This window comes from Protomyctophum bolini, assembly GCF_963924005.1.
Source record: "Protomyctophum bolini genome assembly, chromosome: 9".
In the NCBI taxonomy this organism is placed as follows: Eukaryota; Metazoa; Chordata; class Actinopteri; order Myctophiformes; family Myctophidae; genus Protomyctophum; species Protomyctophum bolini.
In genome coordinates, this window is record NC_137870.1 from 24,698,449 (window position 1) to 24,770,537 (window position 72,089).

At 42.2% G+C, this 72,089-nt stretch overlaps 4 protein-coding genes and 1 long non-coding RNA gene across 5 annotated transcripts; 1 reads left to right on the forward strand and 4 right to left on the reverse strand.

Annotated features, from left to right (window-relative positions):
- Positions 1 to 6,521: 6,521 nt before the first annotated feature.
- LOC308321788 (N-acetylglucosaminyl-phosphatidylinositol de-N-acetylase-like) lies at positions 6,522 to 7,250 on the reverse strand (the record flags this gene model as incomplete). Its single annotated transcript, XM_080772878.1, has 1 exon — positions 6,522 to 7,250. One exon carries the CDS (start codon positions 7,248 to 7,250, stop codon positions 6,522 to 6,524), a length of 729 nt encoding a protein of 242 aa, XP_080629004.1.
- A 15,804-nt stretch (positions 7,251 to 23,054) lies between these two features.
- On the reverse strand, positions 23,055 to 24,164 carry LOC308321789 (KH domain-containing, RNA-binding, signal transduction-associated protein 1-like; the record flags this gene model as incomplete). Its single annotated transcript, XM_080772879.1, has 1 exon — positions 23,055 to 24,164. Exon 1 carries the CDS (start codon positions 24,141 to 24,143, stop codon positions 23,055 to 23,057), a length of 1,089 nt encoding a protein of 362 aa, XP_080629005.1. The 5' UTR covers positions 24,144 to 24,164.
- A 7,459-nt stretch (positions 24,165 to 31,623) lies between these two features.
- On the reverse strand, positions 31,624 to 31,869 carry LOC308321537 (cytochrome c oxidase subunit NDUFA4-like; the record flags this gene model as incomplete). The annotated part of the gene is made up of 1 exon (XM_080772473.1): positions 31,624 to 31,869. One exon carries the CDS (start codon positions 31,867 to 31,869, stop codon positions 31,624 to 31,626), a length of 246 nt encoding a protein of 81 aa, XP_080628599.1.
- A 1,883-nt stretch (positions 31,870 to 33,752) lies between these two features.
- Positions 33,753 to 42,716, forward strand: LOC308321531 (synaptic vesicle 2-related protein-like). The gene is made up of 16 exons (XM_080772467.1): positions 33,753 to 33,825; positions 35,159 to 35,322; positions 35,645 to 35,730; positions 36,907 to 37,005; positions 37,142 to 37,213; positions 37,361 to 37,485; positions 38,020 to 38,083; positions 38,209 to 38,334; positions 38,483 to 38,611; positions 39,275 to 39,348; positions 39,955 to 40,031; positions 40,740 to 40,844; positions 41,245 to 41,356; positions 41,553 to 41,634; positions 41,725 to 41,814; positions 42,204 to 42,716. Exons 1-16 carry the CDS (start codon positions 33,761 to 33,763, stop codon positions 42,411 to 42,413), a joined length of 1,680 nt encoding a protein of 559 aa, XP_080628593.1. The 5' UTR covers positions 33,753 to 33,760; the 3' UTR covers positions 42,414 to 42,716.
- Positions 42,717 to 48,381: 5,665 nt separating this feature from the next.
- LOC308321540 lies at positions 48,382 to 50,525 on the reverse strand. The gene is made up of 4 exons (XR_013964628.1): positions 50,457 to 50,525; positions 49,948 to 49,985; positions 49,468 to 49,515; positions 48,382 to 49,223 (listed from the first exon to the last, which is right to left on the reverse strand). It is a non-coding gene; the product is annotated as an uncharacterized lncRNA (long non-coding RNA).
- Positions 50,526 to 72,089: the final 21,564 nt, after the last annotated feature.

The following is a 72,089-nucleotide window of genomic DNA, read 5'->3' on the forward strand; positions in this document are numbered from 1 at the left end:
TTATAAACAAATCACAAATGTTTATAAACAAATCACAAATGTTTATAAACAAATCACAAATGTTTATAAACAAATACCAAAATGTTTATAAACAAATCCCATGAGACTTGGTCCTACCCCCCCGACCATGAGACTTACTACAGGCCAACTGGTAGTGGTCCTACCCCCCCCATGAGACTTACAAATCCCAAATGTTTATAAACAAATCCCAAATGTTTGTAAACAAATCCCAAATGTTTATAAACAAATCCCAAAATGTTTATAAACAAATCACAAATGTTTATAAACAAATCACAAATGTTTATAAACAAATACCAAAATGTTTATAAACAAATCCCATGAGACTTGGTCCTACCCCCCCGACCATGAGACTTACTACAGGCCAACTGGTAGTGGTCCTACCCGACAGTGGTGATCAATATTTCATGTCAAGAACCCCAGAAATTATTATGTAATTGGCTGCTGCTGAAAATATGTTATTCCAGGAACGCAACGCGATAATAAGGTTCACCTTATATGGCAATGACGGAAGGCTGGATAGACAAAACGTTTGACATGTAAAAAATAAATATAGAGGAGACTCACTCTTGTTCTCTGGTGCTAACATTTGATTATTCCATATTCCATAGTTTGAATGTCCTCATAGCAGGCGACAAATTGCAAAGTGTAAAATGAGCTCCTGTATTTTAGCTTGACTGTGTGTGTGTGTGTGTGTGTGTGTGTGTGTGTGTGTGTGTGTGTGTGTGTGTGTGTGTGTGTGTGTGTGTGTGTGTGTGTGTGTGTGTGTGTGTCATGGGCGGATTATTATTATTATTTTTTAAACTTAACTTATGGCTTCTGACTGTAGTTTGTAATCATCTCTCTTATCATGATATGATGACTTGCTGTACGGCTGTAGTGCATGTGTGTATGTGTGTGAGCTGCTGTACTACCTAAATGACTCATTTTTAGGGGTTAGGGTTAGGGCATTGTAAAAACGCTAAAATAATAAAATAAAGGTTAAAAAAATCGGGAGTCGCTCGCCAAGCAGTCGCACCCCCTGGCGTCAAGTTCAAAGTCCGCCTATGCATGTATTGGGCCCAAAAACACACCCCACACACCCCACAGTGGAATGGAGGTAGTTTAGGCAGTTTTGTGGAGGAATATAATTTCCTTTCTAATGCTGTTTTTTCTCAAAATGTGTTATAGGATGGTTCAAAAACTACTTAGTTGGCCGCACACAGTGTGTTAAATTACCGTTGGTGATACCGTTTCTGATTCTATATCACCCTTGAGAAAGGAGTCCCCCAAGGCTCCATTCTTGGTCCACTGCTTTTTCTATTATATGTCAATCATATTTGTAGCCAATCTAAGCATTGCAAGTATCTCAATGCTGACGATACAATTCTGTATTCTTGTGCCCCTTCACTTGACGTGGCAGTGTCAAACCTGGCTTCAGATTTTTTCATGATGTATTGTTCTTTTTAGTCATTTTTAGTATGTACTTGGTTAGCTATTTAGACTCTCTCTGAGCCTCCCTGGTAGTAGGTTTTTGGTATTACGGATGTCATATGTTTGTCTTGTCATGTCCTGTATTTGTTGTTACTGGCAGAGCTGTGTAACATTTATTTGCCTCTTCTCTTGGCCAGTGCGCACTTGTAAAAGAGACTATGGTCTCAATGTGATTTTACTGGTTAAATAAAGGTTAAAAAAATAATTTATGATTCTCCTCTGAAACGTCTTCTCCATAGCAAGACGATAAAGGTAAATATAACTACTTACTACTAAGTATTATTGCCTATGTATGTAGCCATAATCTTTATAGCAGTTACTATTGATTCTTAGTAAATGCTTGTAACAGTGTATTGATGGAATACTTGCACTGTCTCACAGTCACTTTGTCATTTTGATTTGATATAAATTACTCTTTAAAAGCCACACCATCTGCCTTTGGCTGCAGGTTTGTGGTACAACTCAATATTATTTTCTATAGAGAAGCCATCCATCCAATGCATCCATGGTCAGGTTAAACAGAGAAAGAAAGATCTGACAGTGTATATTACTTACTCCACTTATTAACCCCACTAATAACTATACCTGGATAGACCACAGGAGCTTGTTCCTAGTCTGTTGAGGGATACTGGTCCATGTTTTTTGGCCTTTTGAAATGTAATGTTACATTTGATGAATTCATTTTTAAATACTATTTAGAAATGGTTAAATTAATAGAAATCGGCATTATAATACTAAAATATTACCTGATTGCATGCTCACTCATGCAAGAGGCACTGAATACTGTGGTCTCTGTGTGTTGCAACTTTGATAGCTGTTATTGTAACGCAGTTCCTTGCCCAGTTTTGAACCAATGATCCAATCAGGACTGTATGAGCACACAGTTAATTGCAACAGACACTGGTGTCATGCACACAAATCACTGAGAGTACAAACGGATCAGATTACTGGTTGTAAGACAATCCATTTAGACTCTCCTTTATTTCCCATGAGCTGACGCACGCACGCACGCATGCACGCACGCACGCACGCACGCACGCACGCACGCACGCACACACACACACACACACACACACACACACACACACACACACACACACACACACACACACACACACACACACACACACACACACACACACACACACACACACACACACACACACACACACCTGTTTATATTGCAATATTGTATTGCATTACCTTGTCTCTCACACACACCACCCACACTCTGTACTGTAGGCTGTGCTGTGGTGAAAGCAGAGAGGCATACCCTGGTTGGCAGACTGACAGATAGACAAATCGAACAGGAGGACAAACAGATATACATGCTGGTGATCAGACTGACAGAGAGACATACAGACCAATGTTAACGGACACGCAGGAGAACAACAAGATTCATAAAGAAAGGAGAGTCAAACAAATAATCATGGCAGGATGATGAAAGATGGATGCAAAGAGAGGCAAACAGGCAGGCGAAACGACAGCTAGAGTCAAAGCACTCAGTCCACGACCAAGCAGGCAGGCAGGACAGACAGACAGACAGACAGACAGACAGACAGACAGACAGACAGACAGACAGACAGACAGACAGACAGACAGACAGACAGACAGACAGACAGACAGACAGACAGACAGACAGACACTGAACATGTAGTAGAGAAGTACTTGTATATGCACAAAGCTACAAAGCTAGCCGTCTCAAGTGGGAGGACTGTTCTTTTCATCACAGGATCAAGAGGAGGGAAAACACATGGAATTCAGCCAGTTTTTCATGACTGATGTCAAAATGCAACCAGAGCAAAAGAGACTGAAGGTGGGACCTTGAGTTCTACACTTCACTGCTGCCTGGGGTTGAATTGTAAACCTTCTAATCATTATAATGGATTGTCTCATTAAGCACCTGGTGAAACAAATGCAGTAGTTGACCAAGGTTATTAAATCGTGGGAGTGAGTATATATATACACCGGGACCGGGGGCTTCCACATGGGGGACATGCTCAAAATAGGAGCATCAGTAGACAGTGGTAAATACTGCAGCAAAATGTTGTTAGTTTTCATTTCACCTAACCTCTGTGCTGGTGGTTTGCAATGGCCACTAGATGGATAAGCACATTTGATGTGGATTGAACAAACGGGTGGCCTGTGGCCCCCGGGGGACCCTGCCGTAGCCCATGGGGGTCACTCATGGCCCCTGGTGTGACCATTGTCATGGCAGACCACTGAACCGTCTTTGCCGCACGCTTGGTGCATCAAAGACATCCCCCTGAGGAACCTGATATTCCCAGACTCATCATCTGTGATGTATCTAGATAAACCAGACTCATCATCTGTGATGTAGCTATAGATAAACTAGTGGATAAAGACAGTTGTGCTGCATATCACACACATGCACACATGCATTCAAGCATACATTCGCGCACGCACGCACACAGTCTCTCTCTCTCTCTCTCTCTCTCTCTCTCTCTCTCTCTCTCTCTCTCTCTCTCTCTCTCTCTCTCCGTCTGTCCTTACTTGCCCTCATGACATTCCCTCCTGTCTGTGTGGTCACTTTAGCACTTCTGTATCCATTGCAAATTTGCAATGCTCTCCATTGCTCTTCTCTCCCTTGCTCTCAAAGTGAAAGAAAATGGCATCTGTCCATCCATCTGTCTGTTCCGTTCAGGTCACCACTTTTGTCCCAAAAAGATACCGTAACTAGATACAATGACTATTGTCTTATATGCATAATTATGTTAACTAGTTTTGTTTTGTTTCGTTTGCCTTTTGCGTGTGTTGCGTGTGTTAATGCATGTTCACTTCTTTGAAAGTTCACTTCTCTGAAAGTTCACTTCTCTGAAAGTCTGACATACTATATCCTTGATTGTCATGACAGATAATGGAGTGTGGGGGAATGGCAGATGGCCATGGACGATTCAACTAAATGCTAAGTAGCTTTTTAGAAATACCGAGATCATGCAGGTTAACCAGCAGGGAATGTATAACTGATGTCTGTCTCTCTCTCTCTCTCTCTCTCTCTCTCTCTCTCTCTCTCTCTCTCTCTCTCTCTCTCTCTCTCTCTCTCTCTCTCTCTCTCTCTCTCTCTCGTGGGAGTTTACTGTCATCCATTAGCTGAGGTCCCATCAGGCCAACACTACACTTCGTATTCACAACATAGTGGGTTCACTCATTAAAGGACGATTTTCAACCCATCTTCATATAATTGGTCCTCCTCACTAATGCTCATGATAAAATGGGACAATGTTATTCAGTAGGAGACTCTTTGAGTCCTCTTTGAGATTGAGAATTGGCTCAGGAATGTGACAAAAACTGATTGATAGAAAATAAATAATTTTCAGGGCAAGCTATTACTTTAAAGTATTGGACAACTTGCTTTTAAACATATACTTAGTCTTCAAAAGTACATGCTTTAAAAAATTATAGTAAAATACTTGTTTGTTGCATTGTTACCTTGTAGGTGAGCTATTTTCACTATTTGAAATACGGCATATGGTTAAATCTGTCCATGTCTTTGCAATTTAGTTGTATGTAAAGTATCCAAAAATATGAACAGGCTACTCAAGTAAATTACATAATCTCATAATAAGTACTTAAGTAGCTAACAGTACTTACTGTCATATGGCCCTATGGGTAATGCGCAACAGGCCATGCCAATTGTGGCATTACTGATATGGAAAGAGTTGCATTACAGCAATGCTTTACTTGACAACACGATTTCAGGGACAAACATTATCTACTTTGTTGACTGCAAACTGTACACTATAGTATTTTAATCAATACCAACCTTTTGTCCCTATTTTTGGCATCCTTATTAATTTATCTATATACAGTATGTATTTATTTATGCCTGTTATAGTAAAAATCACACCTGTGTGAAGTAAGGGGCACTCTTATCATCTTACAACATGATGATGTAATACAAACATTGAGACAAAACAAACATTAAATTCTCTTTTTGGTCAATGGTGTTTTTAAAACAAACTAAACTAAACTAACATTAAACCTGTATATAGGAGGGGCTAGACAGACAGACAGACAGACAGACAGACAGACAGACAGACAGACAGACAGACAGACAGACAGACAGACAGACAGACAGACAGACAGACAGACAGACAGACAGACAGACAGTTATTGACAGTGCCATATGTCCCGTCAGAACAGCATGGTGCCTGGCTTCTCTATGAAAATGGGTCACAACTCAGTGTGTGTTAGCCACATCAAAGCCTTTCACATTTTCTGTGGGAATCAGTCGTTTATTTGAGTATCCAACAGCGAGGATACAGGAATGAGGGGGGTTGATAGTTGTTGATGCCAATCATCCCCAAGTTAGAAATTGTAAAGGTACCACCCTGTAACTTGTGTGGTTGTATAGTTTCCCTGCTCTAGCATTGTCTGCCAGTGTGGAGGAAACGTCAGCCAGCCCTTTGGTGTGAGCATTGGACACTATGGGCGTCACGAGACCTTTGACAGTGCTCACCACCGTGTGATTGTGGTGTATGACTGGCATCCTTGATGAGTTTGCTTCAGGTTAGTCTCTCAAGACAGACTGTTGCCTACAGGGGAGGCGCTGTTTTCCCGAATATTTGACGATGGGATTCTCAGATTGGCTTCAGGTATACCTTGAGGCAGGCCAGCGCGCAATTTGATGATTCACACAACACATGAGTTCCAGGACTTGATCCATGATGACATCTGCAGACAGGTAGTAGTGAGGGATAGTCTGTTTGGACTGCGTCAACCTCTGAGCAATAACCCTGCAGATGTTTCTGACTGGGGGGTGTCAGTGAAGGTCCGAACACAGTTAGCGGTGTTTGGAATCAGTTGGAACAGCTAGCATCCGCTGGGGTGGCCATGGATGAGACAAAGCTGTAAATGTCTTTCTTGGTGACTCGCCCATCAGGACCCGTGCCGCTAACCTGAGCAAGGTCAATACCCTTCTCAGTGGGCAGTTGTATTGTGAGGGGGCTGGCTAACACAATTCCTTTCTTAGGGGCTGCAGCTTGAGCGCGGGGACAAGCTGCTATGCTTCAAACTGAATTTGTTAGGTTCTTTGGTCCTTGTGGGATCATCTGGAATGTATTGACAAGCATGTAACGTGAAAAAAAGACATATAGATGACGAAACCACAAAAGTTGAGTGCGATGACAAAGCATGGCCTCCCTGGCCTGTCTGTAGCCCTTTACGCCTACGACACAGCAGAGACACGAGGGCAAGAGCCAGCTGATGGGGAGCTCTAGATAGGAGAGATATTTCCTAAGGATGCTAACCGTGACCAAAGAGAGCAGACAGCAGTCATCACACACTTGGCCAGGAGAAGCTAGGTGACTGACCGATTTGTGGATGGCTATGTGATTGGCATGACCACTCACTCCTCTTCCATCAAAGGTCAGTACCATGTTGAATGAGTGAGCTTTGATGTGCTTGATGATTACAGAGGAGACCACAGAGTCGCTCCATTCTGCATTAGGGTCATCAGGAAGTTTGTTATGGTCCGTTATAGTGACTCTGGAGGCTGGTATTCCCAACACTGCACAGCTTTTCATGAGTTCCTTTTCACGCTGAGCTCCTTGATTGTAGAAATTCCCTGGAGATAAACACAACAAATTAACATGGGCCTTGAGCTCGATGAGTCTTAAAATTGTCGGTGCGAAGAACATGCATTCATCATCTGGATGTGCAGTTACAATAAGTGCTCTAACATCAAGGTTGTTTGGAATGGATGAAGGAAACTTGTCTCTATTTGAAAAGTTACCCATTAAACACTTTAAAGACATGGCACTATTTAGTCGATGTTGGTGGCAAATCCATTTTATCCAAACAATGTAGGACATAAAAATCAAGAGAACAAGGAAAAGAACCATTGTTATTGTTATACCATAGCTGTAATCCTAATGATTTTTATATTGACATTTCCAGTGCCCTCTGGAACAAGAAGCCCGGCTGATGGAATGTCTCCATCTGCTTTATATCTTGTATCATCAGATATGACATCAGACCAAATATGGCCTCGGACTTGCCCCAAATATGGAGTTCCGATCTACAAGCTCCCAGTCCCAGCTCACAAAATGTATTATTTTATTCAAATTGTGTCTTACCATGTCTCTTACTGCAGGTATATTCAAAAATAGCAGATGCACAAGCTCATTGCGTGTCACTTTGTGCAACAAGTTTGCAGGCACGCAGGCAGGCACGCACACGCACACACGCACGCATGCACACACACACACACACACACACACACACACACACACACACACACACACACACACACACACACACACACACACACACACACGCGTCACACACACACACACACACACACACATACACACACACTTGACTTTATTCTTTTCGAACTTTATGCACGTTTGCATTATCGTTTGTGTAACAATTGATAACACAACAAACAAGCATACAAAAATCCCTTTCAAATAAGTGAAATCTAGTCTGAAACCAATTAAGTCACTCTTGATCCTACATACTGTATATCTCTTGTATACTGTACAGTAAAACAGGAACGACGGCTAAAAATATTTGAAAACTGGTAGAAACTAAATTATGAAACAGCCACCAGGAAGATGTGATTTGCTTGTAACATAAAACAGCACTAATATTTGCATATACTGTGTGTAGACTAGTACTAGATAATATGTAGCTTCAAAGGCGTGTCTAAGTTTACATGCAACCAAACATGTGAGAACTGGGGACGGTGGGCTGACGTTAATCACTGTAAGCTCATCTAATTTGGTACGACATCAAAAGAAGTGTACATATACCGTATGAGGCCTGATCCAAAGCTGACTTTTTTGCCTTCCACTGTACTTTGATGTGAAGTCCTTAACTCCGTAAGACATCAATACAAATAACGACCAGATTAAACTCACTGTCCCTGTGTCCCCAGCCCCCACATTGATGGAAGACTGCACTGAGGAGAGTTGTTTTGGAGTTTATATCTACAAATCCACAAATTCAAGACTTCACAAGGTGAGTAATTGACAAAAATGTTATTACACTGCATTAACATACCACACAATACAGCATACATCACAGTAAATCAATGCAACTGTGAAGTCAACATTTTACCTAGGAACTTGGGTCTTAACAGGTTACAGTTCAATGCACGATATTCCGCACTGATTTCTCTGACTGTCAGACGAAACCATTCATAGAGAAACAAACAAATGCTGCAGCACAAAAAATAAATCTAATTTATTATTTCTAAGTTGCCTTGGATAAGATGCCTCAATACAGTGTAAGTCCTAATTGTAATTCTGTGTTTAGTGTGGAATTCATGTTAGCAAGAAAAATAAGTGATTTATCTGATTAAATAAAAGGTTAAATGTCACACAATGTCACACATCTTCCTGTGTGTTGAATCCAGACAAATCCAGTTGACCTGCATTGTTCACAGTGAGCCACTTTACGCTTGAATGGCTTGAAATGGCACGCACGCACGCACAAAGCATGCTTAAACACAGACTCACACTTTCCCTGCATAACTATAGGTAAATCCTTACTGCAGACATATACGCTAGATACGTATACTTAAACGATATTAGACCTACTCACAATCACATACGCACGCACACACTGCACATGCATGCATGAATATGTATTCAGTGTGTGTCTGCGTGCACACACTGCGTAACAATCCATTAAGTGTATGTGCGTGCGCGTGCGTGCATGCGTTTATGGATGGTTTGATTGCGAACGCAGTGACCACTTACTATGAGACCTAGCAGATCATGTCTGTCTGTCTGTGTGTCTGTCTGTGTGTGTGACTGTCCCGCTTTTGTGCCCATATATGGAGCTGAGTGATTTGTTTGTGATTGATGCAAGTGTCTGTCCCGCTGTTACGTCACCATGACTCAGCCATAACCATACCAGTAAGACGCGCAAACGCGGGAAGCGAACGCAGTCTGTCCCGCTGTTACTGTATATGTGGACCTGGCCCCTTTTGTGCCCATATATGGAGCTGAGTGGACCTGGCCCCTTTTGTGCCCATATATGGAGCTGAGTGGACCTGGCCCCTTTTGTGCCCATATATGGAGCTGAGTGATTGCTGATGCAACACACTCCATATTTGGATAGCGGGACAGACACACGGACAGACAGACAGACATGATCTGCTAGGTCTCATAGTAAGTGCTCACAGCGTTCGCAATAAGGAGTCCCCAAAGCAGCTATACGTCCAAAACCCAAATATGTACGAGCTGCGTTCGCTTCCCGCGTCTTACTCGTGTGTACAAATGTACATGTTATTGTAACCTTCTCAAGCCTGAGTAATGCAACACACACACACACACACACACACACACACACACACACTTCAACTAAAGAGCAAGGAATGCATACAGTAGGCCTATGTACAGTATGAAAGGATACATACAGTAGGCCTATGTGTGCTGCTTTTGAGTCAAAATGAGTCAGTCAGGACTAAATGGATATAGGAAATATATTATATTTTCAATTTAGGCATTTAGCAGATATACGTGTGTGTGTGTGTGTGTGTGTGTGTGTGTGTGTGTGTGTGTGTGTGTGTGTGTGTGTGTGTGTGCTGTGCTGTTTGACTTTACTGTTAAGTAAAGTACTGTTAAGTCAGCCTTCCTCAGCATTGTTAACGCTGAGGAAGGCCGACTCGGCCGAACCGTTCGGACAAGCTGTTCGGAGCTAAATAACATCATGTGAAAAGGACATTGAGTGCTGGCATTTTCATCATTCTGACTTCTCTATCTACCTACCCTCTCCCTATACACTTCACTCTCTTGCCCTCGGTCTGCCGGCTCTGCCCTCTTCCCCTTGTGTTCCTTATTTCTCTATGTACACTCTCTCAATGTCTTTCAGTCTGTCTACCACCTTGTAGTGTTATTTTCCTCTTTAATCCATGGAACTCTCTACTGAAATATGTTAAGGTTAACCCGGTCGATGCCAAACTTTGCACACACACTCCCTGGATGCCAACGATAAACCGTGGCCCCGCATTCTCCAGAACATCGTGTTATAGCGCCACCATGAGGCAGCTTTTCACCTTTTTTTACCTATAACTGCACCGATATGCGTGAATCGTTGCATGCACACTCCCTAGAGGCCAAGGACAAATCTTTGACGTACATTTTTCACATCTGCCTTTTATAGCGCCACCAGGAGGCCGACTTTTGTAAAAAACGTTTTGATATTACTATTCTTTGATATTACTCCTCCAGATTCTGTCCAAAAATCCCACAAATCATTGCACAGTATCTGTATAGTCATTTTCTATAGTTATCTTTGCTTTATTAAAGTTGGCAACAATGAAAGCAACATCAGCATGTCTGCTTTCCTGGTCACTATAGAGATTCATTTAATTATGTATGTCTATGGGCTCAATTATGAGAATAATTGCAATGAACTCTCTGGGGAAATAAAATGGATGGTACATTATCATCAAATCCATGGGTCTGCATGCCTATAGTTTTCACATTCCTCACCAGGAATTTAATTGTCTGTCTGTCTGTCTGTCTGTCTGTCTGTCTGTCTGTCTGTCTGTCTGTCTGTCTGTCTGTCTGTCTGTCTGTCTGTCTGTCTGTCTGTCTGTCTGTCTGTCTGTCTGTCTGTCTGTCTAATTGTGAAAACGGTCTGATCAAAGCCAGTTGTAAGGTGTACTGTACATTGCCATTTTTCTGAGGTAGAACACCACTAACGTGTTCTATACTTTTAGAAATATTGAAATGTTTAATTATAATTTAAGTCAATGGGGTTCGGCTTGAGCAAATTTGAGCAAGGGTAACCTGTGTATATGATGATGTTGTTGATTCTGATTCTTATTTTCAGCTTTTTATGTTTTTATTTAAATCCTATGTCCTACTTCATCTTCAAAGTGCAGCACAAATGTAATGAGACAAACACTCACTGTGCCCCTCAAGTGTGATTTTTATTTTTTATTTTTTACTTTAAACACGTGGTTTCCATCCAACAGCAACACAATGTCACTATAATAATATGTCTAAGAGAAAGTGAACATCGGTCAAACTGAGCTGTAACCTTGCCCCCAAATATGGAGTCATATGGTGCCTTCAGACAGGCAGATGAAACGATGCAAAAACACATCACAGAATAATTTGCGGCAGCTTCACATCTTCACGCAGCTGCTTCGCATCTTCACGCATCATAGCTGCTTCACAGCTTCACGCATCATAGCTGCTTCGCATCTTCACGCAGCTGCTTCGCATCTTCACGCATCATAGCTGCTTCACGCATCATAGCTTCACGTCGCTGGCTTCCATGGACAATCGTTCCATCATGCCCGTGTGGACGCAACGATACAGATACATCATAGATGTGTTTCATTATTGTCTCTGCCAGGCCGGGGAGCCGAAAACTGGATATTTATGTCTTTATGCCTGTCCGTCAGTGTCCGTCCGTGTGTCTGCGATCAGATCTCCATCACTGCTGAACGGATCCAGGTGGAAACGACCTCATGGTGGCACTACAACAGGCCCCTATAGGGCCCTTCACATTTTGCCCCAGAACTCTTGATGCTAAGTCATACAGTCAAACCTTTGTTCCCCTGGATTCCGATATATTGTATGCCACGCCCCTTTCCACCTGACAAGATTTGTTCTCCATTTCACATTTTCTTCAAAACACACTTTTTGCTACTTTTTGTCAAATACACACAAATCAGCATCTTGTGATCAAGACGTATCAGCCAAATGTTTCCGATTGCATTCCAATTGGTTGTCTGCATTTATTTTATTTTCATGTATTTGTTGGGGCTGCTTCCTTACTTCCTTCACAGGTGTTACCAGTTATAGGAATTAAAGCTCTTTTCCATTTAGTGTAGAGTATTTTTCCAGTGAACCAACATGAACAAGCAGGCATGACTGTTTGACCAGAATGTTAATCAGTATCATTGGTAACACCTGAGAAGAAAGGAATGAGCCCATTTTCATGCCAACATGACTGCTGTCAAAACACATTTCTCCATGAAAGGGGGACAAAACAGCATTACAGGGTGACACGAGGTGTGTGGCAGGAGTTAAGATGAGAGATCACAATCATAATGCAGCACTGATGAATGGTACTGCGACATTTCCCTGTGTCATCAAGACCTGCGCTGACCCCTCGTAGCAGTGTTCACCATCATACTGTAATTCAACCTCTTCCACTTGCTCCCCTTCTCCCGTGCCGCGGCTGTTAATCGGAAGTTGCGGCGTGGAGCGGCGGCCATGATGGAGTGGAGTGACATAATCCCCCGGCAGATGCCGCCCGTCTCCCTGGCAGCGCCGCGGCTGTTACTGGCAGTGCCGAACAGACCAACATTGCAGCGGAACGGAGCTGTCAAAATCCATTCACCTACTCCGGCAGCTGCTGGCCCTCCCCCTGGCAGGATGCATATACGACGGCAGGTGCTTGGGAAGGGCAATGACGGCCATCGAAGTAGGTCCCCAAGATGTTTACTCTGCATGGCTGTGTAGGAGATGATCCGTGCTGAAAGTCTGTTCGTCTAATCTCACAAAATAGTTTCTCTGTAGCTTTATTCCTGTTTATACGGTGGTCCATCTTTGCTCATTGTGGCGGTTTCTTGTCCTTGATATTTTTCTTGATGTCCTCTATTGTCTTGGTTATGTTAGGGACATCATAGTTTTGAGCCACATAGATCCCCATGGTGAATGTGGTGAATACTACAGCTGAACCTGCCACACATTTAAGCATGATGGAATGGTTTGTTGATGTAGCCCTCTCACAATAGCTGATAACGGGATTCAGACACTCTTATGGTCTAGTATGAGAGATATCCGAATGTGAGAACAGGAATTTGCAATGAAGACATACCTGGATTGTCCAGATTATGTTTAACAGCATGGAACTAGCTACAAAAGAAATGATTTATATCTGGGTTATTTTATAATCCTCTCACAAATCTCATGTCATCATGATGTCAGCCTTGCCTAAATATGGAGTTCCACAAGGTTCGAGACTGGCCTCCCAAGTTGGAAATAGGCCTGTAATAAGTAAGCATAGCAACCTGATATCAACAAACGGGGATGGTGTCAACTGGATAATGTCGACTGAACAGAAACATTAACAAGTTTCACAAGCTATATATCCCCTGCTGCTGGTGACTGCTGCTAAGGGAAGATTTGTGATCTTGCTCTTAGGGTTGCAGGAAATAGGTCCTCATCGGATATGTACAACAATGAAAAGATCACACCCGTGTGAAGTGAGGGGCGCTCTTATCATTATACATCATCATCATCTCGTGAACAACTGAATTTATGTGATTGGTTAGTCGATTTGCTCGTCTACATTTAATGATTGTGTTGCCACAACACATTTTTTAGGCACATATTGTCATTTTCTATGGCAAATAGGAGACGTGAGGGGACAAAAGCTGTATATAGGAGAGGCTAGCGCCCCTCAAAAAGAAGCCATTCCGCAAACTGTTCTTGAGCTCCCAGGTTACTTTATTTAAGGCCTTAAATAAGGCCTTAAATAAAGTAACCATGGGAGCTCAAGAACAGTTTGCGGACTGCCTTCCATTTTCATTGATAACTCAGGGTCAATGAGCCTGGCCTGTGCTCCTTTTGTTTTTCTGTTTTTATTGGAGTTGAGAGTGATGTCATTTCCTCCTCTTCTCAGTAATGTCACTGCAGGGGCGCTAGCCCCTCTATATACAGCTGTTGTCCCCACACGTCTCAATATTTGCCATTGACAATGGAAGGAGAAATTAGGTAAAATGTCCGCCAAATATGACGTAAATTTAACCAATCAATCACATAGTTCATGAGATGATGTATGATGATGTACTGTATAATGATAATGATTAAATCGGAGGCAGCTGTTAAATAGGCGTTCACAGTCTCCCGGTTAGTTAATATCACGTTACGCTGTTGTCAATTGTATTACTTGGAGGCCAGTTTGACCCCAGATGAGAGTACATCTGACCCACAATCCCATATTTGGGCATGGCTTAAATACCGTTACCTCATGGTGAATTGATCCCATTCTGACCCCATCATGACCTCATCATGCTGACAAGAGCAAACAATGCCAGAAGGAGAGATGCGTTCACAAGGCACATACAGTATGATATGCTCTCCACAAACTGACCATGCATGACCTCCAGGTTAGGTTCTGATCTAACATCAAGGTGGCACGTCCTAATCCCAGTTAAACTTTTGTGAAAAACAGATTGTTCAGTTGTATGAATAGTGCGGCTAGTTTATCGAGGACATTGTCCTTAGGTCATTTTCAAACTGTGATCCGGCATTTTCACAGATCCATAGGTCTAAACCGCAGTGAGCGCAATACAGAAAATGTGGTTAATGTGGTGTATATTGATCAGTCTGGGAAGAGGATCCCAGTGAACGCCAAAGTAGGAGAGAACGTGCTCCACCTGGCACGCAGGCATGGCATTGAATTAGAAGGAGCCTGTGAGGCATCACTTGCCTGCTCTACATGTCATGTCTATGTGAGCAGAGAACATTTTGGCAAATTGCCGGAACCCGAAGAAGGGGAAGATGACATGTTGGATATGGCACCGATGCTTCAGGAGAACTCTAGGCTGGGATGTCAGATAATTATTTCCCCAGAGCTGGAAGGAATGGAGCTAACCCTCCCTAAGGTCACCAGGAACTTTTATGTGGACGGCCATGTTCCCAAATCACACTGAGAAGCAGAAACAACTGGTTGATAGCTGGGCTAAGAAGGTCATCTGTTTAACCTCTAGAGTCTAGAGCCTTGTGAAAGGAACTGCGGGGCATTCACTAGACAGTTTGAAGTCTCCCCCTAGACTGTTTCAAGGGTGGGACATCACATCCCCCTTTCCAGATAAAACCAGCACTTGTAATGGACTGTCAATCACTACTTAACCCCCAGAACTGGCCAATACACCCCACGGCCACAATAACACCCCTGGCGAGCCCGGTGCAGGTTCCGCCTCCACTCATCGCAAGCCCCCTTACTCGGTTCTCACCCTTTTAACTTTGTTGGGTGACCAAGTACTGAAAAACAAGTATACGCCCATTAGTGTCAACCTCAGACCATCAGATCATGGTCTGATTTTGAATCTAAAAATGGCTTTGTGTTTCTGCTATTGGCTCTGCTCTAATTGAGAGCAATTTAGAGGTTTAGGATTCAATGGTTTGTTTACTACCCTGTTCCCTGTAATGGATTAGTATTGTTTAAGCCTTGTGGAAATGTGTTTAATTTTTAAATCCACTGCTTCTCTGCATATCTTCTTGCCCCTCTGTCCAGGTTTGATTAGATTATAATCCACAAACTTCCAAAGCACTAATTCCATGGGTCATAAAATGCTGTACATTGTGTTCTGTTCTTTTGCATTATTTATATTTGCGAACGCAGTGAGCACTTACTATGAGACCTAGCAGATCATGTCTGTCTGTCTGTCTGTCTGTCTGTCTGTCTGTCTGTCTGTCTGTCTGTCTGTCTGTCTGTCTGTCTGTCTGTCTGTCTGTCTGTCTGTCCCGCTTTTGTGCCCATATATGGAGCTGAGTGATTTGTTTGTGATTGATGCAAGTGTCTGTCCCGCTGTTACGTCACCATGACTCAGGCATAACCATATAAGGAGTCCCCAAAGCAGCTATACGTCCAAAACCCATATATGTACCAGCTGCGTTCGCTTCCCGCGTTTGCGCGTCTTACTCGTTCGTATATCTATGTTGGTTTAATTAGTCTATCTGCTATTGTGTTCCTAGTTTCATTATTGTAGTAGGTTGCACTTGTTGCATGTAATTAGATAGACACAGTTACTAGTATTGGCCTGTATGATTTTTTTTACCATTCTCATTGTGGTCCTATTTTTCACCTGTTGTTTAGGTCTGAAGTAATCTGGTTTCTTGTGTATCGGTGTGTCTGTCTGTCTCCTTTAGTTTGTTATGTACAAGGTAATCTTTCACGTTTTTGTTCTTCCTATATGCTGGTATAATTTTGTATCCGTTTAGGTCATCCGTCCTATTTGCAAAGTTCCTCTTTATTTTCATGTTTGTTATTCTGCTTAGTGTCGAATAGGTAGTAACTAAGGCTAGTTTTGGACTCTGGTCCCTTTGTTTCACCTCTAGAAATGTGTCATGTGTATCCCCGTTTTCGTAAGGCGTCAAATAGTCAAATAGAGTTTGACATGCTATTTTAAAATCACTTTGTTGTGTGCAGATTCTGTGGAATCTCAAGAGCTGTGATTTGACTATGCCTCTGTAAGTGTGTGGTGGATGAAAGGAGGTTTTATGTAGGAGAGCGTGTGTGTCTGTTTCTTTAAAATATACTTTGAAATCTAATTTACCACTTGTGTTGAAATTTGGGCCCTTGAAGACAGTAACATCTAGGAAATCATTTTTTTCTGTGCTCGTCACATATTTGATTGTAATTGATCTATGGTGTGTGTTTAGTAGTAGTAGTAACAGTAGTAGTATCATTTGGTGTGTTCCCAAACACCAAAGATGTCATCCAAAAATCTATAATAATGTGTTGGTTTGAGTTAGCTTTTTTTTTTAGCTGTCTCTTCCCACAGAGCCATGTAGATATTTGCATAGGAGGGGGCAAACCTTTTCCCCATGGCTGTGCCTTTGGTTTGGAGATATAATTTCTTGTTAAATTCAAAATCATTTTTGGTCAGATTTATGTTCAATAGTTCTGTGTCAGGGCGTTTCCTGTCTGGATATTTATTAAAGACTTCCTTCACTGCCTGTAAACCCGCTTCTGTTTCGATGTTTGTGTACAAACTATCAATATCGATTGAAAAAAAAAAGGCATTTTGTCGCACAGTTATGGCTTTGATTTTATTAACAAAGTCATAAATGTCCATGATATAGCATGTTTTATAGACAGGGGGTTCAGAAAGTGTTCAATATATTCAGCTGTTTGGTACGTTTCACTACCACAGTCAGTGACAATAGGTCTCCCTGCTGGAATCTCGTATGGTATGGTACAGTCCACGTACTCGCATCTTTATGTACTGTTGGTAATAGATAGAAGATCCGTGCATGTGGAGTGTCCTGCCCTATTAAGTATTTGTCTTGTTTGTAGTTTATGTACTTTTTTTCTTTAAGTTTGTATATTATTTCTTTAGCTTCTGTGGGCGTTTGATTATAAATAGGTTGTCCTAGTTGTCTATAGTGGTTTGGGTTGCTAAGTTGTCTTTCTCCCTCAATTAAGTATTGATGTCTGTCCATTATAACTATTGCGCTCCCTTTATCTGTATCTGCGTGTTTTCTGCGGCTCATGCCGTTGCCGGAAAATGCACTCACTCTCTCTCATTTTGGCAGTTCTGTGCTGTCGTTTTCCACGAAATTCGGCAATATGGTAGAGGTAGAGGGTCATGGGTCATTCGTCAAAGCACCTCTGACCTATAGATCTCCCAATCCCCCTATGATTTCCCAATTGTACGATTGTATAGATAGGATTGATAAAGTATATCATCCACACTATCCACTCCTGGGATTTTTGTAGCCTGGTTAACTCCCCATTGAAATCACATTCCATTCATTTGTGTGGAGTCTGGACCCTGATAATGCATTGACAGACAACCCCTTCAGCCAATCAGCTTAACAAAAAAAATTGAGTCTCCAACCAGCTATTTAAAGTGATCATTTGTTTGTTAATTGCCTGGTCTTCTTTCTCTTAATCAGTCATCAGTGTTTCTATGGCTTATTGTGCATATTGCGGATAGCTTTTGTCTTTATTGCTTTATTGCTTTTATGGCCTGGCCCTGTCTTATCGCTGCTTGCAGGTATATTTATTCATTATTGTCCTAACATCTGCATGGTTTGATACCATGAGATTAGTATGTCAGAAATTAAAGATACTATTGTGGAAAAATAGCATCCTGATTAGCACTGTATAGTAAAGTATATGTAGCAATATGTTACATGAATTACAATTCTAGGCATTTAGAAGATGCTCTTAATCCAGAGTGACATATTAAGCAAGCAAGAACAACAAAATTAATACTAATACTTGATGTAGTTTACAGTGTACAGTACATTAGTGTATATTGCTCTGGGCAGAAGCAGGTGGTCAAAAATAAACTGCAGACGGGATAAGTTGAAACCATTGTGGGAGTGGGTGGTATATTGGTAAGAAATCCAGTGGGAGCAGCCAGTCAGAGTACACAGGTTTAAGAAGCAAGACCCTGCTTCAAAGCTATACTTAAGATATGGTATGTCCAGCTGGTTTGGAAATCTAACTGTGAAGTACAAATCTCAAATAAGTAGGCTGGCGAATATGGCTGGGAAGATCATGGGCATGACGCTAATGTTGTCATTTACTGCCCTAAACAAACATTAAAGTCCATAGACTTGGCTGCCAAAAACGTATTTCTGACAGCCGGGCCCCTGGAGTCCGTATAGGCTACCCCCAGCTCCCCTGGAAAAAAATACTTTCCAGCAAGACATGAAAAATAACAAATGTCATAACAAAAAATGTAATAAAACACTGTACAGGTGGAAGAAAAAGGAAGGGGGGTTGTAATGAAGCTAGGGGCGGGGGGTCACCTGGTGACTCCCACAGCCCTGGTACTGGTACCTATGCTGCTACAATGTCCACAGCCCTGGTACCTATGCTGCTACAATGTCCACTCCCACAGCCCTGGTACCTACAGTATGCTGCTACAATGTCCACTCCCACAGCCCTGGTACTGGTACCTATGCTGCTACAATGTCCACTCCCACAGCCCTGGTACTGGGCTACATCATGCAGAGGGATGTTTACAGAGGAGCTTTGGCTGACCAGTCCATGATAAAAAATAAATACAAAAAATCACACCCGTAATTCACACCCACAATTTATGTCTTCACTTTTCTGTCCTCACCTTTTATCCTCAAGTCCTCAAGGCTAATCCTCAAACACTTGTGGTACAGTACTGTATGTGTCCTCAATTCACCCCTCACGTCACACTTTGTGTGAAGTTAGAGGCGCTCTTATCATCATACATCATAATACGTCACATTCCGTGCTCAGCCAATCAAATCATCACAAATGTTATTCCGGCCAATCACTTTTGGCATCTTCACTTTTATATGTATTTTGCTCAGCCAATCATCAGCCAATGTTTGTGTTCACACAGACCCGGAAAGCTGGGCATATAGGTGAAAAAATAGATAAAAGGCTATTAAAAAAAATTAAGACATATAGGTAAGAACAACAGTCATGATAAAAATCCCTTTAGCAGCAATAAGGGTTGTGCAGAATGGGGGTGGGGTCATTTAGAACCACAATGTATTGAATGTGCAGAAGGCATGAACTACATCAAATACACTTGCATACACTTACCCATGGATGCCTCTATCTGGTGTTTGTGTGTAATAGATTGACACGTTTTATACGAATGATTGATTTTGCATGTTATTCCAGGGGGTGGGGGGGGGGCGTGTAAAAGGCTGGTATTTCCATAGACATAGACGCCTCGAGTTTAGCGTGCATCACAGAAGAAGGACTTTCGGTATAGGCCAATCAAAGGCAATGTAAACGTTTGTTTTCTCATGCCAATAAAGCTCCTTTGAATTGAATTCATAAGTCCCGGAAAAGACATGCTGCGTAGACGGGCTAGTAGACTGTAGTCACTTTGAGTGGCAGTATGTGCCTTCCGCACTTCCGCCAATATCTATGGGTATGTCCCCATCACCTGCAGGCTTCCTCTCTCCACTCACTCACTCCCAGCCAGACTGCCAGCTACCCTGTCACTCTTTGTGTAATGTTTGATAGCGTATTCACAGATTTTAACAAAATGGGTTGGTAGGGGTGGGGTTATGTTAACCTTGATTTATAATTTGGTGTATAGGTTAGTGATTTATCTTTTGGTTTATTCTGATTTGATGAGGTACGTTTACGGTTCATGTTTAAATTTCCTTTCATGTATTGTTTTGGCTGACCTTGAAGATAAAACATTTGAATAAAACACTGTTGCTGATGGTACTGTATGTCTGCGCACCACTTGTCATCCTATACTGGGTTTGTAACCTGGATTAGGGGCTTATCTAAAGGTTTTTTGGCGAGTATGTTCAATATTCCATATTGCTGATGGGCAATTGTTTCTTCAACCTGTCTAATGTGCAAGAACCATTGACAAAAAAAATAAAATAACAAGGAGCTAGGATATGTCTTGGTTGAAGAGGGGTTTGTTTCCAACTTGATTTAACACTGGGGAGGCAGGGAAAGCTGAATGTGCCAGCCCTGAGCCCTGGTGTCTTTGCTGCCCAACATGTCTGCTCCCACAGATTCTCCCATTACACAGGCGCTCAGGAGCTCTGGTTGACAGCCCGTGTCAAGGACATGGTGAATATAAAAGTGAGTAAAAGAATTAAGGCGGTACAGTAAAATATATTTAGTAGCAGTGGAAGTGCAGAATGAGGGATCATTTAGAATCACGATTTACAGAATATGCAGAAGGCATAAATATACAGTACATGGTCAATTCCGTGTATCTATGTTATCTTACGTGTCAATATTCTGTAGCTTGTATAGGTTCGAATTGATTTAACTTACAGCGGGGAGTTTAAAAAGCTTGTATTTCCTCATCACCTGCAGGCTTTCCTCTCTCTACTCACTCCCAACCAGGCTGCCAGCTACGCTGATAGTGTGCTTATTGATTTTAACAGCATGGGTTGGTAGCGCGGGGGTTTATGTTTGACCTTGTTTACTCCTGTGTTTTGATTTCCTTTTGACGATCGGTGTAACTGTTAGCCAACCATGGAGATACGTGGTTTGAATAAACAGTTAAAAAAAGGATGTTGCTGGTGGTTTTTGAGAGTCCCACTTAGTGCAGTATGTTGCGCCATGATTACCCCTAGACTGGGTTGTAAACAAATTGGAGGCTTGACTACACTTTAATCAGGATAAGTAAAATATTTCATGTCTGTGGGCAAAATTGCCTTAATGTGCAATTGCCATTTGGAAAAATAAAAAGAACAAGAGTAGTATTTCTTGGTTGAGAAGTAGGCCTAGGTAGAGAGGGGTTTGCTTCCCCTCAGGTGGATATTGTGCCAGCCCACCCATCATGTCTGCTCCCAAGAAGGGATGTCTGCTGAGGAGCTCTGGCCGACAGATTGTGTCAAGGTAATGATAATAAAAAAATAGATAAATAAAAATATAAATAAAGAATTATCAAAAAAATATACTTTAAAAGTCTAGGTAAGAACAGCTATATGATAAACTCTCTTTTAGCAGGTATGGTAAATTATCTTAGCAGCAATAGTGAATGTGCGGAATTATGGGATAGGATAATTGAGAATCACACGACGTATTGAATGTGCAGAAGGCATTATTGAATACGTACATCAATTCCACTTATGTATGTGTTATTAATCGTCTCTGTGCCTATGTAAGTTTGTGGGTGGCTCTCTCTGTTGGTGGTGTGTTTGGCTGATTGAATGAGTGATTGTCCTGAAGGCTCTCCTCTCTCCACTCGCTTCAAGCCAGACTGCCAACTACCCTGTCACTCTTTGTGTAGTGTTGAAAGGGTGTTCATTGATTTTACAGCAGGGGTTGGTAGGAGTGGGGTTTATGTGTCTCCTGTGTTTTGATTAGGTTACTAATTTGTCTATTGGTTTCTTCTGATGTGATTTTGTACATTTAAAGTAGTTTACAGTTAGTTTCATTTTGTTTACTGTTTTGGCTATAAGCCCACCCTGAAGATATACAAGATTTGAATAAAACCCATCGCAGATAAGTTGTTCTTTGGGAACTGGGAAGAGGAGACGGATTGTGGTTGGTTGGTTTCTCCCACGGCTGGTTTGAATGATGATCATTGAGAAAGGCCCATTAAATAAAGTAAATAAATCACCACAGTGGTAAATATGGGATGTGCAAAGCAGTTTAAGATTATTTGAAAGATATTTTACAAGATGGTCAGACATATCTACATTTGAAAAAGATGGTGAATGTCTCCTTCTGTTGGTGTCTGCTAGATTTGTTTTTAATCAAAACAGCTCAGGCCTGCATTTGCCAGTAACATCATTGGTAATATGTATCTGTCCTGTCCTCGTCGTGCTCTTAAAGACATTTCAAATGCAACATAGAGAAAACAAATCACCACAACATCTCATTAAATGAATTATCAGTAAATAATTCATGTATCTATTTTCAATTATCTGAAAATATCAATAAATAAACTAAAGTAAGTAAATATATAAGGTTTTGTAGTGCAGCAGCAGTGAGAAAGTCCGGAAACAAACCTATATTCACTGCTTTGAAAAACAATCATTGTCCCAATATGAAGGACCACCCTAAAGACATTGAATTGGTTTATCTAATTGTTTTCAACTTTCAGCAACAGAAGCTGGGAGATTACCATCGGTCTCTAGCTAAATAATTTCTTTAGAGATTTGTGAGTGTAAGCACTCGCCTTTGGACCACAAGATTCTGGGTTCAATCCGGTCACCACCAACTCAGCGTATGCAGAGCATTTCTTGGGAAATTAAGACAGACACAGTGTAAGTACTGGGAGCTGATAGTGGGTGCTGCAATCCATCTCCCAGGGGTATAGAACACTGAAAAGGGGATATACCCTCAATATTGGCAGATACTGACAACCCAAGCCACTCCGACTTACTTACCTGCTTGTGAGGCTAAGAAGCAGGTGCTTTGCCTCCAGTACCAGTGATGGACCCTGAGCCCTCTTCCCAATCATCTTGAGCATATTGTTCATATGTTGCCTCCTGAGCCTCTCCTTGTCCATAATCATAGTACTCGGTATCTGCAGGTGCCGGTTGTTGACTGTAATATTCATATGGTTCATAGGCATGCTCATAGGACTCTTCATATGCAGGATATTCATCATAGGCGTCTGGTTTTGACTGTGATGTTGAAGGTTGAGGATGCTGGTGCTGCTGGTGGGAGAGGGCAGTGGCGGGGAGCATCCTCGCCGACCCCAGTGCAGGTGGTCTAGAGCGGGGAGCGGTGCCCACTCTGGGAGGTGCAGAAGGCATGCCGCCCCGGCCAGCTGGTGTCCCTCTGGATGCTCCACCCCTACCCAGTCCTCCCCTTGGAGCACCACCATGTTGCACACCTCCATGAGGGGAACCACGTGGCATCCCTCGCCCCCTTGGCCCTCCAGGATTGTTGTTGGCGTGGTGTTGTCCTCTGCCTCTGCCGGGGTGACCGCCCCGCACCCTACCTGAACAGTCCTGGGCTCCATTCAGGTAGTGGGGATCCATGTACTGTTCCTGTTCACCAGGCTCTGGGGTCAGGAACTGCTTGACCTCCTCCATGGCACGCACCATGCGCATGTAGGCTTCCGGAATGGGGGCCATCACCTCGATTAGCACATGCAACTCCATGGACAGGTGAGCGTATTTGGCGTCACCTCCCTTCCTGTACTCTTCCTCCTTGTTTTTGTCTCTCATAGAACCTTTCCCCAGAACGGAGATCTTGGCTCCAGTGTCTTCCTGGAGCCTCTTGATGGTATTACCTTGAGGTCCCAGAATCTTACCAACAAAGTTGACCCTTGGGTATTGCTTGGTGGGAATGAGGATCCGCTCTTTCAGCTTGAGGTTTTTTGTAGTGAACAGGTCCACATACATTTCTTTCTCTGCGTCTTTCTTCTCTCCTTTCTGAATCCTTTCAATTTCTGCCGAAATCAGTTTTGTTGCTTGCATGAAGGATGAATCCAGACTATCTTTCTCTGCCTGTAGTTCCTGCAGATATTTGTCATCCATTTTGTTTTTCTTATGCACGGGTCCTGATTCTGCCAAAGAATCAGATTTCCTCTTCATTTGGTTCATAATGCGTTCAGCCTAGATAAACCTAAATTGATCTTAAGATAGACGAAAAAGCTAACAAAATTACCTCACTATGTCCTTGGAGAACTTGCTTTGTTGCAGGTTGTCCATATTGAATTTAAGACTCTTAACCACAATGCACATCTTTCATCATTACATATGATGTCATCCTTGCTCAAATATGGAGTTCCACACAGCTCCACACTGACTGCCAGTGGCTGTGGCTACAAAGCCACTTGCCACGTGACAGAAACATTCCATGGTTGGAATGGCTAAGGTGTTGTATAAGCCTGCAGGCTTTCCTGATTATAAATGTCAATACAAGTCACTGCATCTGGATCGCTATATGTTCTCTGGTTGGCTTGTTTGTCATCCTCCTTAAGCTTCATGAGCTCCTGTGGCTCTAATGTCCATCAGATGCGGTTCAAGCTTGATTGGACGCCACTCACATTCTTTTCGATGACAGTCATTGACAGGCATGACATTACATCTTTGTTAATTGTTTTGTATTTGGGGTTACCAGAAAGCCGCACAAGTGGAGTGTGTGTGTGTGTGTGTGTGTGTGTGTGTGTGTGTGTGTGTGTGCGTGCGCGTGCGTGTGCGTGTGTGATGGGAGAATAGTAGGCATGTAACGATTCACTCAACTCACAAATCTAATGATTCGCCTATAGGTTCACGATAAGATTTTTGGTGGGGGGCTTTTAAACATCATAGATCCACAAGCACAAATGTGGCAGTTTCAGTGTACGGGGATAGGAAGATAGATACAAAACAGGATGACTTCTTTACTTTTGCAGAATGCGAGGCGAGAGTGCGGTCTAGCAAACACGGTCTAGCAACTCGAGATACCAAATCGCTGCCCTCCACAGCATAAGTCACAATTAAATCTCTGTATAGTTTGGCATTGATAATCAATAAGGAACTAACTTTCTTGTGAGTAGTAATTAAGTTTGTCAATTGTCACATTGTCACATTTTCCCCGTAATCTTCTCCAATCCTCCTGCTGTTATTGTGGCTAAAGGAAGCACAAAATAACTGATGGGTCTGAATGGGAGGGGTTAATGAAGGATTGGTCTGTACTTTGCACCGTCCTTGGTGATTCACCATCTAATTTAAAGTCTATTGAAGCCTACGTGCTCAGCAGGAGTCCACCTTGATGACAGTAATTTGTCAGAGTGCACTACTGCACTTGATACTGCTCTTTGACACTGTTTGGCTGACTGTATTTTGTGGGTAGGGGCAGAGGAAAGGAGGGGGTGTGAGTGAGGGAGAGGAGAGTATTGGAAAGGGGTTGGTTAGGTTAGCTTAGAGTAGCATGATAATGATCAGGCGCGCAGATGGGGGACGGGGGGGATTATCCCCTCCACACAATCAGGTAAGGATGGCTGGCTTTGCTGTGGCTGCATGGGTTTTGCTGTGTTGGCAGTGTTTTGCCGTGAAATTCGCTAAAAAACGCGTAATTACTGTATGCGCAAAAGTCCCTCATGAATTTTTTCACGCGCGCTTTACGCGGATAGCCCCCAAATATGTCCCCCCCCAGTTATAAAATGCTATCTGCGCCCCTGATAATGATGCCAACATTGAGAGGAGCCGAGTGGAGGAAGGGAGTGGTGATGAAGAGAAAGGAGGGAAACAGATGAGGAGAACAAAAGCAAAGTAAGAGAAGCATGCAACTTTCTTTGATATGAACCGGGTCCGTGTGGGATCGAGCCAAGGCCTTCTCTCAGAGGAAACTAGGCCATTATCTGTGGAGAGATGTGACAGCTGAGTTCAGCTGCTTCAATGAACACTTAAACAGTCAGTATTCCCTAAAGTAGACAAACATTCGATGACAGCACAGCCCACCACCAAAAAAACATAATCAAGCTTGTTATAGCCTGTGCTGTAAGAAGGGCCACATCATCCATCCATGTCACTGGAGGATACACTGTCAGGCACCTTGAGGCATGCCACTGCCAGATGTACTTTAAGAAGAAAGCCAGAGCAAGCACTCAGTTGAATAGTTCCATGTAGTGATGTAACGGGTGCATGGTTCTGGAAGGTATACACTGAAGGAATAAATACCAGCACTCTTGTTTTATTTCAGTTTTCCCCAGCAGGTGTAACAAACAGACAGACGGACGTTTCGGCCGGGTGGCCATCTTCAACTTTAATCTAAATGGCACTGTTTCTGTGTCACTTATAAAGGGGACCTGGGTGCGTTGCACTAAACGGTCCAGGTGCACGACATACATCATCATTACATCAATAAATTAGTCATGTTCTACAAGTTATTTCCATTAGTCTCTAAGACCCCTCTATAAAGACAGACTCAGATGTTACAACATTCTCTGAAAGATAATTAGAAAAGGTATTATAAAAAACAACCTAATAGTAATTCCTCATTGAGCCCTTTCGGGTGTTCAGTTTGTAAGGTGTGTATATACTGCCAGATGTATGTCACAGAGGTTGGCAGTGCCTTTTGGCTGGGTATCCTTGCCAGTACCACTGCTTTTCTCCTAATGCTGAGGATCAAAGAATGTAAGCCTAATGTTCTATTTTAATTTGAAAGTCAATCAGCTAAACTGTTGTCGTCAATATGCTGTGCTAACATACTGACATGCTGCTCATGCCAACAAGTAAAACAACATTAATTGAATAAAGGTTAGTGCAACTTAGATGCTGTACAGTAATAAGTAATTCATGCTGCCGGGTCCGTGCGCATTACACCACATTACATCACGGCAGTAGACGTCCCAGTAGAATCAGCCAATGTTTTATGATGCTCGTCTAGACTATAATGTATGTGTCACGCCTTGCTCCTCTGCCTTTGTATTTTAGCATTGACTTAGGTCCAAACCACTGGACTAATATGTGGCTTGACCTTAATGGTGGTTGTTTTATGTTCAGTATTGTGTATCTTATTTTGTAGTATGGTCCCTAGTGTTTCCTGTCTGCCTAGTTGCTGTTCCCTGCCTTGTCTCACCTACCTTGTGACGTGTCAGTGTTTTCACCTGTGTCCTCTTTGTCCTGTTGGCCTCTCCTGTGTTTGATTGTATTTTGAGTTCACCTGTGTCTAGTTAGTCTTTGTCTATTTATATACCCCAGTTTGTTCAGTCCGTTGTCAGATCGTCATTTCATGTCAGAGTGTCTACTGTGTACTTATTTTGCCTGCCCCATTTTATGGGAAGTTTACGTTATTGTTTAATAAACATCCTGAACTGTGAATCCTGCCTTTTGGTCGTACTGCTTTTGGGTCCTCTGAACGCAACTGTATGTGTGCATTGATGCTACAGTATACTGTATATCACATATCCTATTCCTATCACATATGCCACTTCAGATGCTATAGTGGGTTATCAACCAGTCACTTATAAATGTGTTTGTGAGGCAGAGTGCATTTGTGAATGATTATTTATTTTTACCCAGCTATAGTCTACATGGTGTGTTTTTTACCCAGGGTTCTAGTTAATGTGTCTCATCTGTCGCCTGTAAATGCTAAGTCGTCATTGTCATTTTAACTCAGACAAATGGAACCAAATGGACCCTTACGGATCCATGTGGTTCCATGTGTTCACTCACTGAGTTACAAATGGATAAATTAACACTGATGATCACTGCACACATTGGAGTTTATATTTAGGTAGTCTCTCAAGCCAGACCACATTTAAATATTATGATACAGAGAGTCTGTAACTACACCTCAGAAAGGTTGTGAGCAGGAAGTCTTCCGCTCTGTATACTGTGTATGTATGTACAGTATATATATATATATATATATATATATATATATATATATATATATATATATATATATATATATATATATAATTTCATTTTCATTTATGCTAAACAGCAAGCCTTCGACTGATTTGATTTCCAGTGACTGAAAGGTGAAGTGTGTGTGGATGAGGGGATATCCGCTTTGTTGCTGTAGACACACTAACAAAGCAGACATTTCAGCAAAATAAATGTTCATTGAGTTCATGGACATTTTTTGAATTAGAATATAATTGTAATCCAATCAGAGTGAAAGAAGATAGCACCCGCAGGTGAAAAGGATTCACTTTAGCTTTGCGACAACATTTCAATCTCAACAGATCTTCAGCAGGTCAGTATAGACCTGATCTCCTTTCATATTTAGCCTTATTGGCCCAGCACCCACCATCGATATGCGTGTAAATAGCTATGCTCTCAATCAGACAGGAGTGACAACAAAATATCTGGTGTCATGAAGAAACCTCCAAAAATGTGCATTTTTACAGGAAATTAAAAACAAAGCAAAACTGCCTCATCAAAGTTGGTGTTAATTGTGACTTTATATATTGTCAATTACTTGCATGAGAGGTGGAGAGGTGGTGGAGTTAGCTGTTTTAGCAGACAGTTTGAGGGTCCAATAGAGTTAACATGTTTTTTTGTGCCTGGACCGCCTGGACCACTTGGCCAATGTTTTAACCAACACACAGACTTAAAGGCGTTCAATAGCACTGATTCATGGAGAAAGAATGATAGCAATGATATGTAATATAAATGGCAGACAGAAATCATTAAGAACATAACTAATGGCTTCCCACATGAAGAAGAACGAATACATGAAGAATTCAAGACAGAATTAATTTCCCAGCTGATTCCTCGCAGCTCGCGTCAATACAACCACACTTGCAATTTCCCAGGATTACACCTTTCTAGTTGTCAGCACTTGTATAGTACACAGATTGTTAGGCGGAAGGATTCAAAGATTGTGCGAGCCAACGGTCTGTCTCGAGAGGCTTAGTCAGAGGTGAGTATGTGAACAGGTTAGGTTTTAGACTGCAGTGAAAGAAGGGGAGTGACCGTCCATCAGTCGTGACAGATGGAGCCTGGTCATTGCACAGCTTGGGAGCCGGACCACCTGGAGAGCAGGATCATGTCCCGCAGGTAAGGACAGTGACATGCCCTTGATCGCCTTGTAGGTCATCACCGGTGTTTGTATCTAATGTGATTTGCCATATATCGGTACTTTAGTAACTGGTCCTTGTGTGTGTGTGTTTGGGTGTGTGTGTGTGTGTGTGTGTGTGTGTGTGTGCACGCGTGCGTGCACGCGTGCACCATGTGGGTTATGGACAGAGGCCATATCCGTGGACAAATATTGGGCATATCAAATTGTAGACAAACTTTGTACCCCAATTAGATTTGACTAGTGTTATGGTGGTGAGGAACAAAGACCTGGGAAGGGGAGCTACAAGGAGAGAAACAAGGAGAGGCGGGTAAAGGACAGAAAAGCACAAGGGATTAGGCAGATTTATTAAACCAATCAAGTTATATTGAAATTATCATGTGTGTGACTTTTCCAGGTGAATGATAATGAGATTTGTGCAGTAGGCCGGGGCAGCTGAGTGTTGATTAGATGTGAAATTAGACTTAGACCTATCAATATTTATAACACAGTCTTAGTGTAGCTCTCCACTCAACTGGCATATGCTAGTAATAGCCTTTGTTATTCATATAAGTAGGGGTGTGTGTGCGCGCGCGTGTGTGTGTGTGTGTGTGTGTGTGTGTGTGTGTGTGTGTGTGTGTGTGTGTATGTTTAACCATAGATAGATTTTGATGTGAGTTTCTTATTTTATTTTATTTGAGGTGGACCTCACAATAACAGTGGAAATGTACCATCAGTTACAATGTTCTGAAAATATATAGGCTATTTTCTGAATGTTGCGCCTTCTTTGTGTATTCCAATTCATTTTCTGCTTTTGCTGTTATAGGTTAGCAGGTAACAGAATAACATTTCATCCGGTAACAGGATTGTGTGGCTCAGTTAGGATATTAACTTTTTCGTAAACTGCGCGAATATATATTTTAGATATTAGTGGTAATGTTTCTAATTCTATCACTCTCTCTGTCTCTGTGTCTCTCTCTCTCTCTCTCTCTCTCTCTCTCTCTCGTCTACCCAGTCTAGGCTCAAAGACTGCCCTATGCGCTTATCATAATATATCTAGAAATTACAATAATATTTTCTTCTGTTTCTGGCTTCATGCCTAAATATGGAGAAGATCACTGACACCATAGTACAGAGTTACGCAAACTCCCTTCACTTCATGGGTCCAGTCCAATGGCGGCTCATCTAAATAGACTTCTATTGGAATGGGGAGAACCAGAAGTTTACGGAAGTTTAACTCTTTCGAATCAGGGCAAAGGAAAATGCTCTACTTGCACTACTATGCTTGAACTGGGGCTCTATGCCCAGATGTGTGTGTCTGTGTGGTACCCTTAGCGATGATTAGACTGGCTGAGCAATGTGTGCGCCCCATAGCGATGATTTGACTGGCTGAGGGCTTAAAAATGCACATATACTCTCTTCATGCTATATTTTGTGCTGTTGTCACTGTTGTTATCTATGCTGCTGCATTGTCTGAAGGAAGCCAAACAAAATTGAGTTTTACTCTTATGTACCTGTACACAAGATGTAACAATAAATCACAACCTTGAACCTTGGTACTGCACCAATTATCTCTCATCTCCAATGACAAAAACACTCCAAACACTATCCTCTTATCTAATAAATTAGACCGTCCCCCATTGGGCACTGGCCTACTTCAGAATGATGCAAGTTATGTTGCGTTCACACAGGCAGACTCAAAGACAGTCTATACTACCTTTCATTGTCAATGGAAGCTAGCAACATATCAATGCAAAGACACAATGACGCATGTAGCTGCTCCAAATGATACTCCCATTCGTCTTTACGTCTTTATGTCTGCCTGTGTGAACACGGCCCGCCCAGTTATGTGATACCCGTTGCATCCATTGTCAGGCTACCATAATGTCTGTGTCCATTTATGCCCATACTGTACATGGACATTCCTGTATTCCTGCCTTCGTCCTTTTAATGCCCATGTATGGCGATGTCTGTATCCGTCAGTCCTTTTCTGACCATATATGGAGATCCCTGTTGTTCAGTGTTAATTTCTGGTCAACTGACTTCATTCATGCATGCCTCGCACTCCATCGGGTCCTCTGAGACTGACTTTGAAGTTTGTCAGAATGACGTCATGAATGTCATCAGTATAGGCCTATATGTTGCCCATATATGGGTTTACCCATATATGGGCATACTGGACGGATCAGCGGTTCTGGACTAGCGGATATCCATACTGGACGGATCAGCGGTTCTGGACTAGCGGATATCCATATACGGCTAACAATGGTGGGATTTGGGGAATTAAATATTTTTGAGGGGTGCTAGCCACTCCCTATGTCCAGCTTTTGGTGTGTGTGCACAGACTTTGACCAAAACAAAATGCCATTGGCATGAATGGACAATTTTGAGTGTTCATGTAAACAAACATTGTGTATGATGTACGATGATAAGAGCGCCCCTCACTTCACATGGGTGTGATTTATTTTATTCTTTTCAATCAAGTTCCTTTGGTCCCTGTCCCTGCATGCAGCAGTTATGATTTCAGAAGTCAGGACCATTCTTCTTCCGATTGCTGTAGTCCATGTTAACTGTGAAAAACTTGAACTGATCATTTGGGGCCAGCTTGTTCCAGGGCTCTTGGTTCTTCTTGTCCCAGCAGATATCAGGGCTCTTGATGAGGGTCCGACCAAGAAACGTAAAGAACATGGCCCCTGCACCGCCACATAACACGACGAGCGGGATCAAAGCTGGGTGGCTTCTCAGTTGTCTCGAGACCTCACCTAGCATTCTGGCATTGAAGACTCTCTCCTGAAATATGTAAAAACTAGAGAAAGTATAGGTGTGTCTGACCTATATACCGTCTGTGTCAAGTGATCTTTTTAAAGGTTTTCCCGTTCCTTTTATACACCATTGTCGTGATGTCCATTTGCATGTCATATATGGACATATCCATTCTTTAAGTATATATAGGCACCAGCTGCGGAACATAATTACATCATCAATTACAGCAAGTGCAGTAGGAAACTCCTGTCTGTCTGTCTGTCTGTCTGTCTGTCTGTCTGTCTGTCTGTCTGTCTGTCTGTCTGTCTGTCTGTCTGTCTGTCTGTCTGTCTGTCTGCCTGCCTGCCTGCCTGCCTGCCTGCCTGCCTGCCTGCTGCCTGCCTGCCTGCCTGCCTGCCTGCCTGCCTGCCCGATTTCAAATGGGACATCCCTCAAGCCCTCGCAGACTTCACATGAACGCGCAGCTAAGTCAGTGAGGGCTCATTGAGTCAGCAAGGGAGTGGATTGGGATTGGAATTTGGGCCACGTCTCATACGAGGGCTGTGGGCAGTTCAGAGACCCGTCCCCAGTGACATCATCATGGCAGATATTTTTTTAAACAATATTTCTTTACAAGCATTTTTAGAATTTATTATCGTTAACGATGGCTTCCATTTTCACAACTTTTCAGGACTAGAAAGCCTGCAGTTTCTATTAGCTTGGATTCCCCATCGATGATGTCACTGGAGGACGGATCTCTGAACTGCCCACTGTCACGATCCGTGACATGTGTTATGTTTTCTAGTGTTCCTTGTTCTTAGTTTTAGTTGCTGTGTTACTTTTCTGTTGTGCTCTTGTGAAGTATTGTGTGTTCTTGGTTTCCTAGTTCCAGTTTGAATTTTACCTTACCCTTGTATGCTTTTATTTTGTAGTTTTGTTCCTAGTGTTTCCTGTCTTCCCTGTTACTGTTTGCCTGCCTTGTCTAACCTGTACTGTTATTAGTCTTTGTTCCCCACCTGTGTCCTCTTCCCCCAGTCAATCCCTGTGTTGATTTCCAGTTGAGTTCACCTGTGTCTTTATGTATTTATACTCCCCTGGTTTTTCAGTTCCTTTGTCAGTTCATCAATCTAAGTCAGCGTGTTTATTCCTAGTACCTAGTAGTTTCCTAGTGTTTCTCCTTGTGTATTCTTGCTCCCTCATGTATTTAATTCTACTATTAAAACCTCTTGCATCGTACTTAGCCTCCGTTTGTCTGTCATGCACTTAGGTCCTATCTCTCCTTGTCTCAAACCATGACACACACACAGCCCTCCTATGAGACACAGACCGAGTAGAAAAAAATGGTGCCATTTTATCATGATTATTACTGAGAAGTCGACCAATTATATGAAGATAGGTTGAAAAATGGTGAAGTGGTCCTTTAATTGATATTAAGCTCCACCCATGTGGACAAAGCTTTTATGGTTTTCTGGCCGACACTGCAAGCGTGGGTGGAGCTTCATTTCCATCCAGCTGTTTAAAAACTAGTTAGTAACACCTGCTCTAAGTTGCAACTTGCATATTAGTGAATCTACTGTGTGGGAGTACCCATTCCAAGACACAAACAGGGGCACATGCAGCCAGATACTGCTGTGATAGCCTCAGGGGATCAACAAAGGTCGATCTAAATTCATGTTTTATTTTAAAGGGTTTGACATCTAGTTCAACGTAACATTTTTTATTTTTTAACCAGGCCAAAAAGTTCTTTCTTCTCAGATGAGCTATTTTGCATCCTTTGTTGTCCTCATAACTTGAGTCTTTGTTTACTGCGACTCCACCCATGTATCAGTCCCAGTAACCTGAGATCACCTGGCAGGTTTAACCAGATCACTACAACCTCAGTGCAACAGTTTTGTGTACACATCACTCTTCAACAGACATGATGAGCAACTGGAACAGATCAACCAAGTTTGGTTACAAGCAGTGGAGAGACCCAGAAATAAGGTGTGTAAAAGTTGTCTCATAATTTAAAGATGGGATTTTGTTGTTGTTGTGACCAAGAGGAACATTTTTAACTGAGTAAATATCGGTCCATGCAGGACAAGGAAGCCGCTTACTGTATGTCACATTGTATTTATAGAGCAGTGCAAGGTAGTAGGCTAACAGTAAGTAGCTGTGCTCTTGATATTACTTAGGCCTACTAGCTGTGTTAACTTGTGATGACTTTTACTTATGTTACTGTAGTTGTAGTGTTGTGATTACTTTACTGCTGCTGTACTGCTGTGAATGTGATGACTTAGTTGACTACGGTAGGCCATAGATGCAGTGTTTGTGATGAAGTTTACTGCTGTCCAGTAGCTAGATGGTCAAATCATCCATAGTCAGTCAGTGTTTAATCAACTCAGACGGTGTAGTACAGTATTTGAATCCCTTTTTACACCCTCAAAGTTAATTTCACACTGAGGATTTTACTGTGTGTTTTGTAGCTCAATATTATGCACTAACAATGATCTCATTACAATATCCCCACTGCATGTCTACACTACATTATAAAGTCAATATTGACAGCACTTGAACTGAGCGGTTCTCAAACATTTTCATGTCAAGTCAAAGACCATGAACCAAAGATGGGACAAAGAAACATTACAAATATTTTATGCCTGCCCCCCCCCCATCAGAGAAGAGTTGTTGGATTAGATTCAGTACAGAATTGAGGAGACAAGCTTTGCTTTGTATTGTCATACTCCAATTGGGCTAACCCTCTAGCTCAGCGGTTCCCAAACCTTTTTGGCCATACACCCCCTGTTACCTCCCGACCTAGCTGACCCCCCCACATGGAAATATAAATTGCATAAGCTATATAGAGACATATATTTCCTTTTTATCCACATATATGCACATTATATGAACCTGAATATGGCATAATATGTGCAGCATAGGCTATATTCTGCATTACTTAATATGTTAATATATTTAAATACAACCATAGCACCACCATTAGACTTTTCATGTTGCGCACCCCCTAGAATGCGCTTGCGCACCACAAGGGGTGCACGCACCACAGTTTGGGAACCACTGCCTATAGCTTTTGTGAAACTAAACCCCATTTTGTCGGGAACCCCTTGGAAACCCCCTCTCAAAGTGGGGTCCGGCAACCTCCAGATGTCCAGCTAAATTGTTGGTAGTTAACCAAATGGACCCTTTGAGGTCTGTGTCTCTGAGAGTGTAAAAAAAACTTTGCGAACCGCTGACCCTACTCTAATTAACCCTGAAGAGTGTACGAAAGGAACCAAATGGATTTACATCACTAATAACGATGAGGTCATCCTGTTTGCAGTGTGGTGACATTCAGAGGTTCTGGAGACATTGTGACTCTGAATGATGAGGTCCAGGGCACAGATCATGAGATATGTACCGATACCACGAGCACACATACCGCCCCCCTGCAGATCCCCGTGTCTGTGCCCGGAACGGGGCCTGATCCAAATCATCCAACCCAAGGTTTGTGGATCACTATTGATTTTTCTGTCTATTGATGGCTACCTCAATGTATTGTCTGATTTGGCTCTGTAGGGTGGAAGCCTTGAATGTTGGCCTCCGTATAGAGGCAAAGAAAAATAAGGTCAAAATGCAGATCTACAAAAGCTCACAAGATCAGCCATTCCAGCTAGTTTTGCACAACACTGTCATGTGACTAGTATAAAATGGGTCATTCATTTTAATATTCTTAAATTATGTATAGTCATGGGTAACATTATCTGTATGGATCAATGTTGTATGATCAATGAATCACAATGTGTTATCTTTCTCCTGACACTTACAGGAACCCTTACAGTGGATGAAATAGTGGAAGCCATTGGGTTTGGGATGTTCCAGTTTAAACTCTCAATGCTTACAGGACTGGCCTGGGTAAGAGACACTTCTGTCAATTCTGTCATATACTGTACAGAGCGTCGCAGTCCCAATAATCAATAAACACATTTTTTGGGGCCAAACAAATAATTAGAAAGAAGAAAACTAAAATAAGTGTTGTACCCTGCCCATTTTGTCTTTCTATTTATTTGTTCGGCCCAAAAAATGTGTTGTCATGATTTGTCAACTCGGCTGTTGGCTAGTCCGAGGCTCAATTCATGAACACAGCGTGCAATTTCCGTGAAATTACGCATGCACATTCCCACTACACAGAGGAAGAAATGCCACTTAAATTCAGCCTCATGGTTGCGCTATAGCAGGCCAAATGATGTTTGCACCTATCTGTGTACAACTTTGTATGTGCACTCCCTAGAGGCCAATGCCCTGATTTTTCCACAACTGCGTGTTATAGCGCCAGTCTGCGCCACCATGCGACACATTTCTTTACATTACTCATTTTATCCATCCATCACGCAAATCGGTATACACTATCTATCACAAACACTCCTATCCTCCTGGTGGACAGCTGGGGCACTTTTTCTATAGTATTTCTATTTCCCTGCTCTTAATGGTTAATGATGGTTGTCTAATTGGGCTGAGAAATAATGTAGCAGAGCCTGAACACCAAGATAAATATTATATCCACATTCTAAAATAAAATATTGGTATCTGACTGACCTGATTTTAAGTTAAACTATCCGCTTGGTGGTCTTTATACTTTAAACTTTACTCTGGTCTACTGTACCTGCATTGCACTAATGAAATGGCCTTGCTGCCTTTCTGTCCTATAGAGGGTATGCGTATGCTTAAAGTGAATGGCACATCGAGTGGCAAAGCAACATGCAAAGTGAGTTTAATGTTGTTTAATGCAATCAGATAGGACTTTTCTGTTTGGATGTACAGGGCTGTCAAGGCCAGAAAGTAGTTTTTTGCCACTCAGTAGGCATTCCTGCATAACTTCCGGGTTTGATGAGGATGTCACGTGCATACCCTCTATTGTAATAGTTACATTTATCATTGTTCATTTTGTTCATTGTAGTGGAGAATCTACTGTCATCAAATCTGACACCTTAGCTTTTATCAATAAATTAGCATACCTTTTTTTCTTTTTGTTTAGTGTTTTTCTTGAAACTAATTCAGAACTGCTGCATATTGTGTTCTCTGTTACACTAGATGGCAGATGCCATGGAAATGATGCTCCTCAGTATTCTGGCCCCTCAGCTCCATTGTGAGTGGAGATTGACGGGCCTCCAGGTGGCTCTCATAACATCGGTATAAAGTCATCGTTATCGTTATATCTGTGTTCATGCCATCATTTCTTCATCGGATGTGAAAGCTATAATTTCAATAAGTAATGACTTACCTACATTGTTTTTCATAACCACAATATGGTTATTATGTCTACCAGGCGGTGTTCATTGGGATGATGATCAGTTCCTCTATGTGGGGTAATGTATCTGACAAATACGGCAGGAAATTTGTGAGTCTCACATATTTTTGGCTTTCATATCATATACAAATATATTTAAATAAACCACACATTTGATTCATATTTTTAATCATTGAGTTATTTTGGTTTTGATTAAGTTATAACGTTTTTATGTGTGCTTTTTTTTGTGCCAAACAGGGTCTGATACTGTGTATGGCATGGACTTTGTACTACGGCATTCTCAGTGCCTTGGCTCCAGTGTTTGGATGGATCTTAGTCCTGCGAGGACTCGTTGGTTTTGGCATTGGAGGAGCCCCTCAGTCGTAAGTTCACTGTCTCAGCCACTGTCTCATTGGAGGAGCCCCTCAGTCGTAAATTCACTGTCTCATTGGAGGAGCCCCTCAGTCGTAAGTTCACTGTCTCATTGGAGGAGCCCCTCAGTCGTAAATTCACTGTCTCATTGGAGGAGCCCCTCAGTCGTAAGTTCACTGTCTCATCCACTGTCAGTTTTCTGAAAAAGCTATGTTTCTATGTCAGTCATTTTTCGATTTTTCAAAAATAGCAGACCAACAAGCTCGTAGCGCGCCACTCGGTGGCGCGCTATGAGCTTGTAGATCTGCTATTTTTCAATAGCTAAAGCATAACATAATGCCAACACCAAAAGGGGTTCCCGCCAAAAATGGGTCAAGTCATTCATTAAAATATTTCAAATTACCAGGTAGGCTATATTATTCTAACTCACATTTTAAATGTAATGTCATGGTACAGCCTTTTTATACCGAACCAATACAGCACTGGTTACACTGGAGTATCAGAGTTGTTAAGAAGATAACAAAAAACATATTATTTTGTTTAAGGGTGACACTATACTCAGAGTTTCTTCCTACGAAGACAAGAGGTACCTGCATTATGTTGATTCAGGTATTGTGATCCATAATACTCCTTTTAATTTATTTTGTTGTGACAGTTTGGCTTGTTGATTTGGCTTGTTTGATGCAATGCAGTAGTGTAATGAACCCCCCCCCCCCCCCCCCTGTACATGTCAGATATTCTGGGCTCTGGGTGCAGTGGTTGAGGTACTTCTGGCAATTTGGGTAATGCCCACTGGTGGTTGGCGTTGGCTACTAGGCTTGTCCACTATACCATTGATGGTCTTTGTAAGCCTCTGCTTTGTAAGTATATATATATTTATTTATTTTTATTTTTTTTCTTAAACAGATCATTGCTTTGCATCTCCCAGCCACTTGCTGAGGGAGGGCGTTCGGTCCGACCGACATTCCTAACAAGAAAGTTGACTTACAGCTCTATATCTTTACACAGTGGCTTCCCGAGAGTGCACGTTTTGATGTACTAAGAGGGAACAGTGAAAAGGCGGTGGCGACAATGAAACGTATTGCATTGGACAATGGCAAACCAATGCCCCAGGGGACCCTGGTTGTCAACCAGCAGGTGAGACTATGAACATATGAAAATATAATGAGAGTTGTGTAAAATTACATGTGTAATTGTATGCAATTACAATATAAGCTTATTTGAATGAAGAAAATAGTAATAGCCTATAATAAAATAAAATAAAATGTATAAAATACCATACATATTCCATTGCCCAATAGGCCTATGACTTCTTAAAGATGAGGAAGAGCTTGTTGTTCAAGATATCTATCTGCAGATTTTTCTGTTCTAGACAAGGTTTTAAGCACTGCACAAACAAAGTTCGGAAAGGAAAATAAGTGCATTGAAGTTGAAGGTTAAACCGTATAAATGCTCCCTCTTCTCTCACCTTGAATTAGTCCATCACTGAAGTAGTTAAAGGGCAAGACTGAGTCTTAACTTGAATATTATGTTTGTTACTGTGGTTGAGCACCATTCCTATCTACATGTGTTGTCTATTGTATATTGTAATGTATTTTACCTGTTTTATTTATTCATGGGGTTTCGATTATTGTTTGGACCCAATGTTTTATACAATTGTAGGCCTACTAACTAGCAATGAGTGCTTGTTCAGAATGGGTCGACTATTTCTGTGTGAGAGAGGATATTCAACATCGTCGCCATTACAATAATGTTGAATGCTTAAATCAAATCATGGTGTTTTTCTTTTTGTATTTATAGCAAGAACGTGGAAGGATCAGAGATCTCTTTACACCACAATATCGCAGGACTACTCTTCTTCTGTGGTTTATATGGTAAGCACGAATAGCACATTGCCCTTTGCTACATTCCTGCACGCAAGTTTCGCCCTGCCCTACTACTAGTAGTCAAGGAAAGCGCCGCCCGTGCGGGCCGAACCTCACCTTCTAATATAAACACAAACCCCTGCTCTGCCAGCTGCCTTGCTAGCCTAGTGGACTGCTAAGCCGGCTTGTAATACATGCTTCGCCCGTTCGTGCCCCACTGCCACCACTATTTTTACAACCGCAGACTTTTTAATAGTTTTTAGATTATGGTTGGTGAGGGGTGCGTTAATAGTTTTTGGATTAAGGTTGGTGAGGGGTGTGTTGCTCCCCTGCTTGCGGTTATGTTTAGGATAGGGTTAGTACTAGTCATAGAGTACTAGTAGGCATAAACACTTCAAAAACGGTCCAAAACACAGCCCAGCGCTTCCTACTCCACTGACAACCAATCACAGCGCTCCAAATTCCTCGAATCTCGCAGCCATCCTAGGAAAAAAAAACTCGCTTCCTGCACATACGTCATAGCTGTTACCATTTTTTGTTCTTTTCTGTCTTACCAGTGTCATACACCAATTATTTACCAGCATTTACTAACATATTATGCCATTTTATTCTCAGGTTTGCAAATTCCTTCTCGTATTATGGGATAGTGCTGATGACTACTGAGCTGTTCCAAGCTGGTCATGCATGTGGAGGTCAGTACCCGATGCACCGTGGTTTTGTACACTGCAGTGGTTCCCAACCTTTTCTGGATGAGGGTCCACTTGAAAATATCAAACGTTTTTGTGCTTCTGGTCAAACTGAATTCAGTTTCCTTTTGGAACTTTGTAGGCTGTCGTTGATATTTATGTTTGATATATCACAATTTAATAATTTAGTTTAACATTTATGTTAAAGGTAGGGTAAGTATTTTCCCTTGTTAAAATAAGTGTTAACTAGCTCTATATTCTGAATCATAGAGTGTTTGCTCACTATCAGGAATCTCCAGGTCTGCAGCTCTTTAGTGAAAAGAAAATGCATTTTCAGTCTGGGATACCAATTTTATCCAATCAAGAGAGAGAACTCACACACAGGATACAGGATAAACAAGTGCAATTGAATCTGATGACACAGACTATCACATTGAAGCTGATAAATAAGTACTCTCTCCCAATTGGCAGAAATCTATTTTGGTCATCCACATGTTTATTAAAGAGCTGGAGAGACTACAGCAATGATTGCTATTAGAAAATATCAGTTAACCTATCTTTAATAAAATAACAAAATGTATGCAAATTAATTTGTTGTTGTTTGGGGGGAGTCAGAAATGGAACCTTTAATAAATCAAACTATCAGAATATGTCTGCTTCACGCAATCCCTGCCAAAATACAATTGTCCCCCTAACCCTAACCCTTCTTCATAGTTACCAGAGGTGCCAAGATTGAGCCAAGTTGTAACCTGGAATGCAAATATTTGACGTTAGATGACTACAAAGACCTTTTATGGACCACGTTGGCTGAATTCCCAGGTGAAATGACAAGAGCATAGAAATCTACACTGATAAAACAGACAATTTTGCTTTTACTTGAGTGATAGTTTATACTTCTCATACTATGATACAACGTTATAATATGTATTCGTCTAAGTTAAGCTACCCAGCAGCACATAAAGAAAAATTCTCCGTCTCACCTTTACCAGCTGCATCATTCAAGTGATGAACACATGAATGCATTATTAATTACAATCCAATAATATGATGAAAGGGCCATGTATAATAAGTACTTTAAGTAGGCCTATATGGATGTTCTACTCCCCGGGGCACGGCCTCCTGCGCCGTAAAAACAGGCGCCCCCCCGTTACGTTTTTCTCAAGTTGGTTTCTCGATTTCACTGTAACATGTATATCTTAATTCATCTCTTGCATTGCAGGGCTCCTTGTAACCCTTTTCGTGATTGACCGTATCGGCAGGAAGAAGAGCATGGCCATGTGTTTCATCATGTTTTCTCTGTGTATTTTACCTCTGTATGGCTGTATTGGGAGGTAAGACCCCCCCCCCCCCTCCACACACACACACACACACACACACAGACACACACACACAGTCACACCTTAGCCAAATTCATGGTATTCGTGTATCACAGCTGATCTGTAAGCTCATATGGTATCGCATCCTTGATGCATTGTGAGCTTACAAATCGCCTTTTTTTTGGTCTGCTTTCCCCTTTTATCAATCCAGGGTGGCTCTTACAATTTTCATCTTCATCGCCAGAGCCTTCATCACAGGAGGATTTCAAGTGGCGTATGTTTACACACCAGAGGTATTGTATTTAAATCATTGCCGTACAAGTAAAATCTACTCGTTCGATCCTTTATATTTGTCACCATGCTTTCTCTTCTCATTCCTTTAGGTGTTCCCTACGGAAATTAGAGCTGTGGGAATGGGAACTAGCAGTGGAGTAGGCAGGGTGGGTGCTTTGCTTACTCCCTTTGTGGCACAGGTAAGCATGGTATAGTTAGTGATTTCAATATTTGTATTTTTAAAAGCGGCAACCCAACTTTTCAAACCATGTTCCCCTGTGCAAGTGCCAACATTGTTTTTGTTTTTTTTTTACGGTTGAGCTATGAGGGCGAGCACATTCAGAAGGCGAGTTATTTCTGTTTGACTTTTATGCAATAACTCTCGTCAACCAGTAATGGTCCCACATGACCACATGATCTAATGATCAATAGAAGAGCACGGAAACCACTTCAAACTACCGCAGTTGAGTTAGTAATGTTGTATTAAAATAGTCTAACACACACAATAGATTGCTGCTTTAAGATAATTATTTTAGTGATTGATTGACCGTCGATGTTGCAATTCACTGTCTGCTGGTTTTGACCGTAGGTACTGCTCAGGAAATCCGTATATGCATCGTTGTCGGTGTACTGTGGCTGTTGCCTGCTAGCGGCTGGAGCGTCTATGTGTCTGCCAATTGAGACATCGGGCAGGTTTCTCCAAGAGACAAGTCAGTCCACAGATGAACAGAACACGGACAGGACAAGCCAGGAGACCAATGGTACAGTGCCTGCTCCACACACCAGCAATAAGCACTGAAATCCTAAGACAAACAGGAAGATGTGTCAGCACATCGATTGAAGAGGATCTATCAAATTTCATCCCTATACCCAAGCTCTTACAGATGTCATACTGTATCTTGCTGGCCATTGACTTGAGTCTCCCCGGAGGCTGTACTTCTTGCCCCTCTTCACCAAATACAGTATATTAGCCACAAATAGACACTCTACAAGGTAAGGCACTGTGAGCTTGTAGATCTGTTATTTTACTGAATGTTATAGCATAATGACGCGGGCATGTCATTACAGTTTTAAATACATACATAAAAGCTCACAGTGGAGTTGCGAGCATATCTAAATGGATAGAATTTGACGACAGGCTCATTAAGGATAATAGGCACCACAATTAAATGCTAAGCTGACACACTCGTGTCAGCTTGTTTTTATGTGCGTATGTATACAAACAACCTCAGACCACATTAGTGGCCTTGATATTTGCAGATTATTTTATTAGTTTTATTGAGAAAACACACATGAACATTTTAAATATTTTCATTTTTTGTGATACTGTACAGTATGTTATGGCTGTTATGCAGTTAAATGTTAAATTAAAGCAATATATTATATACTTTTGCCATATTATTTGTGTGTGTGTAATGTAAGCATATATATATATATGGTGACATGTAAAGTGGGCCGCCAGCTAAGGTTTCAGCCAGCTACTGTGTCTTTATTTATTTTTTTACAGCCAATGACTCTTCAGCTAAAATGGGCCACCCATTTTGTCTGTAATGAGCCCCTCAAAAAGGTGAATACACTAAAGGCCTATTCATAGTCTGGATTTTTGGTGGTGAGGTGACCACCGCTCCGGTGGTGAGCTGACCACCGGAGCTGAAATAACGTTGAGCGGTGGTGAGTAAAAACAGAGAGAAGGGCTGGAGCGGTGGCGGTGGTTTGCTCTTCACCGCGGCTCGTGACGTCATGTTGTAGTTCGGTGGTCACCTAACCACCGAAAATCCAGACTTGTATGAGCCTTAAGGGTACTTGGCTGAGGTGATGAGCTCTCAGACAGACAGTCTCCGAGTCCTCACCCATGAACCATCAAATTAGCACGGTGACCAAAATGTAGCCTAATTATTATGAATATAGTGAAAATATGGATTGTAGGAGACCACAATTGCAAATAGGTTGCAGCTATATGATTGAGGCTGTTTTTGCATGCACATAGCCTACTGTACATTTCTTCCAAAACACAGACTTCAATTGTTGAAAAAAAAAAAAAAGATCATTAAATGTAATTCTACGCTGTATGTTGCATGCTATTCATTGTATTATTAATAAAAATGTAGGTCTAGTGACATTATTTTATCAGAAATGACTCAATAGAACAAACATGTTTTGCTTTTGCATTATAGATGCATCTGATCTGCCGAAAAAACTTAAGTGAGTGGAGTCACAAAGGGACAATGCAAAAAATAAAGGAAAGCTCCGCACTTCACACTTCAGCACACACAGCTGAATACCTTTTAAAATTGCTTTCACCTGGCATTTGCCCTGAGCAGTCACCATATGACTGATGTGATTGCACCTCATCAGATGTGATGCATTGTGTCTCCCACCATTACAATCATAGACCAATCAAAGCAACTGTTTTATGTCAAGTACAACTGTGGCAAGAATCATGTGCATCCATTGGCTGTTCAACTTTATAAGAGCAAGGAGCTAATAGGCTAAAAAGAAATGTGGCCCATCTTAGCTGATCAGGTGGCACAATTTACATGAAAATGCTAAATCTAAAAAATATGTCACAGCTTATGTTTCAAAAGCTGTAGGGCCTAAAATATTATTTTTTATTATATTGACAGTCAATGTTAATCGTATAAACCCAATTTAGTTATGTCAATTTTAGTCATGTGTCGCTTTTTCACCAGGCTGTGCAGTGACTTGTAGGTGGTGAGGTGTACTTTGATACATACACACATACTGTACATACCTGTACATACATACATACATACATACTATGTATACATACATACACACACATATATATGTACAGTATTTTGTATTTTTGTATATATTCTTTTCGGTAGTTCTTGCACTAGCCAAACACCTCCCGGAAGAAATGCTGGCTGAGGATAATCCCTCTCTGAGTGACTACAATCATAATCATAGTTCAGTCAGGACAACTCAAGAATGGATTGAATATATATTTATTGAATATAAGATGAGCAATATATTTATTATGGTTTGGCGATGTATTGGATCTGCTTTTTAGGTACTCAGATCAAGTGCATCAGTCCCGACCATAGGGACTCTGAATCCCCCATACCTAAACAGTAGATCCAAAACCACAGGTGGTACAGTAGCTGTGATGGAGGTGGGTGAGCAGCAGGTTTGTATACAGCAGCACGCTGATACAGCAGCAGCAAGAAAGGAAGCAGGAGGAGAAATGCAAACCTCCGGTTAAAGTAGATGGAGTGAGTGTGTGATTGGCTGAGTGAATCATGTGAATGAGAGCGTGATGCTGAGGCGGCCCAATTAACGGCCGGCAGGAACGTACTGCACTGAGGTTCCCTGACTTAACTTGCTCTGTGCATGTCTACGACAGGCACAAATGCTCATGGCAATGAATTAATGGAGAGATGGAATCATGGAACACATGTTGTCCACTGTGTGTGTATGTCAAGCCACATCAGAGTTTCATGAGAATAAACAGCAGAGATCTAGGTGGTAAATAAATCTATCCAGACTGCAAAACATGGTGTTGGTAAGCAGAGAACTATGGGTGTAATCTAGTTCAGAACACAGAGCTGCAACTGTGCTTGGTTCGGCAAGTTTGGTGTATTCGGCAAGTCCTTCATTCATGACACCTTCCATAACTTTTGTGTGTGTGTGTGTGTGTGTGTGTGTGTGTGTGTGTGTGTGTGTGTGTGTGTGTGTGTGTGTGTGTGTGTGTGTGTGTGTGTGTGTGTGTGTTTACTGTTTGATTTGTATTTGGCCTGCGTTTGTTTGGTCAAACAACAGCCTATATTATGTGATCCTACTGTTGATGCCAATAGCATCCATCCATCCAACCATTCAAACCATTATGGGTGGGCCAGTAAGAACCATTCAAAGTAAACTATTATGGGTGGGCCAGTAAGCACCATTCAAACCATTATGGGTGGGCCAGTAAGAACCATCCATTCAAAGAATGCTTCTTGCACACATAAAGACCCCCAGGAAAGTGTTCTAAATCCTCTAAACGTCATTAACATATATTATTTTGCAAAAAGGGTGAAGTGTCCCTTTAATGATGTAACCAATTGTTGGTGACAGCTATATGGGTCACGTGGTGTTGCGTGCTACTAGCCTACGTCACTCATAGTAAAGTCAGCTGTTCGCAAGGCGGCATTTCATGAATGGAAGGAGAGAGGGGGTGAACGGGGAAGGTCCAACTTCGTTGACCGCAATCGCTTTCATTATGCTGTGATTCACTGTGGTATTTGTTCTAAGTTTAATAAAATATAACAAAAGCAGTAGGTCTACCCTGGCCTGGAGCAGTGATTCTCATGCAGACAACGACTAAAGCAGCGAGCGAGTCTGACAGCTAAAACGTTTCCCCGCTTTAGCCTCTCGGCGAGACGCCATACACCAATGTTGACTTGTCATCTGACAGCAGAGTTCAACACTGTTACATTCATATGACATAATGTTTGTTACCTTATTATTAACCCTAGAACACTAAACATATTTTTTATACACCATCACCAAACACGCGGGTATATTTTACCCAATATAAAATATTCCATAAAAAAATATTTCTCATCAAAATATATTGCAGTACAGCAATACGTGGCAACTGGAGCTTATACTCTTCTTTAATATTTCGTCATGCCTTTTTACTATAAGCCATAATATATACCATGAAAAGTTGAATCATACACTTCAATGCAGCCAATTCAGTTTTACTGTCATGAAATGAATGAATGAATAAATACATAAATACATTGTGTTTGTGTGTGCGCGCGCGCGCGCGTGCGTTTGTGCGTGCATGCGGGGAGGGGGGGTTTCCTTGAGCTGCGGTGCACGGGACGCCCTCAGGTCGCTCACGCCACCCTTTGGTGTAACCACACGCCAACACCACCACGCTGCTAGAGTGTTTGTTGCTACAATATGCCGTTTGTTTTAATGAATAACTCGTAACATAACATTTAATTGACATGGACAGCGAGTAGGCCGTCTGTGTTGTTTTTACCAGGCTGGAGAAAAACAACAAAAAAATCTTCTACAACAAGAAGCTGTGGAAACTTAAGTCCTCAGTTCTGCGGTCTATCAAAATCAGGTGGGTCGAGTGTTTGCAGGTGTTGGCTTGGGCTACGCTACTGTTTAGCTTATTTAGCTCAGGGTTTTCAAGGTCCATTAGCCTATTTATTCTGCTTTTGAGCCACGGACCACCATTTGATGACATATAGCCCTATATCAGACCCATTTGAGCCACGGACCACCATTTGATGACATTTAGCCCTATATCAGACCCACTTGAGCCACGGACCACCATTTGATGACATTTAGCCATCAGAATTCAGACCCATTTGAGCCACGGACCACCGTTTGATGACATTTGTAAGTGCTGTTATTGAAGTGTTTGCTTTGGAATAGCTGGGATACAACAGCTCATGGTGGTCATACTTTATAAAGAATAATTCATAGCAATTTCACGATGTAGGCCTACAATAAATATGTGGTTCATAATTGATTTAATTTAAGGTTAAAATGTAAAACATGTGATGATAACTTTCTGAGGCAGAGCCAGGTTCTCTGTCTGTCAGTTCAGTAGCAACACTGGACGATGGTTGACTGATTGATGCGTGATTGCCTGCCATTGCACACAGGTGGTGCAATAAGCCGTGTCTCTCTCATTCAGACTCTGGTCTGCACAAGGAAGCAGTAGGCTACGCGTGCAGCAGTGTAGTGCGTTTGCGCTGCTAAAGTTATAAGAACATTAAGTCAAAGAGATATTTCAAAGGACTCTAAGCAACTCCCCAGCTAGCAAGTTATGGCGCGCCGCCTGCGGGAGGCGGTCGCCGCGCGCCGCCGATCGTGTCCTCCGCCGGGCGCGTCGCACGATGTGGCCGCGTCGTTCTTGATCAGCGTGTGCCGTGCGCGCCGACGCGCGTGTAGCCGGCGCCCCGCTTCTCTGCCGCGACTCGAACGTCAGCTACGACGGCAGCAGCAGGACAGCGTGGAGCTGTCTTATGACACCCCCCCCCCCCCCCCCCATATATCCTCGATCCTCCCCCATGCTCACCTCCCTCCCACATATTTATAGAAACATAATAAAGCAGCAAATGTATACTTAATTTTGTTTCTTTATTAGGAAAAAAAAAGGTTACAATGAAATCATTTAGGCACATAGAAAAAATATGTAAACAACCAAGTTTAGAATACAAGTGGTTGATTTTTATGTCATTTTGCTGAGAATGCACTTTAAGACCACTCTGAGAACCACTGGCTTCTAAAATCTATAAAACACCAACTTTCCTGAAACCACCAGAACATGTTGGATAAGATTGTGTCCACATTTCCACAGTTTTCTGAAAAACCTATGTTTCTATATTAGTGGTTCTCAAATTATGTTATGTCAAGGACCCCAGAAATATTATGAAATTGGCCGCAGACACCTACAGTATCTGAAAATATGTTGTTCCAGGGACTACCCAGAAGCAAAGATGAGTTTAAAAACGTTTGCTCTGAAACAATATATATTCAAAGATTTGCACATTTTCAGGATAAAACTAAATAGCAGACCTACAAGCTCGTAGCGCGGTCCCTGGAACAACATATTTTCAGATTGGAGTAAATCGTTTGAACACCAATGATACAGAAACATCTAGGCTTTTCAGAAAACAGTCATACCATTCAAACACTTTTACCATAATTTTAAAAGCTGTTAGATTGTTGGCAGATTTACAAGCTCACAAGCTTGTAGATTTGCTAATACTAAAATGTGGCCCAAACACAGTGAACGTTTTAACTAAAATCTGCGAGGATTTAGAAGACATTTTGTGGAATCAGTTCAAGTTTAATTTCTATAAAACACCAAGTCTATTCTGTGTGGAGTTAGTTATGTAGGCCCAGTAATGTTGCAATAACAGTTACACAGCAATAAACAGAACACACAATCGAGATTCACCTTTTGAGCAAGAAATCGTGCAGCATACATTCAAGAAATTCAATGAAACCCCTATAGCGGTGGGTTTGAACCCTTTTCATGCCAAAGTTATTCAGCATTTGAGCCACGGACCACCATTTGATGAGCTGCCTGCCGTGCCTGTCCGTTTCCTTCCTTTATGAAGCCTGACTGGTGGTGGCCGCCAGCAGAAGTTCCAAAATGCACCCTGTCCAACGTCTCCGGCTCTCAGACCCCAGGTCCCTGTCACTGAAGTCCAAGATCCCCTGGTTTTAGCCACTTTAACCATTATTTAAAAAGCTGTAAGCTGTTGAAAACGAGTTTGTAGATTTGCTAATTTTGAAACATCGTGAAAATGTGGCACAAATCTGTAAATATATATTATTTTGCAGCAAATGTTTTAACTAAAATCTGTGAGGATTTAGAAGACATCAGTTCTCAAGTGTAAGTGCTTAAGTCTTTAAAACACCAATTCTCTTCTGAGTGGAGTCAGGAGTTTCTGAGCGTAGCAATGTATGTATGTCCCCATGTCTGTATGTCCGAGCACGGAAAGCTGGGTGCGTTCCTTGAGGTCTGGATGTTGCGTATAGTAGAGGGTCAGGGAAACCCGACTGGTGGTAGCCTTTCCAGCAGAGGTTGCATTTGAAGTCGATAGGTCTTCCTCCAGCGAAAGTTCGTCTGAAATCACAGAATTAATTAAATAAATTATTTTCACCTTAATCATAGGCCTACCTACCATCACTTTTAAAAAGCTGTTATCTGTTGAAAAATAGCAGATCTACAAGCTCATAGTGTGGCACAGAGTGCCACAGTACTCATCATAATACACCTCAGTCATTTAAAATCTTATGATGGTAACAATGGTACACAGTTACACATTGTTGGGTGCCAATTTTCTGTCCTTGGTAAAATGAACAATTACCTTAAATTAAAGAACGATGTCTCAGCTCTGTACAGCATGTCACCTTGTCTGTAAAATGAAATCAAATTCAAGTCAAATTTCTTTCAAATGTAACAGCAAACTTGAGGCAAGAGAGCTTGTAGCATGCAACCTTAATTCAGTGGTAGAAATGTTCTTACCGTTTGTACGCCCAACAGATCCAAGTCCTGTGTCTGAAATCACAGTAACAACAAAATGGTAAACATTGTATGTACATAAAAATCAATTTGATGAAAACAGAAGATCTACAAGCACACAATGTGCTGCGAGCTTGTAGACCAGCTATATTCAGCATGCAACCAAGTGTAAAAATCAGGCTTAGAATAAAACAACAAAATGACAAAAATTAAATCAAAATGTGTTGTAATTAGACAAATCTTTATTTGCAATTGTGGCCTAGCAAAGTTCCTTTAGAGGAGACAACAGAGAGAAGAGTAAAAGAAATGGCTCAGAAGAACGTACCTGCATGGCAATGCTCATTTTGGTCACTGCATCTGCACCTATAATAGAATAACAAAAAGTCTGTTTTAAACATTAGCCTACTATGTGATATTTTTTACATTTGCAAGACAGACATTTGACGAAGATTTAGCCTTGCAGACCCCACATACACACAGACCCCATGCTGTATTGATGTGGTACCATAGGAGAAGTTCTAAAACAAAGAATGACAAAAAATGTGATTTACAGCTAAATGCTGTTTATGTAGTCTACACAAGCAACGTATCAAATCTTATCTAATTCGAATAATTGTGTTTAAGGACTTATCAACACAATAAGAAGTTACCTGTTAAAATAGCATGAGTTATACGTTTGCTAATGCTAACCTTATCCCCTCGTCCAAACAATAGATTGCCCAGGTAGCTAGGCTAGCTAGCTAGAGGGAAACATACACAGATAAAGATCGAAACGATTTTAACACGTGCAATTACACTACACACGGTAGATATCGGATATAAAAATACACTGACCTTTCAACTGAATTTCTCCGGAGAAAAACTGTGTAATATAAGCATTTGTTGGAGAGTCTTGTCTTCTGCGACTGCCTCCACCCCCGTACGTCGATTCAACAAAAACAACAACACTGCAATGCATGCCGGGTAAAGCCTCGGCTCCAGGCTTGGTAATAACAACAACAATAATAATAATAATAAATATAACCGCAAGAAGAAGAAGTAGAAGAAGAATCCACTTAATTATATTCAATAGTTAAAAAATTATGTATTTTATACATATAATGCACATCCTTGTCTGAGAGAGAGAGAGAGAGACGGGCGGGGGAGGCAAGCCTTACGTCAGCGTGAGGAGGGACTGTAAATCGCTGTAAATTCACGATCGCATTAAAAAGTAACTGATCGCGATCGTTTGACGCGCGGACAGCGGGGGGAAGGCCAAGCCAGCCCGGGCGTGCTACGCTGTGAAGGCGACAGCGGGAGGCGGTAGCTAGCGGGGAAATGTTAGCTGGGTCGGGATGCAGGGGCCTTTTCCGCGACAGGCCGCCGGCCAACGAGGTATATTGTTGTGTTTGGATTGGTGTTTGTTGCGTTGTTTTTGTTTGATGGACGCGCTCGCCTGCGCATCGCGCATTTTCTACATTTGTTGTTTGTTTGGTCAATGTTTGTATCGTGACGTCTATGATCGTGACGCGCTTCGCTGGTTGTTTGTGTTGTGTGTTTATTGTTTTTTTTTGTGTGGGCATGGTTAACCAGGCCTGGAACAGCTGGGATGAGAAGAATGCCCAATAAATGCCCGTTCATAAAGAACCGCCTGTGTCGTCAATGTTGTTGAGAAGAGCTACATTTAGCCTCTCAGACCCATTTGAGCCACGGAACCACCGTTTGATGAGATCATGAGAATTACTCGGATCCAAAACTATATATATAGGCTATTAGAATGTTTTGTTGTGTCGGATAAAATTGATTGAAGTAACAGTTTTGCAGCATGGCTACATTTCACATGAAAGCACAACTCAATACAAGGTCTGTTACTGTGGACAGCATTACACTTGTTTACAATAGGGTCCACCATTTTCAATTCACCAGAACATTTAGACTAGAGACTAACAAATATACACTTCTATAAAATATTTTGTCCACAATTCCATCCATTCTGTATTGATGTTGGTACCACCTATTAGGAGAGATGACAGGCAAACGTTGATCAAAAGGACAATCATTCATTTACAACTACATCTGGGATCCAAATATTATCCTTCTACCTCCACTACATTTATTTGAAAACATTTGTTACTAGTTACTTTGCAGATTTTTTTAAATATTTATTACAAAACATGCATTAACCACTTCAGTCCTGTATACAAAAGTAGCCGATCTACAAGCTCACATTTGAAAACTTGTAATGGGACATTCTGTAGAATTACTATACTTTCTACTTTTGGTACTTTATGTAAATTTTTAAAACCAAATATTTTGTACATTTACAATTCTGGACTATTTTTTCACCCAATGTTCATGTTTTTTAGGTCATTAGAGAAAGTAAAAGATGAGCATACATTTTCTTTCATTTGCTGCTTTCTTTAGTTTTAGCGATTTTACCTATTTTTGACATGGGCGGGGGCCATTCGAACATGGGGCTAAATATGTTATAGCGATTTGTTTTCCTACACTATAGTGAAGTCCTACTAGACCCCATACAATTACATCTGGCCACAAAAGATCACGGGATCTGTTGAATGTCAAGGGTGAGGTGACAAACTGACATATTGAGCCTATGACACACAGTATGGCATCCCCCCCCAGTATCCTCCTTCACATTCAGTTGATCCCGTGATATTCTGAGGCCAGATGCCATTTCCAGGGGTCTAGTAGGACTATAGTAAATATTATTAAAGAAATCATCATAACATTTTCTAGCCCCATGTTCGAATTTAAAACGAAAGAAAGCAGCAAATTAAAATGAACAAATTAACACTCATCTTTTACTTTCTCTAATCAGAGCCTAAAACATGAACCTTGGTTGAAAACAACTAAAGTTGTCCTTCAAGTCAGAAATGAGAGTATTTATTCCAACACTGCTTATGAATACCTTTAAATAGTATTCATCATTGCATTGCTGTTAGAAAGATTGTATTTTTTTCTTTAGCTACAGCATTGCAGTGGTAATACCTTGCACTGCGAGCTGTTGTGAGCTTGTAGATCGGCTATTTTCAACTTGTCATAGCACACCTGGTCAGGCTCTGCCAGTGGGCCCAATCAGCCCCCGGCCTCACCTGTGCAATTTCCAGCCTCTGCCTCAGCCAATTGATTGCCATGGCAACCCCACACTTGCCAATTGATTACTTAACCAGTCCACTTTTTCCAGTCAGTTTGCACTCTTCAGGCACAGACAGACAGATACAGTAGAGACCTCCATATACAGTAAGGGCACAAAAGGGACCCGTTAAAACGGGTGCTATGACAAGTTGACAACGGGTATTATTAGGTTCCCTAGTTGCATCGTTCTCAAGTAGGCCGATGGGCACGTACAGGTGTAGTCATTTCTAACACTTTTTTGTTGTTTTTTTGTTTATTTATTTATAGGCATTATTTATTAAGGAAAATTATGCCGGCTGTCCTTGATGTCTGGAATGCTCCTTGGGAACGCCAGGGGAGTGACCTCCGAACGCCGGGGATAGGGTTGAGATGCCTGGGGGGGTCTCCTCGCCCGGTCAACGATAGTGGGCGCGCTATGTTGTCTGGAATCCCCATGCAAATGTACCGCTCAAGCTGGTACATTGAGGTACATTAGGCCTGTCACAAGTATTAATAAATTATTTAAATTGCAAAAACAAATACATGAATTGTGAAAGTAGCAGATCTATGAGATCAAAACAGTTTTGAGCTCCTAGATCTGCTACTTCCACTACTTTCTATCATGGGAGCGATTATGACTATTATCCCAAAAGTATTGCGATTATCACAAATACTTGGTGATGGGCCTAAGGGTGTGTGTGGGGGTGTGTGTGTGTGTGTGTGTGGGGGGGGGGGGGTTGTCTGTGTCTGTGTGTGCGTGCATGTGTTTGCCGTGTGTGTGTTGAATCTGTTTTTGATTGGCCCGACGCGACGTGTAATCTACGAGCATGTTGAATTTGGGGCCCGACGTTGACAACATTGAATCTACGAGCTGGACGACGCTGGATCTACGTCAGTTATAGTGTAGTTCTCCCCGGGGTATGGGTTGAATCTGGGATAATCAGGCATAATGGGCAGGCGGGTGCAGGAACTGGGTTGTGCAGGAACCGGGTCGTACCCAGCGGTCCCTCGTGCGACCCCCGTCCATTGTGCTCTGCTACCCCCAGGTTGGCCAAATGTTGTAGTTTCTGTTTGATTAACCCCCTTTTGTAGTACTTTCCACGTGGCAAACGTTGAATTTGTGTCACTTTTCTAGTGACATAAATTAACATATGAATTACCGTAGTGCAGCTCCGTACCGTATTACCCTATAGCTATTAGGACGTTGTGGTGGTGTGGATGTTAATGCACGCGTGCATGCGTGTATAGGAGAGTGTGTGCGTGTGTTTCATTCAATGAAACAATTGACGAATTTCATTTCTTCAAGCCAATCTATGAATTTCATTTAATTTCCCATCATTCATTGGACTCCCATCATGGCAAGGTAACTATTACCTTTACTATATGGATTAAGGGCATCTGCTAAATGCCTAAATTGTACATTGTTGATTAAATATATACACACACAGCAAGGTCTGTATATATTTATAATATTTTATCAACAATGTACAATTTAAGCATTTAACAGAGGCCCGTAATCCAGAACAATTTACAGTAAGCAAGAACAACAACCTGCTAATAATGAGCATTTTTCTTTTGTTTTGTTCTCTTTCTTTCTCTCAGGGTTACAGAAGCTATATATTAAGTGACAGATCACATACTACAACAGATGATGCTACATATCTTGACTCCTAACCACTATTGCTAATGACAGTCATGCTACTTGGACTGCTCATAAAGTGTGTGCTGTTTTAACTGTTTTATTCTTATTTTTCTTTTACATTTTTCTGCCTGTAGCACTTTGAGATTTGCTTCAAATGTAAAGTGCGTTATAAATAAAAAATATATTATTATTATGTGTTCTTGTGCTGTGTTCCCCACTCTCGGCCTGCACCTTGTCGTGGTGAGTGGGCTTTAAACCAAGACAGGCCTTTTTTTTTTTTTTTTTTTTTTTTTTTTGTGTCTTTAGCCTTTATTTATTTTTTTATGAAGGGATAGAAAGTAGGCTGACAGGAAATGGGGATCGTTAACCCAGTAACGGTACGGTTCACCTTTAACGACATGCGACACATAATGTACAGTACAGTACAGTACGGTTCACCTTTAACGTCATGCGACACATAATGTACAGTACAGTACAGTACTGTTCACCTATAACGACATGCGACGCATTATGTACAGTACAGTACAGTACGGTTCACCTTTAACGACATGCGACACATAATGTACAGTACAGTACAGTACTGTTCACCTACGTATAACGACATGCGACGCATTATGTACAGTACAGTACTGTACTGTTCACCTATAATGACATGCGACACATAATGTACAGTACAGTACAGTACTGTTCACCTATAACGACATGCGACACATAATGTACAGTACAGTACTGTTCACCTATAACGACATGCGACGCATTATGTACAGTACAGTACAGTACTGTTCACCTATAACGACATGCGACACATAATGTACAGTACAGTACAGTACTGTTCACCTATAACGACATGCGACACATAATGTACAGTACAGTACAGTACTGTTCACCTATAACGACATGCGACACATAATGTACAGTACAGTACAGTACTGTTCACCTATAACGACATGTGACGCATTATGTACAGTACAGTACTGTTCACCTATAACGACATGCGACGCATTATGTACAGTACAGTACTGTTCACCTATAACGACATGCGACGCATTATGTACAGTACAGTACAGTACTGTTCACCTATAACGACATGCGACACATAATGTACAGTACAGTACAGTACAGTACAGTACTGTTCACCTATAACGACATGCGACACATAATGTACAGTACAGTACAGTACTGTTCACCTATAACGACATGCGACGCATTATGTACAGTACAGTACAGTACTGTTCACCTATAACGACATGCGACACATAATGTACAGTACAGTACAGTACTGTTTACCTATAACGACATGCGACGCATTATGTACAGTACAGTACAGTAATGTACTGTTCACCTATAACGACATGCGACACATAATGTACAGTACAGTACAGTACTGTTCACCTATAACGACATGCGACGCATTATGTACAGTACAGTACAGTACTGTTCACCTATAACGACATGCGACACATAATGTACAGTACAGTACAGTACTGTTCACCTATAACGACATACGACGCATTATGTACAGTACAGTACAGTACTGTTCACCTATAACGACATGCGACGCATTATGTACAGTACAGTACTGTTCACCTATAACGACATGCGACGCATTATGTACAGTACAGTACAGTACTGTTCACCTATAACGACATGCGACACATAATGTACAGTACAGTACAGTACTGTTCACCTATAACGACATGCGACACATAATGTACAGTACAGTACAGTACTGTTCACCTATAACGACATGCGACGCATTATGTACAGTACAGTACAGTACTGTTCACCTATAACGACATGCGACGCATTATGTACAGTACAGTACAGTACTGTTCACCTATAACGACATGCGACACATAATGTACAGTACAGTACACTACTGTTCACCTATAACGACATGCGACACATAATGTACAGTACAGTACAGTACTGTTCACCTATAACGACATGCGACGCATTATGTACAGTACAGTACTGTTCACCTATAACGACATGCGACGCATTATGTACAGTACAGTACAGTACTGTTCACCTATAACGACATGCGACACATAATGTACAGTACAGTACAGTACTGTTCACCTATAACGACATGCGACGCATTATGTACAGTACAGTACTGTTCACCTATAACGACATGCGACACATAATGTACAGTACAGTACAGTACTGTTCACCTATAACGACATGCGACGCATTATGTACAGTACAGTACAGTACTGTTCACCTATAACGACATGCGACACATAATGTACAGTACAGTACAGTACTGTTCACCTATAACGACATGCGACGCATTATGTACAGTACAGTACAGTACAGTACTGTTCACATATAACGACATGCGACACATAATGTACAGTACAGTACAGTACTGTTCACCTATAACGACATGCGACGCATTATGTACAGTACAGTACAGTACTGTTCACCTATAACAACATGCGACACATAATGTACAGTACAGTACAGTACTGTTCACCTATAACGACATGCGACGCATTATGTACAGTACAGTACTGTTCACCTATAACGACATGCGACACATAATGTACAGTACAGTACAGTACTGTTCACCTATAACGACATGCGACGCATTATGTACAGTACAGTACTGTTCACCTATCACGACATGCGACGCATTATGTACAGTACAGTACAGTACTGTTCACCTATAACGACATGCGACACATAATGTACAGTACAGTACTGTTCACCTATAACGACATGCGACGCATTATGTACAGTACAGTACAGTACTGTTCACCTATAACGACATGCGACACATAATGTACAGTACAGTACTGTTCACCTATAACGACATGCGACGCATTATGTACAGTACAGTACAGTACTGTTCACCTATAACGACATGCGACGCATTATGTACAGTACAGTACAGTACTGTTCACCTATAACGACATGCGACACATAATGTACAGTACAGTACAGTACTGTTCACCTATAACGACATGCGACACATAATGTACAGTACAGTACTGTTCACCTATAACGACATGCGACGCATTATGTACAGTACAGTACAGTACTGTTCACCTATAACGACATGCGACGCATTATGTACAGTACAGTACAGTACTGTTCACCTATAACGACATGCGACACATAATGTACAGTACAGTACAGTACTGTTCACCTATAACGACATGCGACACATAATGTACAGTACAGTACTGTTCACCTATAACGACATGCGACGCATTATGTACAGTACAGTACAGTACTGTTCACCTATAATGACATGCGACACATAATGTACAGTACAGTACAGTACTGTTTACCTATAACGACATGCGACGCATTATGTACAGTACAGTACAGTACTGTTCACCTATAACGACATGCGACACATAATGTACAGTACAGTACAGTACTGTTCACCTATAACGACATGCGACACATAATGTACAGTACAGTACAGTACTGTTCACCTATAACGACATGCGACGCATTATGTACAGTACAGTACAGTACTGTTCACCTATAACGACATGCGACGCATTATGTACAGTACAGTACAGTACTGTTCACCTATAACGACATGCGACACATAATGTACAGTACAGTACAGTACTGTTCACCTATAACGACATGCGACGCATTATGTACAGTACAGTACAGTACTGTTCACCTATAACGACATGCGACACATAATGTACAGTACAGTACAGTACTGTTCACCTATAACGACATGCGACACATAATGTACAGTACAGTACAGTACTGTTCACTTATAACGACATGCGACGCATTATGTACAGTACAGTACAGTACTGTTCACCTATAACGACATGCGACGCATTATGTACAGTACAGTACTGTTCACCTATAACGACATGCGACGCATTATGTACAGTACAGTACTGTTCACCTATAACGACATGCGACACATAATGTACAGTACAGTACAGTACTGTTCACCTATAACGACATGCGACGCATTATGTACTGTACAGTACAGTACAGTACTGTTCACCTATAACGACATGCGACGCATTATGTACAGTACAGTACTGTTCACTTATAACGACATGCGACGCATTATGTACAGTACAGTACAGTACTGTTCACCTATAACGACATGCGACACATAATGTACAGTACAGTACAGTACTGTTCACCTATAACGACATGCGACACATAATGTACAGTACAGTACAGTTCACCTATAACGACATGCGACACATAATGTACAGTACAGTACAGTACGGCTCACCTATAACGACATTCGAACAGCGTGGGGGAGAGGTACAGATTTGGCTCCCTGCCTCTCCTCCTCAGAACAGCGTGGGGGAGAGGTACAGATTTGGCTCCCTGCCTCTCCTCCTCAGAACAGCGTGGGGGAGAGGTACAGATTTGGCTCCCTGCCTCTCCTCCTCAGAACAGCGTGGGGGAGAGGTACAGATTTGGCTCCCTGCCTCTCCTCCTCAGAACAGCGTGGGGGAGAGGTACAGATTTGGCTCCCTGCCTCTCCTCCTCAGAACAGCGTGGGGGAGAGGTACAGATTTGGCTCCCTGCCTCTCCTCCTCAGAACAGCGTGAGGGAGAGGTACAGATTTGGCTCCCTGCCTCTCCCCGGCCTGTGGACCTGGCAGACTGGTGAGTTGGAATTTATTTATTTAGTTACATAGTGTTACAATGCTATTACAAATTGTAATAGCATATTATATTAATATTGTAATTTACAATATTACAATGTATTGCAGTGTTTCAATGTCATTAGCCTTACACTGTTATGGTTACTACAATAATGTTAAAACCTTTCCTTTCCTTAATCCAGTTACCCTGGGTAAACATAGTACCTTTCCTATCCTTTACCACTCACTTCAGACGGTTCTGATGTTTTTCTTTTTAATATATATCCTTTTTCTTGTTTATTTCTAAAGGAGAATGATGCCTGGTGCTCTTGTCTGGAACCCTCCTCAGAACAGCGTGGGGGAGAGGTACAGATTTGGCTCCCTGCCTCTCCTCCTCAGAACAGCGTGGGGGAGAGGTACAGATTTGGCTCCCTGCCTCTCCTCCTCAGAACAGCGTGGGGGAGAGGTACAGATTTGGCTCCCTGCCTCTCCTCCTCAGAACAGCGTGGGGGAGAGGTACAGATTTGGCTCCCTGCCTCTCCTCCTCAGAACAGCGTGGGGGAGAGGTACAGATTTGGCTCCCTGCCTCTCCCCGGCCTGTGGACCTGGCAGACTGGTGAGTTGGAATTTATTTATTTAGTTACATAGTGTTACAATGCTATTACAAATTGTAATAGCATATTATATTAATATTGTAATTTTCAAAATTACAATGTATTGCAGTGTTTCAATGTCATTAGCCTTACACTGATATGGTTACTACAATAATGTTAAAATGTTACAATGTTAAAAACCGTTTGAGGGAATTTGAGTAGGTTTTGGTCATCCGTTAACATTTTGAGGCATTTGCACTTGAGTTTTTCCCCAATATTTTTAACTTCTACGAACCACTACATCTCGGATCCAAATATTATACTTTTACCTCCACTGCATTTATTTGAAAACATTAGTTACTAGTTACTTTGCAGATTATTTTTTATATTTAGTACAAAAAATAAATAGAAGCAAAGATTTTAGTTAAATGTTCGCTCTGAAAGATTTGCGCCACATTTTCAGGATCTTTCAAAAATAGCAGATCTACAACCTCACATTTGAAAACTTGTAAAGGGACATTTTGCAGAATGACTACTTTCTACTTTTGGTACTTTATGTACATTTTTAAAACTAATACTGTTGTACTTTTGTTGAAGTACATTTTAAATTCTGGACTTTTACAGAAACAGTATTTCTATACAGCACTATTGATACTTTTACTTAAAGGACAACGTTAGATTCATGTTTTAGGTTATTAGAGAAAGTAAAATATGAGCACATTTTCTTTCATTTGCTGCTTTCTTTCGTTTTAGCGATTTTTACCCATTTTTGAAATGGGGGGGGGGGGGGGGTGGGGGCATTCCAACATGGGGCTAAATATGTTTATTTCTATTTATTTTTTACAAAATGCTATTTTTTTTTTTTTTGCTATAGTCCTACTAGACCCCAGGAAATTACATCTGGCCACAAAAGATCACAGGATCTGTTGAATGTGAACAGTATCCTCCTACACATTCAGTTGATCCCGTGATCTTCTGTGGCCAGATGTCATTTCCTGTGGTCTAGTAGGACTATAGTAAATAATATTAAAGAAATTGCCATAACATTTTGTAAAATAAATGTATTTAGCCCCATGTTCGAATGCCCCCACCCCCCTGTCAAAAATTGCTAAAATCGTTAAAACGAAAGAAAGCAGCAAATGGAAATAAACCAATAAACACTCATCTTTTGCTTTCTCTAATAACAACCTAAAACATGAACCTTGGTTGAAAAAAACTAAAGTTGTCCTCAGAAATGAGAATTCCAACACTGCTTATACTTTTTAATAGTATTCATCATTGCTGTTAGAAATATTGTATTTTTCAGCATTGCAGTGGCAATACCTTGAACTGCGAGCTGTTATTTTCAAAATCTTTGCCTTTCTGATGTAATTACCAATTTGGCTAATGTTTGATAATCTTTGGTATAGTTGGTTGCTTTAGACGCAGCAATGGTCTTATTCGTTTATTTGTATTTGTCATTTCAGAGATTTAAAATAATAATAAATGTAGTGGAGTAAAAGCATAATATTTGACACTTGTCACAGTCAGTTTGCACTCTTCAGGCACAGACAGACAGATACAGTAGAGACCTCCATATACAGTATGGGCACAAAAGGGACCCGTTAAAACGGGTGCTATGACAAGTTGACAACGGGTATTATCAGGTTCCCTAGTTGCATCGTTCTCAAGTAGGCCGATGGGCACGTACAGGTGTAGTCATTTCTAACACTTGTTTTTAACACCTTTTTTGTGTTTATTTATTTATTTATAGGCATTATTTATTAAGGAAAATTATGCCGGCTGCCCTTGATGTCTGGAATGCTCCTTGGGAACGCCAGGGGAGTGACCTCCGAACGCCGGGGATAGGGTCGAGATGCCTGGGGGGTCTCCCCGCCCGGTCAACGATAGTGGGCGCGCTATGTTGTCTGGAATCCCCATGCAAATGTAACGCACAAGCTGGAAATTTGAGGTACATTAGGCCCGTCACAAGTATTCATAAATGATTTAAATTACAATAAAACATACATGAATAGTGAAAGTATCAGATCTACGAGATCAAAACAGTTTTGAGCTCCTAGATCTGCCACTTCCACTACTTTTTAACATGGGAACGATTTTGACTATTATCCCAAAAGTATTGCAATTATCACAAATACTTATGTAGTAATTGTGATGGGCCTAAGGGTGTGTATGTGTGTGTGTGTGTGTGTGTGGGGGCGCTGAAGGACTTCAGCGCTCCCCCCCTGTGTCTGTGTGAGCGAGCGCGCATGTGTGTGCCGTGTGTTTGTTGAAGCTGTGTGAGTTTTCCCTAACTTGTTGTTTCCTTCCCGCCAGGTTGTCCAAATGTTGTAGTTTCTGTTTGATTAACCTCTTTTCGTAGTACTTTCCAGGTGGCAAACGTTGAATTTGTGTCACTCTTCTAGTGACATAAATTAACAGATATTAATTAGTGCAGCTCCGTACCGTATTACCCTACATGGCTATAAGGACGTTGTGGTGGTGTGGATGTTAATGCACGTGTGCGTGCGTGTGTGTTTGTGTTTCATTCAATAAAACAATTGACGAATTTCATTTCTTCAAGACAATCTAAGAATTTCATTTAATTTCCCATCATTCCTTGGAGTCCCATCATGGCAAGGTAACTATATTACCTATACTATTTGGATTAAGGGCATCTGCTAAATGCCTAAATTGTACATTGTTGATTAAATAATATTAAATATATACACACACACAGCAAGGTGTTTGTATGTATATTTTTTATTTTATCAACAATGTACAATTTACAATTTAGGCATTTAACAGATGCCTTTAATCCAGAACAATTTACAGTAAGCAAGAACAACAACTAACAGCTAATAATGAGCATCTGTCTCTTTCTTTCACACGTCACCACTACATCTGGGACCCAGAAGAAAGCATCACAGGAGGAAGGTCTGCCACACCGACAACTGGCCTTGCTGAACACACTGTGTACTGGGGTTGGTATTACGACATGCGACACATAATGTACAGTACAATACAGTACTGTTCACCTATAACGACATGCGACACATAATGTACAGTACAGTACAGTACTGTTCACCTATAACGACATGCGACACATAATGTACAGTACAGTACTGTTCACCTATAACGACATGCGACGCATTATGTACAGTACAGTACAGTACTGTTCACCTATAACGACATGCGACGCATTATGTACAGTACAGTACAGTACTGTTCACCTATAACGACATGCGACGCATTATGTACAGTACAGCACTGTTCACCTATAACGACATGCGACACATAATGTACAGTACAGTACTGTTCACCTATAACGACATGCGACGCATTATGTACAGTACAGTACTGTTCAACTATAACGACATGCGACACATAATGTACAGTACAGTACTGTTCACCTATAACGACATGCGACGCATTATGTACAGTACAGTACAGTACTGTTCACCTATAACGACATGCGACGCATTATGTACAGTACAGTACTGTTCACCTATAACGACATGCGACGCATTATGTACAGTACAGTACAGTACTGTTCACCTATAACGACATGCGACACATAATGTACAGTACAGTACAGTACTGTTCACCTATAACGACATGCGACACATAATGTACAGTACAGTACAGTACTGTTCACCTATAACGACATGCGACGCATTATGTACAGTACAGTACAGTACTGTTCACCTATAACGACATGCGACACATAATGTACAGTACAGTACAGTACTGTTCACCTATAACGACATGCGACACATAATGTACAGTACAGTACACCTATAACGACATGCGACGCATTATGTACAGTACAGTACAGTACAGTACTGTTCACCTATAACGACATGCGACACATAATGTACAGTACAGTACAGTACTGTTCACCTATAACGACATGCGACACATAATGTACAGTACAGTACTGTTCACCTATAACGACATGCGACGCATTATGTACAGTACAGTACAGTACTGTTCACCTATAACGACATGCGACACATAATGTACAGTACAGTACAGTACTGTTCACCTATAACGACATGCGACGCATTATGTACAGTACAGTACAGTACTGTTCAGGCAACGTTTGTGGCGCACCCTCTTGGAGGGCAGTGCGGTGACCTAACGTTCACTGCAACCCTTTGGGCTCTGCAGGGACGCCTTACGCTCGTAACCCGATTCGGGTAAGGCTCCTCCGTTACGAGGGGAATATACCACCAATCTAGAGTTCCGGGTTGTGCTTGGTCGGCGGGCGTCTGGGCTCCGGCCCTCGCCCATCTACACTGCGTACAACCACTCTTTGCCCGGCCCGCGTGGGCTCAAGGCCCCACAGTAAAGTAGAGGCGTCCTGGCCTACACCCGTAAGGGAGTGGGAGAGGGGCGCCTTCTGCTTTGGTCCTGGCTGGATGTGGCTGCCGAGCGTTTGGACTTCGGTCCTCGCCCGTCTGTGCCGCATACAACCATTTAAACCGTCTCGGTGGGTTGTGTATGTCCCTCGGTATCCTTCGGAATCCCTGTGGTTCCGCATTTGGGGTGTCGCAGTGCCTAGGCACTTCGTCCCCTTGAATTCAGATTGGAATTGTCCTTCGGAATCCTTGTGATTCCGCTTTTGGGGTTCGCAGCGCCTCTGAGCTTCGTCCCCCTGATTTCAGATGTAGAGTGATTCACCTATAACGACATGCGACACATAATGTACAGTACAGTACAGTACTGTTCACCTATAACGACATGCGACACATAATGTACAGTACAGTACAGTACTGTTCACCTATAACGACATGCGACGCATTATGTACAGTACAGTACAGTACTGTTCACCTATAACGACATGCGACACATAATGTACAGTACAGTACAGTACTGTTCACCTATAACGACATGCGACGCATTATGTACAGTACAGTACAGTACTGTTCACCTATAACGACATGCGACACATAATGTACAGTACAGTACAGTACTGTTCACCTATAACGACATGCGACGCATTATGTACAGTACAGTACAGTACTGTTCACCTATAACGACATGCGACACATAATGTACAGTACAGTACAGTACTGTTCACCTATAACGACATGCGACGCATTATGTACAGTACAGTACAGTACTGTTCACCTATAACGACATGCGACACATAATGTACAGTACAGTACAGTACTGTTCACCTATAACGACATGCGACGCATTATGTACAGTACAGTACAGTACTGTTCACCTATAACGACATGCGACACATAATGTACAGTACAGTACAGTACTGTTCACCTATAACGACATGCGACGCATTATGTACAGTACAGTACAGTACTGTTCACCTATAACGACATGCGACGCATTATGTACAGTACAGTACTGTTCACCTATAACGACATGCGACGCATTATGTACAGTACAGTACAGTACTGTTCACCTATAACGACATGCGACACATAATGTACAGTACAGTACAGTACTGTTCACCTATAACGACATGCGACACATAATGTACAGTACAGTACAGTACTGTTCACCTATAACGACATGCGATGCATTATGTACAGTACAGTACAGTACTGTTCACCTATAACGACATGCGACACATAATGTACAGTACAGTACAGTACTGTTCACCTATAACGACATGCGACGCATTATGTACAGTACAGTACTGTTCACCTATAACGACATGCGACGCATTATGTACAGTACAGTACTGTTCACCTATAACGACATGCGACACATAATGTACAGTACAGTACAGTACTGTTCACCTATAACGACATGCGACACATAATGTACAGTACAGTACAGTACTGTTCACCTATAACGACATGCGATGCATTATGTACAGTACAGTACAGTACTGTTCACCTATAACGACATGCGACACATAATGTACAGTACAGTACAGTACTGTTCACCTATAACGACATGCGACGCATTATGTACAGTACAGTACAGTACTGTTCACCTATAATGACATGCGACACATAATGTACAGTACAGTACATTAAGTCTCACCTATAACGACATGCGACACATAATGTACAGTACAGTACAGTACGGCTCACCTATAACGACATGCAACACATAATGTACAGTACAGTACGGCTGTTTCCTGTCTCCTTTTACTGTTACTGTCGATCAGTCGATCAGTGTCTCTCGCGGGCGCGGCGGTGGCCGGCGGGTCCGAGGTGTCCTCCTACCCATGAGGTCACCTCAAACTTCTTGTGCCTAAATTATTTGACCTTCATTGCCATCCCTTATGGGAAGCAGCGTAGTCAGACAATTTCCCTGGTTGGATGTGGCTGCCGAGTTGGCCGAGCCCGCCTGTGCCGCATACAACCAGTCTTTGCCCGGCCCGCGGGGGCTCAAGGCCCCTTAAGCAGTTCCCCGACCCGTGCTCTTTGGGTGCGGAGCGGGGCTTTCTGCTCCTTCTTGGTGGTATTTCCGAACTGTGCCCGCAAGGGTTGTTGATGGATGCGAGGGGCGCTCTCGTTGCTTGATCCGGCATGCCGTTCATGGATCCGCCTGCCCGCCATGGCGGGTGGGGGACCCATGGGCTTGCGTGGGGGTCGGTGCGGGGGCGTCCGCCTTGTTCGATCGGCAGTTCGCCTCGTTTCGGTCGGGGGGGAAGAGCACGGTGTCAATCCGCATGAAGCCCGCATGTTTGCTAGGATCTTCGGATCGCAGGCAACGTTTGTGGCGCACCCTCTTGGAGGGCAGTGCGGTGACCTAACGTTCACTGCAACCCTTTGGGCTCTGCAGGGACGCCTTACGCTCGTAACCCGATTAGGGTAAGGCTCCTCCGTAAGGAGGGGAATATACCACCAATCTAGAGTTCCGGGTTGTGCTTGGTCGGCGGGCGTCTGGGCTCCGGCCCTCGCCCATCTACACTGCGTACAACCACTCTTTGCCCGGCCCGCGTGGGCTCAAGGCCCCACAGTAAAGTAGAGGCGTCCTGGCCTACACCCGTAAGGGAGTGGGAGAGGGGCGCCTTCTGCTTTGGTCCTGGCTGGATGTGGCTGCCGAGCGTTTGGACTTCGGTCCTCGCCCGTCTGTGCCGCATACAACCATTTAAACCGTCTCGGTGGGTTGTGTATGTCCCTCGGTATCCTTCGGAATCCCTGTGGTTCCGCATTTGGGGTGTCGCAGTGCCTAGGCACTTCGTCCCCTTGAATTCAGATTGGAATTGTCCTTCGGAATCCTTGTGATTCCGCTTTTGGGGTTCGCAGCGCCTCTGAGCTTCGTCCCCCTGATTTCAGATGTAGAGTGATTCACCTATAACGACATGCGACACATAATGTACAGTACAGTACAGTACTGTTCACCTATAACGACATGCGACGCATTATGTACAGTACAGTACAGTACTGTTCACCTATAACGACATGCGACGCATTATGTACAGTACAGTACAGTACTGTTCACCTATAACGACATGCGACGCATTATGTACAGTACAGTACAGTACTGTTAACCTATAACGACATGCGACACATAATGTACAGTACAGTACAGTACTGTTCACCTATAACGACATGCGACGCATTATGTACAGTACAGTACAGTACTGTTCACCTATAACGACATGCGACGCATTATGTACAGTACAGTACAGTACTGTTCACCTATAACGACATGCGACGCATTATGTACAGTACAGCACTGTTCACCTATAACGACATGCGACACAATGTACAGTACAGTACTGTTCACCTATAACGACATGCGACGCATTATGTACAGTACAGTACAGTACTGTTCACCTATAACGACATGCGACACATAATGTACAGTACAGTACAGTACTGTTCACCTATAACGACATGCGACGCATTATGTACAGTACAGTACAGTACTGTTCACCTATAACGACATGCGACGCATTATGTACAGTACAGTACAGTACTGTTCACCTATAACGACATGCGACGCATTATGTACAGTACAGTACAGTACTGTTCACCTATAACGACATGCGACACATAATGTACAGTACAGTACTGTTCACCTATAACGACATGCGACACATAATGTACAGTACAGTACAGTACTGTTCACCTATAACGACATGCGACGCATTATGTACAGTACAGTACAGTACTGTTCACCTATAACGACATGCGACACATAATGTACAGTACAGTACACCTATAACGACATGCGACGCATTATGTACAGTACAGTACAGTACTGTTCACCTATAACGACATGCGACACATAATGTACAGTACAGTACAGTACTGTTCACCTATAACGACATGCGACGCATTATGTACAGTACAGTACAGTACTGTTCACCTATAACGACATGCGACACATAATGTACAGTACAGTACTGTTCACCTATAACGACATGCGACGCATTATGTACAGTACAGTACAGTACTGTTCACCTATAACGACATGCGACACATAATGTACAGTACAGTACAGTACTGTTCACCTATAACGACATGCGACGCATTATGTACAGTACAGTACAGTACTGTTCAGGCAACGTTTGTGGTGCACCCTCTTGGAGGGCAGTGCGGTGACCTAACGTTCACTGCAACCCTTTGGGCTCTGCAGGGACGCCTTACGCTCGTAACCCGATTCGGGTAAGGCTCCTCCGTTAGGAGGGGAATATACCACCAATCTAGAGTTCCGGGTTGTGCTTGGTCGGCGGGCGTCTGGGCTCCGGCCCTCGCCCATCTACACTGCGTACAACCACTCTTTGCCCGGCCCGCGTGGGCTCAAGGCCCCACAGTAAAGTAGAGGCGTCCTGGCCTACACCCGTAAGGGAGTGGGAGAGGGGCGCCTTCTGCTTTGGTCCTGGCTGGATGTGGCTGCCGAGCGTTTGGACTTCGGTCCTCGCCCGTCTGTGCCGCATACAACCATTTAAACCGTCTCGGTGGGTTGTGTATGTCCCTCGGTATCCTTCGGAATCCCTGTGGTTCCGCATTTGGGGTGTCGCAGTGCCTAGGCACTTCGTCCCCTTGAATTCAGATTGGAATTGTCCTTCGGAATCCTTGTGATTCCGCTTTTGGGGTTCGCAGCGCCTCTGAGCATCGTCCCCCTGATTTCAGATGTAGAGTGATTCACCTATAACGACATGCGACACATAATGTACAGTACAGTACAGTACTGTTCACCTATAACGACATGCGACGCATTATGTACAGTACAGTACAGTACTGTTCACCTATAACGACATGCGACGCATTATGTACAGTACAGCACTGTTCACCTATAACGACATGCGACACATAATGTACAGTACAGTACTGTTCACCTATAACGACATGCGACGCATTATGTACAGTACAGTACAGTACTGTTCACCTATAACGACATGCGACACATAATGTACAGTACAGTACAGTACTGTTCACCTATAACGACATGCGACGCATTATGTACAGTACAGTACAGTACTGTTCACCTATAACGACATGCGACGCATTATGTACAGTACAGCACTGTTCACCTATAACGACATGCGACACATAATGTACAGTACAATACTGTTCACCTATAACGACATGCGACGCATTATGTACAGTACAGTACAGTACTGTTCACCTATAACGACATGCGACACATAATGTACAGTACAGTACAGTACTGTTCACCTATAACGACATGCGACGCATTATGTACAGTACAGTACAGTACTGTTCACCTATAACGACATGCGACGCATTATGTACAGTACAGTACTGTTCACCTATAACGACATGCAACGCATTATGTACAGTACAGTACAGTACTGTTCACCTATAACGACATGCGACACATAATGTACAGTACAGTACAGTACAGTTCACCTATAACGACATGCGACACATAATGTACAGTACAGTACAGTACTGTTCACCTATAACGACATGCGACGCATTATTTACAGTACAGTACAGTACTGTTCACCTATAACGACATGCGACACATAATGTACAGTACAGTACTGTTCACCTATAACGACATGCGACGCATTATGTACAGTACAGTACAGTACTGTTCACCTATAACGACATGCGACACATAATGTACAGTACAGTACAGTACTGTTCACCTATAACGACATGCGACGCATTATGTACAGTACAGTACAGTACAGTACTGTTCACCTATAACGACATGCGACACATAATGTACAGTACAGTACAGTACTGTTCACCTATAACGACATGCGACGCATTATGTACAGTACTGTTCACCTATAACGACATGCGACGCATTATGTACAGTACAGTACAGTACTGTTCACCTATAACGACATGCGACACATAATGTACAGTACAGTACTGTTCACCTATAACGACATGCGACACATAATGTACAGTACAGTACAGTACTGTTCACCTATAACGACATGCGACGCATTATGTACAGTACAGTACAGTACTGTTCACCTATAACGACATGCGACGCATTATGTACAGTACAGTACTGTTCACCTATAACGACATGCAACGCATTATGTACAGTACAGTACAGTACTGTTCACCTATAATGACATGCGACACATAATGTACAGTACAGTACAGTACAGTTCACCTATAACGACATGCGACACATAATGTACAGTACAGTACAGTACTGTTCACCTATAACGACATGCGACGCATTATTTACAGTACAGTACAGTACTGTTCACCTATAACGACATGCGACACATAATGTACAGTACAGTACAGTACTGTTCACCTATAACGACATGCGACACATAATGTACAGTACAGTACAGTACTGTTCACCTATAACGACATGCGACGCATTATGTACAGTACAGTACAGTACTGTTCACCTATAACGACATGCGACGCATTATGTACAGTACAGTACTGTTCACCTATAACGACATGCAACGCATTATGTACAGTACAGTACAGTACTGTTCACCTATAACGACATGCGACACATAATGTACAGTACAGTACAGTACAGTTCACCTATAACGACATGCGACACATAATGTACAGTACAGTACAGTACTGTTCACCTATAACGACATGCGACGCATTATTTACAGTACAGTACAGTACTGTTCACCTATAACGACATGCGACACATAATGTACAGTACAGTACTGTTCACCTATAACGACATGCGACGCATTATGTACAGTACAGTACAGTACTGTTCACCTATAACGACATGCGACACATAATGTACAGTACAGTACAGTACTGTTCACCTATAACGACATGCGACGCATTATGTACAGTACAGTACAGTACAGTACTGTTCACCTATAACGACATGCGACACATAATGTACAGTACAGTACAGTACTGTTCACCTATAACGACATGCGACGCATTATGTACAGTACTGTTCACCTATAACGACATGCGACGCATTATGTACAGTACAGTACAGTACTGTTCACCTATAACGACATGCGACACATAATGTACAGTACAGTACTGTTCAACTATAACGACATGCGACACATAATGTACAGTACAGTACAGTACTGTTCACCTATAACGACATGCGACGCATTATGTACAGTACAGTACAGTACTGTTCACCTATAACGACATGCGACGCATTATGTACAGTACAGTACTGTTCACCTATAACGACATGCAACGCATTATGTACAGTACAGTACAGTACTGTTCACCTATAATGACATGCGACACATAATGTACAGTACAGTACAGTTCACCTATAACGACATGCGACACATAATGTACAGTACAGTACAGTACTGTTCACCTATAACGACATGCGACGCATTATTTACAGTACAGTACAGTACTGTTCACCTATAACGACATGCGACACATAATGTACAGTACAGTACTGTTCGCCTCGTTTCGGTCGGGGGGGAAGAGCACGGTGTCAATCCGCATGAAGCCTGCATGTTTGCTAGGATCTTCGGATCGCAGGCAACGTTTGTGGCGCACCCTCTTGGAGGGCAGTGCGGTGACCTAACGTTCACTGCAACCCTTTGGGCTCTGCAGGGACGCCTTACGCTCGTAACCCGATTCGGGTAAGGCTCCTCCGTTAGGAGGGGAATATACCACCAATCTAGAGTTCCGGGTTGTGCTTGGTCGGCGGGCGTCTGGGCTCCGGCCCTCGCCCATCTACACTGCGTACAACCACTCTTTGCCCGGCCCGCGTGGGCTCAAGGCCCCACAGTAAAGTAGAGGCGTCCTGGCCTACACCCGTAAGGGAGTGGGAGAGGGGCGCCTTCTGCTTTGGTCCTGGCTGGATGTGGCTGCCGAGCGTTTGGACTTCGGTCCTCGCCCGTCTGTGCCGCATACAACCATTTAAACCGTCTCGGTGGGTTGTGTATGTCCCTCGGTATCCTTCGGAATCCCTGTGGTTCCGCATTTGGGGTGTCGCAGTGCCTAGGCACTTCGTCCCCTTGAATTCAGATTGGAATTGTCCTTCGGAATCCTTGTGATTCCGCTTTTGGGGTTCGCAGCGCCTCTGAGCTTCGTCCCCCTGATTTCAGATGTAGAGTGATTCACCTATAACGACATGCGACACATAATGTACAGTACAGTACAGTACTGTTCACCTATAACGACATGCGACGC

What these genes read in the sequence shown, in the direction of transcription:
- LOC308321531 (XM_080772467.1), top strand. Translation starts at nt 33,761, where the DNA reads ATGATGAGCAACTGGAACAGATCAACCAAGTTTGGTTACAAGCAGTGG. An exon ending in ACAAATACGGCAGGAAATTT is followed by an intron (nt 37,214 to 37,360) that starts GTGAGTCTCACA and finishes TGTGCCAAACAG; the next exon opens with GGTCTGATACTGTGTATGGC. An exon ending in CGTATGTTTACACACCAGAG is followed by an intron (nt 41,635 to 41,724) that starts GTATTGTATTTA and finishes TCATTCCTTTAG; the next exon opens with GTGTTCCCTACGGAAATTAG.